This window comes from Eubalaena glacialis, unplaced genomic scaffold (assembly GCF_028564815.1).
Source record: "Eubalaena glacialis isolate mEubGla1 unplaced genomic scaffold, mEubGla1.1.hap2.+ XY scaffold_623, whole genome shotgun sequence".
Classification (NCBI taxonomy): domain Eukaryota; kingdom Metazoa; phylum Chordata; class Mammalia; order Artiodactyla; family Balaenidae; genus Eubalaena; species Eubalaena glacialis.
In genome coordinates, this window is record NW_026871518.1 from 32,453 (window position 1) to 104,541 (window position 72,089).

Genomic DNA, 72,089 nt, shown 5'->3' on the forward strand with positions numbered 1-72,089 from the left:
AAATTCCATCTTGTGTTTTAGGATTTTCTCACTTCACAGTTTAATGATTCAGCGTGTCAGTGAATGTAGATGCTTCTCACAGTGCCTGGGGCATAGCTGTAGCCACTATTACCACCACCATCATATTTTCAGGCAGAGGTGGATGAAGAGAGGTTGGAAAGATTATTCCTTCATTTTGGTTTGGGTTGGTGGCCTGTAAGGTCACTTCCACGTTTCAGATTCTGAAGTGCTCTTCCTATTTAGGCTTGCTAAGAATACCATTCTTGGTGCCTAAAGACTAAATGGGACAAGGTTGATTAAGGTGCCTGAGGCCTCCTTGTTCTCATATCCTATGGTGCATTTGTGTCCCAAATGGAGGTTAATTGAAATGATTAGAAAGTTCACAGTAGAGTTTTAGCTGTGTAAGGACCAGGTACCTAACTCCAGAATTGAATACTGTCCATTCCCTTTGCTACTGTTTTAGACTACTACGGATACATGGCTTATAAGTGGAAAACAGGACAAAATAAAACTAAACAAAACAACTTCTTGATATGTAATACTCCAAGGTAACTTAGTTGAGTACATTGCATCTGCTAGTCTCTTGCTCTTAAATCATTTCCTCTATAGATGGTATGAACCCCAAGCCTATGGAGTTTGGGTAAGCATGTCATAAGGCTAATTATCTTCATTGAATACCCACTAGGTGTAATATTGTACTTAATGCAATCATTAACTCAAAAAAACCCCAATACTAGGATTTGCTTAGTATTATATTAATATTTTTGATGAACTGTTAACAGAGAGGAAGTCAAGGCCTATTGGCAGTCCTTGGAAATTTTTTTCTTCCCTGTAATATTAATAGTAACTTACATTTGTTGAGCACTTAGTATGAGATGAGAAAACTGAGGCACAGTTAGATTACTCACAGTTAGGAGAGGTTAGGTGATTTACCCAACATCACTCAACCACCAAATTAAGGAGTCTGAGTTCAACCCAGGCATTTCGGCTCCACAGCTGAATCTTTTAACTACCACCCCAAACTGCATCTGGAGTGATTTTGAGATTTGAAGAGCGGATATATGGAGGACTTGAGTGATCCTTTTCACATACCTGTTTTCCTGATGTTTTGATATGATTATAAGGTTTTAAGGTAATACAGATACCATATTCAATTATTGTGGGTGTCAGATCTTTGCTTTCTTGCTCCATGTTAATGTGTCAGCTGCTCTTATTCATTTTTTAATCACTTATGTCCATTAAAAGATAAGGTAGTTGTTTATGGCTGCATTAAGGAGAGTAGCCTTGGAGGCTTTTTTTTTTTTTGATGAAACTTTTGCTTTGCAAACAATAATATAAAGCCTTTGCCTGAGTAGTCATTAATACGAGATGCCTTTGACATTTTCATTGCTACTATTTTACTTAGTAAAAGGGAAATCTCTGATGTTCAAGCTTAGTGTGAACCAGGAAGAAGAAACGATGGCAAATCAAAGTTGCTCACAGTCAAAGGTACCTGCTCTTTCGTTGTCGCTGAAAGGAGTCACCTGCATCATGTCAGCCAACTAGAGATTGAGAGCCTATTAAAGCTGAAACTCAAATGACAGCCTCTAAACTGCATTGCTCCTATTTTCAGAAAGCCTGAAACAAATTTGGTTAGAAACTGAACGTGCTTAAGTGTCCCGAAAGAAAATTGCTTTGAGATTAGCTTTTGGTCATCCACAGAATTGGCCCTCTCTCCTGCAGCTGCAAACTGCCGCTCCAACCCTGTAACTACTTTGGCATCCTTATCCTTGCTAATGTGTACTGTTTGAGGTCTGCTTTCTCACTGACCATTGTTTCACTTACTTATTTTCACTATCAACACAGGCGACTGATCCTCGAAACTTCCTGCTTATAGTCTGCCTAAAAATTTTTTGATAAATTATACATGAAGTCGTACTTCAACGTTTATAATGAACATTTAAATCAGTGGTTCCGATTGCTTCATAATATAAAATTTCCAGCATATTGTCTGTATTGATATATATATATTTAAAATTTATTTTTATTTTTGGCTGCATTGGGTCTTCGTTGCTGCTCGCGGGCTTTCTCTAGTTGCGGCGAGCGGGGGCTGCTCTTTGTTGCGGTGCGCGGGCTTCTCATTGCGGTGCTTCTCTTGTTGCGGAGCACGGGCTCTAGGCGCACAGGCTTCAGTAGTTGTGGCTTGCGGACTTCAGTAGTTGTGGCGCACGGGCTTAGTTGCTCCGCGGCATGTGGGATCTTCCCAGTCCAGGGCTTGCACCTGTGTTCCCTGCATTGGCAGGCGGACTTTTAACCACTGCGCCACCAGGGAAGTCTCTGTATTGGCTTTTTAAATAGAAGTGTCACATCATTCTTATGCATGGAGTCTAAATACTATAGTCATTTAATATTCGCCATCATTATCTATTCTTCCACCTTTTTCTTTTTTCGATGTTATTATTTAAAATTTTTCAAGGTTTTTTAAAAAAAATTTTTTTATTTTTGGCTGTGTTGGGTCTTCATTGCTGCACGCGGGCTTTCTCTAGTTGCGGCGAGTGGGGGCTACTCTTCGTTGCGGTGCATGGGCTTATTGTGGTGGCTTCTCTTGTTGCAGAGCATGGGCTCTAGGCGCACAGGCTTCAGTAGTTGTGGCACAAGGGCTCAGTAGTTGTGGTGCACGGGCTTAGTTGCTCCACAGCATGTGGGATCTTCCCGGACCAGGGCTCTAACCCATGTCCCCTGTATTGGCAGGCGGATTCTCAGCCACTGCCACCAGGGAAGTCTCTCGATGTTATTTTTTTCTTCCAGTTTGAGTTATAAATGATGTATAGCACTATATGAGTTTAAGGTGTACAGCATAATGATTTGGTGTACATACATCATGAAATGATTATCACAATAAGTTTAGTGAGCAACTGTCATCTCATAGATGCAAAATTAAAAAAAATAGAAAAAATTTCCTTTTGATGGGAACTCTTAGGATTTACTCTAACTTTCATATATAACATACAGCTGTGTTAATTATATTGCTCATGTTTACATTACATCCCTAGTACTTATTTATCTTATAACTGGAAGTTTGTACACCACCATCCATTTAAGAATCACATTAATATTAGCAGTGAGAAGACTTACATTATTCCTTATTCTTTTTAACTTGTTTTTTAATTCCACATCTCCCTTAGCGCTTGACCCAGTGTAATATATTTTTGAACTTGAAAATCTTTTAGTGATTACCCTTTCTGCTTCCTTGTAACAACTTGTGATTTAAAAAAATGTTCTGTAACCTTAAGGCTAGGGTATAAATTTTTATTTTAGATTAAATTAAAATCACATTGATTTTTATACAATCTATTTTAATTAGCAGTTGTTAAACATACATGTAAAATTTTATTGTAAATGATCTTTTTCCCTAATGAGTTTAGTTGGGTATCCATGAATGAATATTACTTATTGCCTGAATGAGACAGGATTCACTGTCAATTCTCTTCCTAATTTTTCTTTTTATAGATGTAAGTACTGAGAAACATCATTCTCATAAATTGGTAGATGGGACTGGTTGGAGTTTTGTCATATAAGTGTCACTCAATTCTTTGAATACCTTTCTGATTATATGCTGAAATCATTATTGTAAAACATTTGAATGATCTGTCAGCTGACGACTAGATTAGGTCCTCCTTCAATTTTGTTGAAAACAAGGAATTGGAAACTACTGATTTGTGAAAGGTCTCAATACTTTCTCAATATCTACACCTATATTTCAAATTACCCTTTGCTTGGCCCTCAGGGAATGCCCCACAGTCAGACTGAGAACGGCCGAGAAGGGGTTGCCTCGTCCTCAAGCGCTAAGTGTCCTGTATTTCTAAGATAGACTGCTCTTAGGAAAGAGTATGGACATTGAATATCTGGAACTGGAGCTTGATTCTTTTAAAAACGTGCTTGTTCAAAAACCCTTAGGAAATTCTATATGACGCCCCCCAGGCCTATGCATACTCCATCAGAGGCCTGCTGAGATCACATTACTTACGAGCTCTCCTTCCTATCAGGAGCCTGTGTAGAGCCCTGTGGAAAAAAAAAGGTCATGAAGAACCTAGTGGCAAGATGGGAATGAAGACACAGACCTACTAGAGAATGGACTTGAGGATATGGGGAGGGGGAAGGGTAAGCTGTGACAAAGTAAGAGAGTGGCATGGACATATATACACTACCAAGCGTAAAATAGATAGCTAGTGGGAAGCAACTGCATAGCACAGGGAGATCAGCTCTGTGCTTTGTGGCCACCTAGAGGGGTGGGATAGGGAGGGTGGGAGGGAGGGAGATGCAAGAGGGAAGAGATATGGGAACATATGTATATGTATAGCTGATTCACTTTGTTATAAAGCAGAAACTAACACACCATTGTAAAGCAATTATACTCCAATAAAGATGTTAAAAAAAAAAAAAAAAAAAAAGGGTAGTACCAGGGAAAAGAGGAAATCAATACATGAAGGCTCTGCTAATTGCACGACTGTCAGAAGGCCCTGTTCAGGATCTCCTTCTTAGGGATGATTTCGCCTCATCTCCTTGTGACCTGAACCCTATCTCTCACTGAGTTCAGTGCCCCGTATTTGAGCTGCCTTAGCCCTTGACTTTCTGCTTTGTCCTAGAGGACAGGAGCTTGTCTTGTTCACTGTTAAATTGAAAAAAAGAAAAAAAAAAAAATCACATTACTTACTTTTTTTTTCTTTCCTTAGTAAGATAGTTTATTGCATGTATTCACCCAGAAGGTTGGAGTGTTTTTGTTTTTCTGGGGTTTTTTTTGGGTTTCACACTATGTGCAGAGTATGGTTTCCAATTTTCCAGTTTTTTGTCATTCTTAGTAGTGTTACTGTCTTTGATTTAAACTACTGCTAGGATGGAAAATGGCAAGCTCATAATTCAACACCATCAGGCTACATTTCCTGGGGAATTACGTAGTAAGCCATTTCTGCTTTTTCCTTTTTTCTTCAGAAAAAGTAGTGATTACGTTTCACAGTACTGGGCAAGTGACCTCTAGAGAGGCTGTGTGAGAAGTCATTTGGTCTTAGCCACACCACAGCATGACTGACAAGCCTTTTTTAAGAAATTAAGTGGTTGTAAAGGTGTTTTCTCTTCAGATGTCGCTATTTCCTGATGCACTTTGAAATACCAAAGGGAGAAATAAAGACCATACCGACACAATTATTTCTATTTTATAGAAGCTACCGATTAACTTATTAGGGCACTACATTCATTCTCTTTAAAATTTCTTTTTCTTTTGTTAGAGCCGTTTGTGCGTGTGTGTTGAGGTACCAAGAATAAATTCTTTAATACTTTTTCCTTTTGGATGGAAATAATCAACAACTTTGTTGGTCTGAATATTTTCTACAGAGTTTTCATGGGGCAGTGCATTGATAATTGTTATAGATAATATCACACTTTTGAGTGGATTTTGTCAAAGGGTGTTGAGAAATACAAATTGATATGCTTAGTTTTATCCTGATGTTGCTAGGATGCTGTTTTTAGAATGTGACTAACCTGATGTCTGTCAGCCTTAAATTACTTAAAAGACAATTTCTGTAAAGAACAGTACTCCCAAGGATGCCATTTCTACCATCCATGTCACATCACTGCTATGTGCAAATAGCATGAAAATTAAAAAAATTTGTAAGAGACTGATAGAATGAATTCCCCATTGTACATATTTAATTCGCCTTTTTTCTTCTTGCTATTAAGGACTGATACAAATACGTCTGATCCATATTTCTTTAGTACCAAGTCAAACTTATATTGAGGAATAGCAAACAAATTTTAATACTAACCTAAGCAAAGTATTGGGATGACAGGACTGTTACCCAAAATTCATATATACTCTTGGATTATCAGTGCTGTGATCCCTCCATTTCTGTATTTAGCTGTGGGAAGTTACTAGCGCTGGGAGATTTTGTCAATGGATGTGTATTTTGTGAAATAATTAGTCACCAAATTTAGATGTCTGTAGTCTCTGGCTTGAAAGGTCCATTAACAGCTGCATTTTGGGAAAATGTAAAATCCTTAGCCTTCTCTCTCAAAGTCTATGCAGTGTGAATTTCATTTAAATCATGGATTTGGATCTGTGGTTCTATTATGAATCTAAAGTTCACATCCCAGTAGCTGGAGTCATGATATTGAGGACTAGGATATTTTGCTCTCATTTTTTTTCTTCTACTACAATGCTGATGATAAAATAACATGTCTTTGTTTAATACTTGGACTAACTAAAGCCTAGTTTATTTTATACTACGGAAGAAGGCTTAATCCCTGTTACAGATATACAAACTTCAGGTCCTTCTGAAGAACCTGTGAGTTCTCTGGGAGCAAAGCTTGATTAAGAAATGAGTATTTTTCTAAAGGCAAAGCTTGGCTTCCTATTTTCCCTTACTGTCCTTCACCCCACTCCCAGGTTGTATTTTGGTTTGCTGCTGCTTTTTTTATGTCAGTAGTATTATGATTTTATAGAACAATTCCTATTAAGTTTTTCTTAATTTTTATTTTATATTGGAGTATATTTGATTTACAATGTTGTCTTAGTTTCAGGTGTACAGCAAAGTGATCAGTTATACATACACATATATCCTTTTTCAGATTCTTTCCCCATATAGGTTGTTACAGAATATTGAGTGGAGTTCCCTGTGCTATACAGTAGGTCCTTGTTTACCTATTAAGTTTTAAAAAGTATTTTTCTTTTTTTTCACAGCCAAGAGAATCATTGAATTAAGAGGTTAATAGAAAATGTTATTTGAAGAGCAATTATTTTATGTATATTGGAGGGGAAAATTAAGCAGATAAGTTGGTTTTTCATTTTTACAATATGGAAGTAGACTTAAAACGGAGGGGTTTTAGACAGAATTGGCAGGGAGGGGAGCTTCAGGTTTGCACCTCATCTGTTTCCTGAGTGACTTCCTGGGGGGCAGGGAGGAGAGGGGAAACTGCTGTTGAAGCCTGAGGATGGGTGTCCATGCTGGTGGGGGCATCACGGTGATCCCATGCGGGATGGGGTCTCTGAAAACTCAAGTATTAGAGTTGAAGAATTATGGACAAATAGGAATTATTGTTTCAAGGTGGTAGGTAACAGGACTTTATAGACAAATGAATAGTTAGGGTATAACTTCTCAAAACCTACCTAAGTTCTGCTTTTTGCCTGTCTCCCTTCCTTTCTCTCCTCCCCCCAGCCCCCGCCCAGGTTTTTTGTTTTCTGTTTTTTCATTTTTCTTTCAGGGGCTATATCACATGGTAGTCAGTGATGTGTGTTTTGCATTGTTGCCGACTGGTTAGAAACCTACCTTCCAAACCCCTACTTACTAGTTGCAAAACCTCAGGAAAGTTGCATAAGCTTTCTGAAACTCAGTTCCCTTACCTGTAAAGGGTGACTAAGAGTGTCTACCTTACAAAGTTGTAAAGATTGAAATCAGATGAACACAGTCAAAGGTGGTTCTTTTATCTACAGTCATGCTGCTGTCCTCCCTCATGCAGAGTCTTAATCTTCTTAGAGTATGCAAGTCAAATGCAAAACTACACTTAAGTTACACACAGGAACTTACAGATGTATAGAATATTTAGAATTTGTATTACTTATGGAATAAGGTATTATCTTTTTTCATTTAGAATTTCCTTAAAAGCTTTGAAGCAGTAAGTCTCCCAGCCTTTACTGAGAGGCTCTGTGCATGTGTTTTTGGGTATGTTTTCAACGCTCTATCAGGAAATTTACAGCTCTGCCTTAACGTCCACTTCCTGCTTGTGTAGAGCCTCAAGGTCGGCCTGAGGTAAAAGATTAGGGCCTTCTCAGATCTTTCCTGGGCATGCCCACAGCTTTGCACATGTGCATGGCCTCCTAGATTCTCAGGAATATGTCAAAGCTTTACAATGCCCTCTTGGGCATCTCATTCTCCAGTTTTACCTTATAAGTTTTAGCCTCTTTTGAGCCCACCTGGTATCGCTGCCTCAAGTGGCTACGATTTTAAACTTTTGCTGCTGATTTTTTTTCTTTTTTACAAACTTCCTGGTCATATGACTGTTCACCCAGGGTGAGTTCTAAGTCTGCTCAAATAAAAACAAGATCTGAGGGCGTCCCTGGTGGCACAGTGGTTAAGAATCCGCCTGCCAATGCAGCGGACATGGGTTTGAACCCTGGTCTGGGAAGATCCTGCATGCTGCGGAGCAACTAAGCACGTGTGTCACAACTATTGAGCCTCCGAGCCACAACTACTGAGCCCACATGCCTAGAGCGCTTGCTCTGCAACAAGAGAAGCCCCTGCTCACCGCAACTAGAGAAAGTCGGCGTGCAGCAATGAAGACCCAATGCAGCCAAAAATAAATAAATAAAATAAATAAATTTATTTTTAAAAAAGAGCAAGATGTGAGAATGGAGCTTTTTACAGAGCTTCCAGAAAAGTCAAATAGTGACAACTCTCTGGGGATAGGACTTTTGGCAAGCTTTTCTACCCTCTCCAGTGGCTTCAAGGCTGCTGGTTTTCACAGTCACCATTGTAGTGAGGCTTTTGGTTTTCAGGGCTATTGTAGAGCTGGGTAGAGTGGGATTGGAATAAGCAAGTTGCTGTTCTTACAGAAATTTAGCTGTTTTTCTTGAATAAACACTCCTTGGGTTGTTGCAAAGTTTTGGTTAATTTCCATAGTTCTGAAAGTGTCGGTTTTAACAATTTTTTGTCAGTGTTCTTGTTGCTTTTGTGGCAGAGTGGATATTCGGAAGTCCTTACTCTGCCATTCTGGAAGTGCTTCTATCCTACTGTTTTTTGAAGCAGCCGTTGCTACTCTTTCTAATTGTTGGAAACTTCTTTTTCTTTTTGTGACAAAACATGTCTCCCCTTAATGCTGTTATGTGTAGGACAGAGTTCTGTTCTCTGGAACAACAGAGTTTTTGACTGAGCCAAAACATAGGAAGAATTCTCTTAAGACTAAAAAATGCCCTGGGGGACTTCTTAATGTTTAATTTCAGAGACTTTTTTTTTTTTTTTCCTGACACTGTCAACTTGGGATTGATCACATATAGTCAGAGTATGGTAAGAAGGCAAAAATGAATGATTTTTAATTATTTAGTCAAATATGATATTTTATCATTTTATGAGACTATTTTCATGATTGATTCCTCTGAAGATTTTGGCACCTAATTTACAGTTTATATTTTTTAGTACATCCTGGGTGACACTCACTTATATGTGATTGATACACACCACATCATGGTCTCTATCATGTGATTTCTTCAATTCTAAACTTCTCAAATTTGACTTCTTCCAATATTCCTCCCTATGTTGTCAAAATTAATCTGTTTCTTTTCCTTCCCTTTTGTATCAGAGATACAGGTATCTCCTAAGATGAGAAGTTCTACCTATTCTGTTAAATAACAGAAAAATACCCAGAAGAAAATAAAAATTACTTGTAATATCATTACCCAGAAATAACCACTGTCAACATTTTGCTGTATGGTCTTTCGATATAAAACTGGAAAGATGTCATGATAAGAGTTAAAGGAAAAAAGATAATATGTATTTATGGGAAAATTATAAGATGTGTACATTCATTTAAAATCCTGAAAGGGTGTGAATACGTATCAAGCTATTATTAATCTGTGTTTGGAGTGGGGAAAATATAGAGACTATGTGGAACTTTGTCTTTCCCTTTATTCAAATTTTTTATAGTTGTATATTATTAGCAACATAAATATATTGCATTTGAAAAGAGGATTCTACAGATAAACTTTGGTTAGGAAATAAGACAAGATGGGCAGGCAAGATGATGCATATACAAATAATAGGGATTATCTCTGGGTGAAGGGACTGTGTGGTGTCGTGCACGGTACAAAGGACGTTGTGCGGAAAGACAGTCACTTTAGTTTGGAGAGGTTATGTTCCTGTCCCTCTCCTATTTCTCTCTCTCCACATACACACACACTATTGTTTTTTTAACATCTTTATTGTTGTATAATTGCTTTACAATGGTGTGTTAGTTTCTGCTCTATAACGAAGTGAAGCAGCTATACATATACATACATCCCCATATCTCCTCCCTCTTGCGTCTCCCTCCCACCCTCCCTATCCCACCTCTCTAGGTGGACACAAAGCCCCGACTATTTTGTTTTTTCTTAAAGATTTTTTTTTTTGAATCTTTAAGAGTAAATGGTAGACATGATGTCCCTTTACCCCTAAACACTGCAGTATGTATTTTCTTTTTTTAAAAAAATTAATTTATTTATTTTTGGCTGCGTGGGGTTTTTGTTGCTGCGCGCGGGCTTTCTCTAGTTGCGGTGAGCGGGGGCTACTCTTTGTTGTGGTGCGCAGGCTTCACATTGCGGTGGCTTCTCTTGTTGCAGAGCTCAGGCTCTAGACATGCGGGCTTCAGTGCTTGTGGCTCGTGGGCTCTAGAGCGCAGGCTCAGTCATTGTGGCGCACGGGCTTAGTTGCTCTGCGGCATGTGGGATCTTCCCGGACCAGGGATCGAACCCTTGTCCCCTGCATTGGCAGGCGGATTCTCAACCACTGCGCCACCAGGGAAGCCCTGTATTTTCTAAAAGCAAGGAAATCTCGTGCATAACTATAGCACAATTATTAAAATCAGGAAACTAAATTGATACAATACTATCATCTAACTTTATTGAGATTTTTCCAGTTGACCCAATAATGTCCTTTATTAGGCTTTGAATCTTGAGGCAATGACGTATAGATGTAGGATAATTAGAGATTATTTGCTATAGCAATTATCATGGCATCCTCACTATTTCTGTTAGGTGACTAAGTTCTCATTTGCTCATTTCCTGCTTGGGTTTTTTGTGTTTTTTTTTTCCGCCAGCCTCTAGACTTCTCATCTATTTTACAAACTACTCGAAATTCTTTTAGTAAATTCCTTTGCTGACCAAGTTTGCCAGAATTGATTTCTGTAGTTTGCAACCCAAACTTTGACTGATATATTACATTTCTCCCACTCTCTGGTTTTCAAAATCTTATTCATCTTCACATGCTAGTTCGAATGCCACCTTTAGTGAAGCTTCCAGTTTTCCTCAGTTAGCAATGTGGTACTTTGTAAATAGAGCACTTATTTTTAGTCTTCATTTTATTATAGTCAGTTATTTACTTGTATGTCTCCTTCATTAATTGTAAGCTCCTTGAAGGCCTGTACATGATATAGCACTGTGGTGTTCAGATGAGTGATAGGATTTATCAATAGAAGGTAAATGGGGCAAGCTAGAGAGTGTGTTTTTAGACAGTGCCGTTTTGGGAATTCAGGTCAGGGGAACCCTTTATGTTTCATTTGCCTTTGTTACGCTATTTGAAGTACCCTTCCTTTGGTGGTTGAGAGCTCAGTAACTAAAAAGTTATTGCTCTCCCAAGGGCCAGATCTACACAAGAGGTTTAAATCACATTGGATTTTATATTTTCCTTGTTCTAAATATTTTAAACTTTCCAGTGTAATGCAAACCACAGATTTTTTAGACTGTGAGAATAAAACAGGAATTATAGTATCCAGAGGTCTTATATGTATAGCGCCCCTTTTCACTATTTTTTTTTCTATTTATGTTTTAAACTCATTTGTTGTATGTATTGTTCAAACGAGTCTTATTTCGTCTATACTTTGGAGTCCTTGCCACTTTTATCTTTGCCATTTTTTTGGTCAATTATTAAATAGAAAAGTTTTTTTTTAAAGCTGTCTGATTTATATGGTTCTGTATATTTGAAATTATATTTGAAATGTTAGAGTCCTTAAGAAATTTTAGTGTTTATTTTTCTGTTTTTTCTTAACTATTTCCTAATCTGTTACTAATGAATTGACAAGAGTACATGTTTGTTAAATTTAAACTAGAGTTTATTTATAAAAATGTGCTGTGTTAGCTCTATGTATAGAATAACGGGATTGGAGAAAAAAAAATTTTTTTTTCCCTAGCAGGGAATAATTAAAGTAACTAGCTTTTTAGTAGTGTTTCGTTATGCTGTAAAATTAGGTCAGGACTAACCTAGGACAGAGCATTTCTTGTGCCTTAATTTTATTCTTATTGTTACTTTTGTTTCTTTTGCCAAGTAGAAATTGTAGGTTCTTTATTTGCTTCATAGAGATGGTGGAAACATAAATTAGGTTGCTTACAAATATTTAAAAATCTGTGTTAGGGACTTCCCTGGTGATGCAGTGGTTAAGAATTCGCCTGCCATTGCAGGGGACATGGGTTCAATCCCTGGTCCAGGAAGATCCCACATGCTGTGGAGCAACTAAGCCCGTGCGCCACAACTACTGAGCCCACATGCCACAACTACTGAAGCCCGCACACCTAGATCCCATGCTCTGCAACAAGAGAAGCCACTGCAATGAGAAGCTCGTGCACCGCAACAAAGGGTAGCCCCCGCTCGCCGCAACTAGAGACAGCCCGCACGCAGCAACGAAGACCCAACGCATCCAAAAAGAAAAAACAAAAAAAACTATGTTAATTTCCTTGCAGATAAACTTCCTAATGAAAGCATATACAGAAAGAACCTTTAAAACTATGTTTTTAGAAAAAGTGTTGATCATATTCAACACTTAGATACTCTTCTCTTGGTGGGAGTTGATACAACTCATTAATGAAATCATTTGACATCAGGGTTTAGCCCATGACCCAGCAATTCCATGTTAGCAATTTATCTTACAAATATGTCTGAATAGTTAGCAAGTGTAAGTAGATGATTGTTCTTTGCAACACTTTAAAATAAGGAAAATCTAGAAACAACTTCCTAAATGTCTGTTAAGGAGGACTGGTTAAGTAAATCATGGTATGTCTATGCAGAGGGATACCATGTAGCTATTAAAGAATGGGGTAGATATGGAAAATGTCTAATATCAAGGGAAAAAGTTACTTCAGAAAACTAAGTATAGTATTACATTAGTGTAAAAAAGATATTCATACATAGGCATACAATGGAAGGCTGTATAAGAAACATATGTAGTGGTTACCTTTGGGGAATGAGAATAGGAGAAAAGGAGGATTTTCCTTTCTATCTTTCTGTACTATTGAATTTTTATTTTGTTGCCACGAACATGCATTACTCATATGAGTAAAGAAACAAATTAAACATTAAGTTAAATTACCTAGAACTGCTTCTTCGTAGGCCCTGAAAGCCATCCTTACATTTAAATGATCAGAACCTCCCTGTGAAGGAGGCTGGCAGTGTTAAGTGTAGTTTAAAAAAAAAAAAAAAATTAATTAATTTAATTTTTGGCACTGAGTCTTCGTTTTTGCATGCGGGCTTTCTCTAGTGGCGAGCGGGTGCTACTCTTCGTTGCAGTGTGTGGGCTTCTCATTGCGGTGGCTTCTCTTGTTGCAGAGCATGGGCTCTAGGCGTGTGGGCTTCAGTAGTTGCAGCATGCAGGCTCAGTAGTTGCGGCACATGGGGGTCTAGAGCTCAGGCTCAGTAGCTGTGGTTCACGGGCTTAGTTGCTCCGCAGCATGTGGGATCTTCCCTGACCTGGGATCGAACCCGTGTCCCCTGCATTGGCAGGCGGATTCTCAACCACTGTGCCACCAGGGAAGCCCTAAGTGTAGTTTTATAGATGAAGAAATTAGTAGTTGGGTGGATTTAGGCCTTTTAAAGGATATAGCGAGGTAGTTGGTGGTGGAATGAATACCTGAGGTTTCTAACTTCTAGGATGAGACAAGTTTTTTTGTTTGAGTGAACAAAACAATGAATTGTGAATTGTTTTTTTTTCCCCCTCCTAGAAGGGTTATGTACTTTTCATGCTTTCCTATCAAGCATATATATCTTTTCTAATATAGCAAATGGTTAGGCGATATTGAATTGTAGTTTATCCCTTAGATCTGTTGACTTAAGTTTTTTTTAGTTTATTCAATATGTATCTCATTGCTCTTAGAGATAGCAAATGTGGGGTAGTAAACTGTGGAGATGGGAATTTAAGATTTTCACCAAATGACACAGAAATGGCGGTTTCCGCCCAGTATCCTAGGTCTACGTGTGTGGCTTCACCACACTGTTCTCCCTAGGCTGTAAAAAGCCATGCTTCTATCCCTCAGTTTCTAGTTCCTTAAACATTAGGGATTCTAAGTGGGCTGCTGTGATATGTGGTATTAAAAAGACTGGGAAACTTTTAGCATCCCGCTTACCTTCCCTTCTCAGTTTCTTTTTCTAAAATTGCGACCTCTATAGCAAACAAGTATTTATTCATTCTCATTCTCTCTCTCACTTATAAAACATTTAAGTGTGAAAAACCTTTAAGAGCCCACTCAGTTTTATAATGTCATCATTATAGTTTATAATCAAATCATCCTGTAGCTTAAAAAAAAATCGTGTTAGATTCTGATTTGCTCTGTAAGTCCACATTCTGGAAGTGCAGACTGCTTAAAAGTGACTGAAATGGTGATGCTTCATTTCTCTTTACAAAAGTTAAAGGATTTTTTTTTTTTTAAATAAGAAGTGAATAGTAGAGATAAAAGCAAATGTATAAGTGCTCTTTGGCCTAATCAAATAAAGGACAATTGAGCCATCTGTCAAATGCAGGTTGAACTAGATGTATGAACTCCAGTGCCCTTGTCCGGCTCCAAAACAGGAGTGAAAAGAAAATTCCAGGCCACTCCCAGGCATCATCTGCTGCACAGAATGTGTGTCTGCTCGCAGCTGACGTGAAACCAGCAGCCAAAGTACAGTTTTAGCCTTGAACAGCAGGTGGGGTAAGCAGTCAAACATTTTTCCAAATGGGAGTAACATTCATTTCATACTTAGTCATTGATTGAACAACCACGGAATGCGTGCAAACCCGAGTGGGTTCAAACCTTAGCTGAGTAGACTAAAACAACAGCAACAGCAACCAATTCTTCACTGTGATTATAAATCTTTACTCCTCAATTTTGACTATTTCCTAGATTGTTGATATTATTTCAAACCAGACTGGAAATCTGAGAAATGATGTACACTCATGATTCTCTTTTGTGTTCCTCCTCCCCTTGTTTTGTTAGAATCATACAGTCTTACCCATAGAGGAAAAAAGAGTGGGAATCAGAGAGACAAGTTGTAGCAGAAAATCTTCTTTAATGAAGGGGTTTCTTATCTCTTGGGTGTGTGGGCTTTATCTCTGATTGTTGGTGTGTATGTCATGGCCAAGGGTAATTGAGGCAAGGATAATTAGCAAATGTGTGAGCTTAATAGGCTGCTTAATATTTTATCCTTAACGTAGGTATTTCTAGATGAAAATGTTGCCTGAAACAGACTTTTGCAGTATAAACTCCAGATCTGGTATGTATTATTGTATTTGTGAAATTTCAATATAGTTTCATTGATTTTTGAGCATTAATGGCTTACAGTTAAGGTAGAACTTACAGAACAAATTTTGTGGCATAAACAGCAAACTTAGGGAGTTGTTCTTTATTTTGCATTGAGTCTCTTCTGATATATGGACTTTTGTTTATGCTACTTCCTTCATTTTCTGGATTGTAGAAACTGAGTTGATATTTGCAGTTTATATATATAGTGACTTTGGGTGCCACAGCCATTGTACTTCTCCACTACCAAAGCTGGTATATCCTTAAATACACATTTATTTTAAAAGAACAAATTAAAGGGGCACCTTTCTTTTTTAGTGCGGGAGCTGACCATATATGTTCTATCAACACCTACAACTGGCATGTGCCCCTCTCTGTATCTACACATATATATTCATTAACATACTCATATAAGTTGTATATTAATATGCTATTTGGAAGTGCTTTATACTCCCAGTTTTTTCCTTTTTGTTTATGGTAATTTATATGACTTAATAGTTTTCCCTAATGAATATTCTCTGGGCAAAATATCTTCCTTTTTTGTTTTCTGACCTAAATAATGATTACTGATGATCTTATGAAGTGAATGTTTGTTTCCCCCCAGATTCATATGTTGAGGCCTTACTTCCCAGGTGACTGTATTTGGAGATAGGGCTTGTAAGGAGGTGATAAATGTTAAATGAGGTCATAAGGGCGGGGCCCTAATCTGATAGAGCTGGTGCTCTTGTCAGGAAAGGCAGAGAGACCAGAGCCCTCTCTCCTTGACATGTGAGGATACAGTGAGAAGGCAGCCATCTCCAAGTTAGATAGCCGGTCCTCACTAGACATCGTCCGCTGGCACCTTGATCTTGGACTTTCCAGCCTTCAGAACTGTGAGAAATAAATCTCTGTTGTTTCAGCCACCCAGTCTGTGGTAATTTGTTTGGGCAGTCTGTATGGCTAATACAGATGGCTAACTTTCTAACCATAAATAAATAGGTATTTTTTATAGTGGGTAATGTGAAGACTTCAGATGAAATAGATTAAGAAACTGATGGGAAATTGAATGCAAACTAAGACCACTTGACTGTTACTGAAATGAATAGCCCAGTCTGCTTTTTGTTGTAGCTTACGTATATCAATTCTTTTAGTTACTGATCTTTGGATTCTCTTATTTGTGATTGTTTACTTCACATGCGAATGACACATTTTTTTCCCCCTTTCACTCATCTGTGGTAAAGACTCGTCTGTGGTAAAGACTTGTCTGTGGTAAAGACGCCCCCTGATCCTGGGTTAAAAAGGGCTCTCTCCTCGAAGCAGGAGAGTTCTTTTTAGAGGAAGCGTATTTGTGTTTTTATTGTTGCTGTAACAACTTGCCAAAAACTTAGTGGTTTAAGACAATACAAATTGATTATCTTATGGTTCTGGAATCCCAACCTGGGTTTCACTGGGCTAAAATCAAGGTGTCTGCAGGGCTGCATTCCTTTCTGGAGGCTCCAGGGAGAATGTTTCCAGTTTCTAGAGGCTGCCAACGTTCGTTGGCTCTTGGCTTCTTCCTCTGTTTTCGAAGGTAGCAACATGGGGTCTGTCTCACTTTACTTCCGTGGTCACATCTCTTTTCCTTTCTCTCCTTTTTCTGCCTCCCTCTTCCACTTTTAAGGATTCTTGTGATTACATTGGGCCCATCTGTATAATCCAGGGCAGTCTCCCTGCTTTAAAGTCAGCTAATTAGCAACCTTAATTCCCTTTTGCAGTGTACCCTAACATAGTCACAGATTCAGGGGATTAGGACGTGGGCATCTTTGGGGAACCATTATTCTGCCTATCACAGGCAGAAAGTGATATATTTAATAAAGTAAAAGAAAACTTTGCTTGGAAAATTATTGGAGTTCTTGTCTTTCAGCCTGTCTTTTCTTGGAAGAGTCATGGTCTGTATTTCTCAACTGTTTAAACCTATGTCCTCTTTTGAGAAACAAACCTCGTCTGTTCTGCGGTCGATAATAAACATATTTGTTTTTTCCCCTCTAAAATATTCACATAACCCCCGCATCCCCCAAGTGTTTGAGCTAAATAAGGTTTGTCACACCTGTACTTAGCCTACATCTGGGCCATTGTTTCAGACTTCTGGAGTATTTTAGGCTCTGGGATATAACATTTGCCCTTCTGTTTGACTTAAAAATCTGCCTAGTGTTTGCTTTATTCTTATTACCGGCTCCATTTCCCCCATAATAGTAATTATTTGCTATTGCTATCGTGAACTTATTTAAAGAGGTAAGCATGCCTAAAATATTTTCTAAACATGTCCATATACTTAAGAGGTAGGTGGAGTATGGATAGTGCTTGTTCAAAAAAAGTGAAAGATCTGCAATCTTAATTGCTTAGTTGATTTGAAGCTCATTTTCAGTTTCATTGTTGTATCAACTGAAATAACTCATAGCAGTAGGATAAGGTGATTGCTTTTGTTGGTATGTGGTTTCAGAGCACATACCCTGGTCTGAGATTTTATATATATATCAATATATGGAGATTTTATGTATCTCTATATAACTATGTATTACCTCTAGATAACTATCTATATATAACTATATCTATATATATAGTTTTAAAATAGACTTTATAGACTTTTTAGAAGAGTTTAGATTTACAGAGACATTGAGAGACTAGTATAGAGAGTCCCCATAGATCCCATACCCAGTTTTTCCCCTGTTATTAACATCTCACATTAGCATGGAACATTTGTTACAGTTAACGAGCCAATATTGATATATTGTTATTAACTAAAAGCCATGATGTCAATTTTGTTTTTTAGTAGAAAAGGAATAATTTGGCATTTGAGAATATTACTTATGAAATAGAAATAATGTGTTTTTGGGGGGTGAGTTAATTATGCTTTATTCATCTTTAACTTTGTGATTTGACTTTGTATTGGCTTCTTGATCTGTGAAGACTGACCATGAAGTGGATTTGAATGTTAGATTTAGCTCTGAGTTTGAAAGTAATTTTTCTGGTTAGGACTGAGAGCTGGTCAGATTAAACCTTGCGCTTTTCATGTCTTTATGGATCTGCCTTCCCATCACATTTAGAATAAAATCTGAATTCCTTACCCTGCCCTATAATGCTCTTCATCATCTGACTCCTGTGAGCCTCTTAGACCTCATTCCTTCACTCTTTCCTCCAAGTTCAATGCAGTATAGCCAGGATACTGGCTTTACTTCTGATTTTTGAATGTGGCAGGACTGTCCTCTCCTGAGGGCCTGGAATGTTCTGCCTTTCTCCCCCAGATCCCAGCATGGCCTACTCCCTCATTTATCTGGTTCTCTGCTTAAATGTTCTCTCTGAAGATGTTTCACTGATGATTCTATATAAAATAGTGCCCTCATCATTCTCCAAACCATTACCCTGCTTTATATTTGTAGGGTTTTATTTGTCACTACCTGAAAGCACAGTGTTTTATGCATATATTTATTCAAACTTTGTCTATCTATCTATTTATTTGTTGGTTGTTTGACTCCTACAGTAGAATGTCAGCTCCAGGAGGGCAGGGAATGTTCCATGCACATCAAACAGTGCCTGGCATAGTATAGGCTCTCAATAGATATTTGTTATGTGACCAAATAGTGGATTTTGTGTTTAAGCATGGCATTAGAATATTTTGGAAATAGTCACATTTATTTTTTGTTAGCAGCTTTATGCTTTTCCTATTACAACTAAAAGTAGTGAAGGGAGGCTGGGTGTAGCTGTAGTAACTCTGAAACCAAATCCACTCTCTGGGCTCCTCTCTGCATACAGTCCTCTATTTTGCCATCTGTGAAAAGAGCCAGAAGGAGTTTAAATGCCTCTGCCAAAGAAATAAGCATCTGTCAGTTTCCAACACGTGCTTTCTGTCTTTCAATGCCCTTAACAAGGGGAATGTGTGTAGATTACTTTTCCTTAGTCTCTAGCAACATACCTGGTGAGCAGCTGTTTACAATGAATAGTTCCCCACCCTCCTGGCCTCTTAAACCCAGCCTGAAGGTAAGAGGTGAGGCTTACAGAGCGGGGGACTAGAATAGGAGAGTGTTCCAGAGGTCAGGAAGTTTTGGTTTTCTTTCTTGTTTTTTTTTTGAGGGTATTAGATAAATTGTGACACCTAAGAGGAGAATAAGAAATGTGCACGAATATCACGGTTTTATAAGAGTCAGTGATGGGGTTTTCTCTCCCCTGGCGATACCATCAAATGGAAGGTGAGAAATGGGCTGGCCCTCAGCTCAGGTGTGTGGAAGCTCTCATAATCCAAGAGGCTGAGAGAGATGCTGCCTCAGCAAACCACGGTAGAGTTACTGGGCAGACACGACCAAGGTGGAGTTGGCCCACTACGGCCTGTTTCTTCTGCCGCGTGCAGCTCACCACCATGGACAGATTGCCCAAGGACTCAGAAAGGCAAAGAAAAGCTGGCAGATGGTGAAGGGAGTGAAAACCCGGGTAAGCGACCTGTATGGGGACCAGGGGGGCGAGTTTCTCATCGTTTTCCTTTTCTCTCTGGCCTTGAACCAAAGGCAGGCTCTCAGCAGAGCTGCAGCCATGGCGCGGAGGTAGCTAAAAACCAAGAGAAAGTCCATCTTTCTGACCAGAAGACTAGGAAAATGCAAGTTGGAGAGTATGGGGTGGGGAGGGGTCCCCTCCTTCTTTTGAATCATGGGATGAGTGCTGGGGTCGGGGAGCACCCAGACCCTTTGGAGAGTCAGGCTGGCTGGTGGTGCCAGCAGCTAAAACGTGTAGAAGTCTGTTTTCCTGGCCAGAGGACCAGGAAAATGGGTTCCTCCAGTCCAAAAAGTATGGGAAAATGCCCGTTATTGTTTTTTGTTTTTCCTCTTTCTTTTTTTTCCCCTTTCTGCTTTGCCCTCTGAGGGGCAATGTGGGCAGCTAGAACTCTAAGAGAAACCTGACCTTTGGGCCAGAGGATTGGGAGAATCCTAGAGAGGAAAGAGCTGGAAGGGGATCCTCTCTGTGTGTGAAATGTCCTAAGGCAGGGGCTCACCCTGAGCTGCACATCGGGGAGACAGACTGGAAGTAGCAGTGTAGCAAAAGCCTTGAGAACTGATGTGACATTGGAACTGTCGCCCACAGGAGATGAGACAGAACTTACTGTCTGGATCTAACCAGATTGGTTGCCTGATAAAATGGAACAAACAAAACCATAACATTCTCCAGACGATGTTTAATGGGATCCAGAGTCTCAACAACTTCATATTCACAATGTTATTCTACATCTAAAATTTCACAGTATACCAGCAAAATGTGACCAATTCTTGAGGCAAAAGACAATCAATAAATGCCAAGCCCAAGATGGCCCAGATAATGGAATTCTGAGCCAGAGACTTTAAAGCAGTTATTATAAGTCTGCTCCCTCCATGAGTTAAAGTATCTTGACATGAATGGAAGGATAGCTATTCTTCTTTTAGAAGAAACCATAGGAGGAAATGTTTGTGACCTTGGGTTAGGCAAACATTTCTTAGGTATAGCACCAAAAGGATGATCTGCAAAGAAAACAATTGCTAAGTTGGACTTCCTGAAAATTAAAAATTTATGCTTTGGGAAGGACACTGTTGAGGAAAAAAAAAAAATAAGCGACACAGGAATATATGGGAAATTGCTGTACTTCCCATGCAAGTTTGCTGTGAACCTAAAATTGCTATAAAGAATAAATACTATTAAAAAAAGACAAGCCACAGACTTGGGAGAAAATATTTTCAAATCACATATCCAACAAAGGACCGGTATCCAGAAAATACATAGAGCTCTCAAAACTCAGTATTAAAGTAAACAATTTGTTTAAATCTTTTCCCCATTTTTTAACAGATGGTTTACCCAAGAAGATATATTGATGGCAAATAGCACAAGGTGGTCAACGTCATGTGTTATTAGGGAAATCCGAAGTAAAACCACAATGAGAAACCACTTTATGTCCATTAGAATGGCTTAAAAAAAACCCTGACAGAACCAAATCCTAGCACTTTATTATCAAATTAAACATACGCTTTTCATATGACCCTGCAGTCCCACTCTTAGGTATGTATTTACCCCAAGGAAATGAAGACTTTCTGTACATGAATGTTTATAGCAGCATTTTTTTTCATAATTGCCAAAAGCCAGAAACAACCCAAAGATTCTTTAACTGGTGAATGGAGACACAAACTATCCATGCAATGGTCTACAACTTGGCAGTAAAAAGGAATGAACCCCTGTTACTCAAAACAACATGGATGGATCTGCTACTAATGTACTAGGTTAAGTGAAAGAAGCTTGGAGGGTGTTGTGAAGGGAAACTTTGGGATGATGGGATTGTCCTGTATCTTGATCGTGGTGGTGGTTATATTGATTCCATTTGTCTAAGCTCATAGTACTTTGTATTTTACTATATGGAAATTGATAAAAGAAAATAATTATTGGGGACCATCTAGTAATAATTTTTAGCAGATCCTAAAAAGCTAAGTATTCCAGACCGAGAGGGCAATTATTTTTCACATGATACACTTTGGCTTTGAGGTGAGTCACCAGCCCTCTTCAGTGGTGAGAGAAGAGCGTGTCTGTTTAATAGACTTGTAAACCTGTGATGTCTTTTTAAGTGAATTGTGTGCCTCAGCTAACGAAATCTACCACTCTGGATCTTACTGCTTTTTGAGTGGCTTCAGGACCATTAGAAATAATGAGAGGAATTTCCCTTTTTCTTTTTAACGTTTAGTGCACTGAATTGCTGTGAATAATGCCTGAAGGCTGGTCTTGGGATTGTGTGCAGAAGGAAGCAAGGTTTATCTTGCTGGTGATTGTGACATTTTCTTTGGGACAGACCCAGGGCCTTCTTCCCGTCCTTCTGTCCTCTAGGGTTGTCTCTGAGGTAGCCCGTTCAGAACTATCTTTTTTTTTTTTTTTTTTTAACATCTTTATTGGAGTACCATTGCTTTACAATGGTGCGTTAGTTTCTGCTGTATCACAGAGTGAATCAGCTGTACGTATACATATATCCCCATATCCCCTGTCTCTCGCATCTCCCTCCCACCCTCCCTATCCCCCCTCAGGTGGTCACAAAGCACCAAGCTGATCTCCCTGTGCTATTTTAATGATAAGTCACACTCCAGACATTTTCTTTTCTTTTCCTCTTGTCAAAATTGTGATAATGACAGTGTGTTAGTCTCAGAGAAGGGCTTTGAATTTCAAGTTTCTTTAATCTAGTCAGTGTGTTGCCTTTTTAGACATCCCAGTGGGGACACTATTTTGGGGGCAGACGAGCCTTTTTGTGCTGAGCATATTATGGAAAGATACAGCATTTTCCTTCTGCCAAGCCTAGAGCTCATGTTCTAATAGGTAGTAGCTTTTTCATATTTATTCCTCTTGAGAGTTTCGATTACGATTTTAAACTCACAGGCTGCCTTGTTAGAGGAAAGCAATACTACGAGTTTAATTTGTGCTTCCTCCACAAAAGAGTATTTGGACACTGTTGGTGGGGATCTAGAGAAGGTGGAATTAAGTGTTGCTTTACAGTTCTATGAAGCGGAGATAGTCTCACGCTTACACAAAAGATGAGGTACACATCATGTCAGTATTGCTAACTCCAAGGGAATTTTACCGACATGCGATTATTCAGGCTCCCTGTGCCATGGCCCAGCTTCAAGGCCCTTGGCTTGTGTGCACTCCATAATCCTGGTCCTGAGATTTGCGTTTTGTCCTTGTGGATTGAGGGCTTTGAGAAAATCCACCTTTCTCTAATGCAAGGTAAAAAGCTCTCTCCCTTCCTTATGTGTCTCTGCTGCCCTTTCTTTTCATTGACGTTTTTTCCTCCCTAATGTTGGAAGAGCTTCCTAAAGGTCACATTTGAAAAGAGCTGCAGAAGGGAAATGCTGATTCTAGTATTCTGTCCTTTCACAGGGGAAATTGTCTTGCGAACCTCTCTGCCTCCGGAAAGTGCATTTTCTTTTTCTCATTTCTCAATTTTGGTTAAAGTGGTGCGGATGGGAAGGAAAGAGCTTTTGCTGACGTGTAGCCATGACGTCATTCTGTTGATGGCAGAGGAGCAGAGAAGGCAGTTGAGCCCGAAAAAAAGAGCATGCCGGCTTGAGCTCCTTGCAAATGTCACGCATTATGAGGCAAACGTAGGCCTCGCGTTTAACGCAGGCGTTTTGTCTTCATTGCAAACAATGCCACCTTATGCCATCTACAAAATATTTGCCCTTGAAATCTCTAAATACGATGTTTGTAGAAGTTGGCATCCGATTTCTATGGACGCTAAGGGGGCCAACTGACAAGAGTGCTCCGAGGGTCCGAGTCCTTTTCTCTTCAGGCTAATGTTGTCATGTGTAAGTGCTCTTGAAGATAAAGAAAAGATTTTAATGTAAAAAAAAAAAAAAAATCAGCCAGCCCACAAAAGAGAAATGTTATGCATTTTGTACAGATTCTATTCATCAGGGAAGAACTGAATAGGGGGATAAATTCAAAAGAGGCACTTCAAATGGTAGAAAGCGAGAGACCGTGGAAGCATCCATTAAATTATGTGTCAGATAAAATACATGCACAAAGAAACACTTTTCCAATGATTGGTAGAGTGATTCACTCCTCCTCATTCGGTCAGTGTGTGCATGGGCTGCCCCACATCACGTAAGGTAGGGACTCAACAGGAAGAGAATTCTCTTAGGTCCGTTTGTTCTTTCATGTGAAATGGCAAATTCAACAGCTTTCACTGGGTAGGGCCTGGGTTTAGCCCTTGTCTTTGAAGAGAGAACAGCTAAAAAGGGTAGAGATTGTATCCTTTGTCTTCAGAAATTTGACCTATAGGTTAAATTTATAGGTTAAGCTTATAGGTTTTTGCCACAAGGAGAGTAAGACTGTAATTCAGTCAGGGGATGTAAATGAGGTGATGTGCCGAACTTGTATGAAGGCCCACAAGTTTCTAGCTGCACAGCTGTAACTTAGATCAGTCACTAAGGAAAGTGCAGTGAAAATTGCAGCCCACTTGACTGAGTTGTGAGGCGGTGTGAGGAAGTGTGTTCTCCCAGATGGTAGCATTCGTCCTTTAATTAATAAGAATAGATTGTATAAGATGTAAATCACACCTATTTGCTTATGGTTTTCTTTTTTTCACATTTTATCAGTTTGTCACCCATTGACACCATCTTCTATTTTAGTTTCGACAATTGTTGCAAAAGCTCATCAACTCCCCTGTTTAATTGCATATTTTTCTTCATGTCATTGATTATGTGTGTCCTTCTCTCCCCTCCCTTCTCTCTGGTCACATTTATTGCTTTTAGCTATAAGTGACTTATTACTATCAAGCCGTTTCCCCATCCTGTGAACCTTGCTGTTTCCAATAATTAATATGAACGGGTTGCAGTGGATAAGTTTTTGGGGTCAGACATTTGTTCTCTTGTGTGGTTGGTAAGTTTTTGGAGTGGGTACGTGACCTATTTCATCTGTATACATATAATTGATTATATATCAGTAAGGTCTTGTCTGTCTTCCAGGGCTTTCTTGAAATTAAGATAATTGAATGAGAATGAGTTTTGAGAGATGTGAGATGGTGTCATTGATGCAGGGAAGGTAGTTTCACGCATCAGAAGATGATTCTTGAAGAATCAGTCTCTGGCTGGTTACATCTCTTCTGCTCGTTAAACAGTCTCATTAGTTTTCTCTGTTGGTAGTTAGGAGTTTTGAGCAGGACCTTCACAAAAGCTTTAGAAACTAAAAGACTAAAAACATTAGAATGATTTGTTTTACTAAGATTTTGCTCAGTAAAGAGACATATTTGCAAAAGCACTAAATTACATGTCAGGCAGATTGTCGTTCTGCCTCTGCCAGTAAGCCCTTGGGCAAGTTCTTTTCTGACGCTCATCTCATCTCATCTCCAAAGCCTCGGGGCTTAAACCAGATGATCTACAAAGATGCTTTAAGAGAAATACTGTTATTTCAACCAAATTTTCAATTTGTCTCCTTGGGTTGATTATTGTGGAACAAGTTTGTAAAGGTATTTATTGGTAAGAAATTCTGTTCTAAAGGTAGAAAATGACATTATCTAGTAGTAAAACGTGTTTTGAGGCATGGAAAAGAGTAGATGACTTCATTAAAAAAATAAATTTATTGACTCTGTTGTGTGCATAGGGTAAAGTACAGCAGCATACAAAAGAACTGTATATGACTTTGTGATTCTTCTAAGTGCTGCTGGAATAAATGGTTGCCAGGTAACAGTTTTCAATCCTTTCAGAATCTCTGAATAAGGCTTACTGAAATCACTTACCTTGGTAATTGGCATCTTATTAGAATTAATAGCTATGTGGTAACAGGGACATTGTATGAAAAATTAAGTGGTAAGTGTTTCAAAATAGCTAACTTCTCTGAGGAAGCTGCTTACTATTACTGAAACAAGGATGGGATCTCCATGCTGTTTAAAAGGCAGGTGGAGGCGGTTACTTTGTGTCATTTCGTAGGGAGAGGCTAGCACTCCATTCTAGGCTCTGTGATGAATTGTTACCAGGTGGACTGGGGGTGAATTTGGGATGGGTGGGTGTGTTCGTAGTTGGTGAAGGGACACTTGGCAAATCATACACAGTATTTTGATAAGCCCAAGAGATTATTTACAAGACAGTGGTTCAGAACTCTGAACGTAAAGAAGAAAACAACCTTGCTTTTGTCTAAATACCTGTTGCTCACCAGAGGAGGGTATTCGCTAAGTATTTAAACTGTTTCTTCATTCTCCCGGACTCTGTAGCACACAAGCACCCAGAGACACTTGGGTTTAGCTCACAGTGGGTTCACAAGTTTGATGGAGAAAAGTTTGTTAGCTGCACCAAAAACTGGTAGAAATATTTTAGAGGAGATTCAGGTGCATTTTGCAGCTCTGGAGATAAATAGTGCTTGAGAGAACTTTTGACTGAAGTACAATATGAAAGTCTTTGCTTGTGAGCAAAAGAGACTGCCTCATGCAAAGAATGAAGTAACAAGGAAATAAGTGACCGTGTGAGACAGATACCCACCAGAGTCCATCTCAGAAGCTAACTTTAATATAATGTTTATTAGGTAATTTTGAAACAATCTGTTGTGCTGATCTGATAGTGCTGTGAACTTCATTCTGATAAGGAACCTAGGAAGTCGAAAATTTCGCCCCGTTTTGTGTCCACAAAAGTGGTTACTGTTCGGATCGGGGGTGTATCGTTGGAAGGAAAGGTGCAGAGCCTGTGAGGAGCTAGGAGTGGAGATGAGCTGTATGGCCCCAGGCTCTTGATTCTGCTAACAAATGGTAATCAGTTCTTCATGCCTCATTTTTATCAGACTCTGAACCAAAATAACACCAATGAGAAAGAGATAAAAGAACCTGGAGAAGGAAAGGGATGGCATGAAGGGCCCCATGAGCCGAGTCATTGAACAACCGCTTCATGGGTTGTTTTACCTTTTTTTCCTCTGTTCTCAGATTCTTTCCGCCTCACTTTTTTTTTTTTTTTTTTTTTTTTTTTTTTTTTAATGTATTGACATCTCTGAGCAACATCGAGACTGGACAGCTGTTCTTTTTTATCCTTTGCCCCAAAAGACTGAGGGTAGAATTTCTAGTTACATACTTAAAACAGTGAAATTGTATTCTGATAAAACACTTCTGGATGCTGTGTGGGATTTATTGTAAAAATGTGCTTATCCTTAGTATCTTTGTCCTTACAATAACAGCTTTGTATGGGATTTGATCATGATCCTCGGTTGTTCCTGATTTTCATGTGAAAGCAGTTTCCGGAACTTTTAAAAGGGAGACACACCTAAGGTTGGCTTTTCAGATTTCATGGTTCTGGAGCCCCCTCTTCTGTTATTTTGAAGTGTAAAAATACGGACATCTCACATCTGGTATATCCCTGCCTCCTCACCACCCCTACCCCCAAACCTGGACCTTCTTTTCCCTCCCTCCCATTCTCCCTCCCTCCCATTCTCCCTCCCTCCCATTCTCCCTCCCTCCCATTCTCCCTCCCTCCCCCCCCTGTTCTGCTCAACTGTGACTCTACCCCCAGCAGTTTCTCCAGAGTGGAGTCTTGTCCTGCAAAGGAGCTTTGCCCTGTTACTTTTGAGGGTTCGTAAGACCCTGGCTTACTCAGCCCCTTCAGGCTTTCCTGTGAAGGCCTTGTACACACCCACTACTGGAATACAAACGACCCAACGTTCTTAGCTGCTGTGCTCGCCGGCCCTCTTCTGGTGAGCCCCTGTTGTTTATTCTGGGATGCTCAGGTCTCCTCGGTGCTCCATTGCTCCCTCTGCTTCCTCTCACAGGCGCTGGTCCATGTGGGGCTTGTGGCTGCTGGTGATTGGTTTCTACCTGTTCACCTCTGTCACTTTGTGGCTGTACCTTGCCACCTAGGTTTTTGTGGATGTTTTCCGTGTATTTTTGGTTTTTCTGTCCTCGTGGTTCTGTGTGGACTTTATGGGGGGGGTTGGGAAGACTAAAAAACTGCTACTACTGCTACCATCTTCCTAGAATCCTCAAACATGTTTTTCTTTTTCACCCTTTCCCATGGTTGACCTCCCTGGGCTGTGCTTTGAACAGCTCTCATCCCTTAGTTAGAAGCATGTTCTTTGCTAATTCTCCTTCAACCTGGGGACCGCCTTCCAGCAGGAGATAGCAGCTGTTTCCTTTACTAGACTAATCTAAGGCCACGTGTTCACAGCTAGAGCTGAGGTATACTATTCCCTCAACCTTCTTGCCTTCCCTGAAGTGCAAGACCGGTCCTGCAAACGTCCCCCATCCCTCTCCTTCCTCCATTTCTGATGCTCTCTTTCTCCCATAGCGTCTTACGTTTTTTTCAAAGCACGTATCACACTGCTTTAAGTGTGTGTTTGCTTCTCTGATTTCCCCACAGGACAGCGGTTCTTAAGGCTTGGGACCTTGTCTTGTGTTTTATATTCCCAGTGCCTGAGCTGGTGCTTGGCACTCAGCAACTAGTCAAGAAATGCTTGTTGAAGGAACACTCGCAAACGAGCAGTGCAAGGAACAAAAGCAGTCCTCTTCGGATATATTGTAAGATAGACAGAGGGAAAGAAAAGTGCCACTTAGGCCTGTATTTAAAGAAAAAATGTGTCCTGGTATGCAACTGTGAAGATGACTCTTTTTATTTTTATTTTCAAAATTTCTGGTGGGGAGAGGGCGGCACTGGTCAAGCCACATCTACCAAGTCCATTTTGATTCTAACCACTAAAAATGGTCATGGGGAATTTAAGAGATATAGAACAATCAGTGATAATGATTAAGGAATCAGAACTTTGTCATTATGAAGGAAGAAATATGATTAATTTAGGTAGAGAACATAATCATAGACCCAGGTAGACTGGCCCAATGTGATTTCTACATGATCTTGCTTGAGGGCAGAGGGTGGACCAGGGCTACCCAGGTTGCCTTTAGATTGATAATTCTTTACTAATTTAATTGAGTTCTCTCTGGTGATTTGAGGGTTTGGGGAGTGTCTTAAAGTTGGCCAGATAAACAACAGCTATTTAGTGGTCTGTGATTTTTCTTGAAGATGGAAGGTGATGACATTAAAACCTCAGTAACTAAGGAAACCAACCCTGTGCTGGTGGAGAAGTGAGGTGAAAATTTACCTGAGACAGAGTTGAAAGAACATCTGGCCTATAGAGAACAAACTAGTGGGGAGGGGGAAGAGGAGAGGGGCAAGATAGAGGTAGGGGTTTAAGAGGTACAAACCACTGTGTATAAAACAAATAAGCTACAAACAAGGATATGTTATACAGCGCAGGGAATATAGCCAATATTTTATACTAACTATAAATGGATATAACCTTTAAAAATTGTGAATCACTATGTTGTACACCTTAAATTTTATAATATTGTACATCACTCTACTTCGATTTAAGAAAAAGAAAATCTGATTCCCAGTGTTAAGCCCATGCAGTGTAATCCCTGGGAAGATGGGACAGAGGCAGGTGCACCTGAAGTACCATTTGCCTTCTTAGGAGAGTAGACTGTCAATGGCTGTGGTGGAGGGGAATATGTTTTGTGCACTGAGCTTTACCCAGGAATGCTTGGTCTACATGCACTCTTCATATGAAGGTTGATGATTTTTGTGTATGTAAAACCTTTTAGTGAAATGTTTTGATAAAGCAAGGTTCTTACTTGAAGGCCTCTTAGTTGCTTTTCTAGTTAACTTGTGTGACTTAGAGCATAACCACAGCAAGAAGCAAATTGTCTCCCTTATAGTTGCATTTAGTGCCTTCTCTACTGGAAAAATTGTTGATGTTAATTCGTAGAATTTTACCGGGGAGTTGGGACTTACATGGTGGATTAATTTGGTAGTTTTTAAACCTTTTTTAAGCCTGAATTCTTACATGGAGCTCAAGTTGTAAAGCAGATAAAGCGAAACTGATTCATTCTATTGCCACTCCCACCCTCCTTTCCATAAGGACTCCATCAAAGGACATACACAAAGTATAGTTTCAAATCACCAGTTGGGACGAATGGATAAATAAAATGTGGTATATACATACAATGGAATATTATTCAACAGTAAAAGGAATGAAGTACTGATACACACTACAGCATGGATGAGCCTTGAGCACATTATGCTAAGTGAAAGAATTCAGTCATAAAAGTGATTTCATTTATAGGAAATGTCCAGAATAAGCACATCTATAGCGACAGAAAGTATATTAGTGGTTTTCTAGGGCTTTCTAGAAAATGGAGAGTGACTACTAATGGGTACAGGCTTTTTGGGTTAATGAAAATGTCGTAAAATTGATTGTGGTGATTGTTACACAATGTTGTGAATATACTAAAAACTATTGAATTACATACTCTAAATGGGTGAATTGCATGGTATGTGAATCATACATCAATAAATCTATTATTTGAAAATTTGAAAAAAAAATAAAATCACCAGTTGGCCCAATGAAAGTTACTGCAGTCTAATTTCCCAGAGTGCCCTTAAATCATGGAAGCAATAAACTCTGAAGGTCTTAGGTGGGCTGCCAGCAAATGGTAATTGGCTTTCTTTGCCTCCTATTTTTAGGCAACACTCTGAAACAATAACACAGGTGAGAAAGAAAGACTTGAGAAAGAAAGATGTAAGGACTGGGGTGAGTGAGGAGGCCTGTGGAGAAGTGTCACTGAACAGCTGCTCTGAGGGTTGGGTTACCATTTTCTCTGTTCTCAGATGCCTCCACCCTCTCTTCTCTCCCGTATACTGTTCACAAGGAGGGACAAGAAAAGAGGCTGTATATAATTCTCTTGCTAGAGAAACAGTTGAATTTGAATACAGTCTGGATCACTTTTTTTCCCCTTCTTAATGGCCACAGTATTTTGGAGCTCAAATACTATGTACGTTGTTCTGGGCTCAATAGATAATTTATATATATATGCCATGTATTGCATTTACTAATTTTTTCAAGTATGATCATGTTGTAATGTGTATTTTATTTAATACACAATGCCAAATGCAAATGTCCTTAGTATACCTGTATACTAGGTATATACTATATCTTCTATTCAATCATTTATTAAAATTTAGCTTCTTGAAATGATATATAAAAATTATTTTTGCTAGCACACTTTTCTAATACTGAAAGCTGTCATTGAAGTCTTTAACCATGATGGCGTGTGAATTTTTTTTTATTAAAAGCATAATTTAAAAAAATAGCGATGCCCAACAAGGACCTACTGTATAGCACAGGGAACTATACTCAGTATTTTGTAATAACCTATCAGGGAAAAGCATCTGAAAAAAATAGATAAATATGTAGGTATATATAACTGAATCACTTTGCTGTACATCTGAAACTAACACAACATTGTAAATCAACTATACTTCAATAAAAAATAGTGACGTATCAGTTGCTGCTTATGGTCCAAATGATTATGTGAGATAAAAATAACCTTAATAGGGTTAAAAATATAAAAGTTGGCAACTAGATTATTAACTAATGATATATTTTAAAGCTTGATAACATTTAAAAATTTTACAGTAGGATGAATTAATATAATTTTCAAATTATACACAGTGTAACATTTTTGGTTGGATATATTTGACATTATTACTTAATTACTGAAATCAGTTTCCAGTTACTTTCTGTAGGAGGGTCTCATATCTTTCTATCCCACCTGTTCCCTTCTGTGGTATATTTACATTTTGTGAGAAACATACGAGTTTGTTGAAAAATGTGTGATTGACTATTTTCAACCTCCTTATTAGGTTCAAAGCAGGAAAGCCTTTTCTACACCCATTTACTCCAGAAGAAAGTAGAACAGGGACCTTCAAAAGCTAGGTTCCTGAGTATAAAAGGCTTTAAATAGGATCTGTTGTCTAACTGTTATATGTATTAGTAACTTCCCAGATTTTACTGGTTTATCTGCAAGCTCTTAATGATAAAGATAATCTTTAAAGACGGTTGCTTTTTTTCTTTTATTTATTTATTTATTTATGGCTGTGCTGGGTCTTCGTTTCTGTGGGAGGGCTTTCTCCAGTTGCGGCAAGCGGGAGCCACTCTTCATCGCGGTGCGCGGGCCTCTCACTATCGCGGCCTCTCTTGTTGCGGAGCACAGGCTCCAGACGCGCAGGCTCAGTAATTGTGTCTCACAGGCCTAGTTGCTCCTTGGCATGTGGGATCTTCCCAGACCAGGGCTCGAACCCGTGTCCCCTGCATTGGCAGGCAGATTCTCAACCACTGCGCCACCAGGGAAGCCCCACTGTTGCTTTTTTGAAAGAAAAGGTAAGAGGATATTTAAAAAATAATGTTGCCCAAACATAATGTTCATAGGCTGGCCAGTTAAATTAAGCTCATTGCAAGTTAATGTAAATTATTGTTGTAAGTTAAATAGGACTACAGCTTCAGTGAGTAAATATTTTTATTTGTTCTGCTGTGTGTATTGGTACCTCTTGTCTAGTTGTTCTAACCATTATTGAAAATGAGGTGTTGAAGTTTCCAAATATTGTTGAACTATTTTTCCCTTCAATTCTGTCAGTTTTTGCTTCATATATTACGGGGTTCTATCTTTAGGAGCATATGTTTAAATGTTTACAGTTGTTATCTTTCTGATAGATTGACCCTTTTATCCTTGTATAGTGTCCGTTTTTGTCTCTTAATGACAGTTTTGCCTTGAAGTCTATTTTGTCTGATATTTGTATAGCCACTCTAGCTCTCTTTGGTGAACTGTTTTGAATAGAATATCTTTTTCCATCCTCTTACTTCATTTTAATGATATTTTTATCTTTGAATCTAACATGTCTAGTGTAGACAGCATGTAGTTGGATTTTTAAAAATCTATTCTGCTAGTCTCTGCCTTTTTGATTGAATTGTTTTGTTTAATCTATTCATATTTAATGTTATTATTGATACAGTTGGATATTTGTATCTGCATTTTACTTTCTGTTTTCCACATGTCTCATGTATATCATTCCTCTATTCCTCCTTTACTGCTTTCTTTTGCACCAAGTGAATACTTCTAATGTCACATTTTAATTCCTTTAATGATTTTTTCACTTTTTTGTAGTTATGTCCTTAATGGTTGCTCTAGGGCTTACCATATACCTTTTAATTTATTGGAATCTGCATCAGATAAGTTAATTCCAATGAGATATAGAAACATTACTCCAGTACGCTCTAGTCCCCATTTCCCCTTCTTGTGGCATTGTTGTTATACATATTACATCCATATGTTACAAAACCAGTAACACATTGTTATAATTATTACCTTATATAATTTTATATCCTTTAAAGAATATGAGAGAAGAAAGAAGAGTAAGCATATGTTTATGGCTTTTGTTACAAGAGCCTTCTTATGTCCTATTTCTAGTTTTTTTCATTTGTTTTTGGGTATTCCCCATATAGAGTTATTTCCTTAGACTAATACAGTTTTGCTCCCACTCACCTCCTTTTTGCTGTTATTGGCAAATGTATTGTTGGGTCTATAACGTATAGAAATATAATTATGCACATATTGTTTTGTACAGTTGCTTTTAAAATCAGTTATTGGAAGAGAGGCTGTATCAGATATGATTTGCAAATATTTCTCCCATTCTGTAGGTTGCCTTTTCATTTTGTTGGTAGTTTCCCTTGCTGTGCAGAAACTTTTTAGTTTGATGTAGTCCCACTTGTTTATTTTTGCTTTTGTTGTCGAATCCAAAGCCTCATTCCCAAGACCTATGTCAAGGAATTTACCACCTATGTTTCTTCCAGGAGTTTTATGGTTTCAGATCTTACATTCAAGTCTTTAATCCATTTTGAGTTAATTTTTGTGTATGGGGTAAGATAGGGGCCCAGTTTCATTCTTTTGAATGTGGCTCTCCAGTTTTCCCATCACCATTTAAAGAAGAGATTGTTTTTTCCCCCATTGTATATTCTTAGCTCCTTTGTCATAAATTAATTGACCATATATGCATGGGATTATTTCTGGGCTCTCTATTCTGTTCCATTGAGCTATGTGTCTGTTTTTATGCCAATACCATACTGTTTTTTTTTGTTTGTTTGTTTTTTTGTTTTTTTATTTTTGGCTGCGTTGGGTCTTTGTTGCTGTGCCCGGGCTTTCTCTAGTTGTGGCGAGCGGGGGCTACTCTTTGTTGCGGTGCGCAGGCTTCTCATTGTGGTGGCTTCTCTTGCTACAGAGCACAGGCTCTAGGTGCGTGGGCTTCAGTAGTTGTGGCACACGGTCTCTAGAGTGCAGGCTCAGTAGTTGTGGCGCATGGTCTTAGTTGCTCCACGGCATGTGGGATCTTCCTGGACCAGGGCTTGAACCCGTGTCCCCTGCACTGGCAGGCGGATTCTCAACCACTGTGCCACCAGGGAAGTCCCCCATACTGTTTTAATTGGTATAGCTTTGTAATATGGTTTGAAATCAGCAAGTGTTATGCCTCTAGCTTTGTTCTTCTTTTTCAAGATTGCTTTGGCTATTTGGGGTCTTTTGTGTTCCCTTACGAATTTTAGGATTGTTTTTCCTATTTCTGTGAAAAATGCCATTGGAATTTTGATAGGGATTGCACTGAATCTGTAGATTGCTTTGGGTAGTATGGACATTTTAACTATTAATTCTTCTAATCTGTTAACATGAACTAGCTTTCCATTTATTTGTACTGTTGATTTCTTTCATCAGTGTCTTATAGTTCACAGTATACACCAGACTACTTTCATAATGATGATGTTAACATAATAATGATGCCTTCCTATTTAGTTTTCACATTGCTTTCATCAGTATTTTCTTATTTGTTCTGTTCTTTCTCTCCATCATGGGACTATGCATATTTTATTTTTTGTCCCAGATTTTTGCAAGATGAACCAAACATAAAATCTCTAGGAGTTTTTAAGATACACCTTTCTCTAAGTTACATCAAATGTATTCTAAACTTTATTACTTCTACTACCCTCTTGTGATGGAGGCTAATGACGACTTTTCTTGTCCCCACTGTTGGGTGGAGGTAATGAGATCCTTGTTCAGTGATTCTTCTAAGTTGGGGATTAGTGAGTCATTCAGCTGTGTGAGGCCCAGCCTATTATAAACACTCTGTAAATATTAAATGAGGTGATGGCAGGGTCATTAATTCTATCTAGGTCTCCAGTCTTCCATTTCAGTGCTTATTTCTGTGTTAATACTTCCTCGGGTGTTTCAGATCATAATCCTTTCACATCGAGCTAATTATTTTGCTCAGGGTTACATTTTTGCCATGGCTATATCTGTGTTCAAAGTTTTTTACTAACTGGAGAAGACTCTCTGAACTCTGTTTACCCAGTGGGTCAGCAAAAGAATATTGGATTTTCTGAAATTAAACCCTGCAAGTATTTTTCAGCTGTAGTTCTATTCCCCAAATTCTCATCAGTTGCAAAGCTCTTTTCTTTAGAATGTTCCTGGTATTTGTTATTTATATAGCAGATCTCATTCAGTCACATACCTTTAATCTGCCAGCATCTTATGGTTCTGAGAAACTTATAGGAATGGTAGTAAACCTCTAGGTTTCAGGCAGTCTCTGCAATTTCTAGAATATAATGTGGATTGCCATTTTTTGGGTGCTGTCAAGGAGGTTTATGGTATTTGAGTGCTGAAAGTGATCTTGAAAGGTCAGTTACTCCATTGTTTCATGAAAACTTATAAAAATTCAATTCAGGTGAGGACTGTTGACTACTGTTAAATTTGTTAGGTGAATGGTTGATGGGGAACTAGAAATTTGTAGTGGACCAAAATAACACTACACAGACAATTTCCTAGATGTAACAGGGAAAACATATCCATACAGTGGGTGGATCAGGCTTCATCATCCAAATTCATTGGTTAATCTTAGCTTTACTTATGTTGGCTTAAGCCATTTATCATCTGTCATTTGATGTGATGTAACATAAGGTTCAGAGCACCATCTGTGATGTATTTTAGACAAAAAATACCTCACTCTGTTGGGTGTTTAGATTAAAAAAATTTTTTTATCCACTCTTTCCTGTAAACTGATATACTAACACCACAAGGAAGCAGCCAGACAGAAGATGGGTCCTTTTGCATTCTACCTGTACTGGTCTCTTCAGTAAATCAATGTCATAAAAATAGAGGTTGTACTAGATTCAAAGAGACTTAAGGGACAAGCACTGAGATACAACGCATGATCTTGAATTGGATACTGGCTTAGACAAACCAAGTGTAAAGCAAATTTTTTTTGTCAGGGAAATTTGGAAATAGTCTGGATGTTATATGAAATGAAATTTACTGAAATGCGGAAGTGGAGAATATTGATGGAAAACTCTGGTTACCAAAAAAAAAAAAGTATATATAAATATTTACATAGTAAAAGATCTGGAAGTATATACACTAAGGTGTTAGTAGTGGTACTCCCAGGTGATGGGAATGTGGGGTTTTAATATTTTTACTTGTCTTTCCCTCCTAATTTTCTGCAATGTACATGCCTATTTCTGTGTTAATAAAAACTTACTTTAAAAAAGTCTAACTCATCCTGTACGGATGGATTATTTTAATATATTTCACAAATTCTTTTCTTGGTAAGGATTTTATAATCTTTGGGATACTCCTTTGAATTGTATCTTTAGATTCTATATATATCTTTTTAAAAATTTAATCTTTTATTATGGAAAATTTCAAACACATATTAAAATAGATAGAATAATATAATGAATTTCCATGTACTCATCATCCAGCTTCAGAAATGATCAATTATGCCCAGTTTATTTCATCTCTACCCACCATTCCTCTCCACCTATTATTTTGAAGCAAACCCACATGTCATATCTTTGCATCCATAAATAGTTCAATATTTATTTCTAAAAGATAAAAACATTAAAAAAATAATGGTATCACACCAAACAATAAGTAAATAAAATAACAGTATTTCCTTAATATAAGAAAATATCTTGTTCACATTTCTTCAATAGTCTTATAAGTGATTTTGTCTAGTTATAGTGTTTGAATCAGAGTACAAATAAGTTCCCAACATTACAATGGTTACGTGTCCATTAAGCTTTTTTTTTTTTAACATCTTTATTGGAGTATAATTGCTTTACAATGGTGTGTTAGTTTCTTATTAAGCTCTTTTAATCTATAGGTTTCTCCCTCCTCCCCCATCATTTTTATTTCCTTGCAATTTATTTGTTGAAGAAACTAGACCCTTTATCTTTTGTAATTTCTCACATTCTGCATTTTTCTGCATGCCCTCTTAACATTTTAATGCCCAAGTCTGGAAACTGTTCTCTAGAATGCATCTGAGTAGGTTCCCATTTAAAGCTTATAAAATATACTTACGGAATGTGTTTGTAAAATCTGTAAGTTGGAAGAACTAATTTCCATCCTAAAGTCTTTTGAATTTAAGATTCTTATAGCCTTGATTATTTCAGTAAGAAGAAACCACTCTTGAAATAGGATTACATTGGGGGTAGACTTTAGTGATTCAGTTACACAGATTTTAGGTAGGATCTCATCAGATTTCGTTTTCACAGCTAAATGAAGAGTTTACGCTGAAAGTACATTCTGATATAATGGGGTTCTCTTGAAATATTATTTAATACTTGCATAGAGCTTGGTTTATAAGATGTGCTCTTTATCGTGATACCTATGTACTATTTTTTTGTTTTGATTTGTTTTTAAAATTTTTTACTGCTGAGGCTACGAAGGTTAAGATTTCCACTGCCTGCTTATCGGTTTGTCTCTAATGATTGCAGGTCGAAGATGACAGTGATGCAGAGACCTATGGAGAAGAGAATGAAGAACAGGGAAATTATTCTAAAAGGAAGATAGTTTCTAACTGGGATCGATATCAAGATACTGAAAAAGAGGCCGATAATGAAAGTGGAGAATCACAGAGGGGGACAGATTTCAGTGTTCTCCTCAGCTCTGCAGGTATGAATTCCAGTTGCACGCGTACTGCTTAGTGCTACGAAAATTGCATAGGCATTTGTGTTCCTTTTTAAATAGCACTTTAATAACTAGAAATTCATTGTTCTTTGGATTTTAAATCCAGGTAAAGGACAGTGTGTCTAATGGTTGGCAAGGAAAAAGTGATATTTCTTTCAATGGAAATCTGGGTTTCCATGTACTGATGTAGAAAGACTTAAGTCCTGGTTGAAATGGATCAAAGGCTTTATAGGAATGAAAAATGCTAAACTATGCCCCTCTGAATTTGGTAGGCTGAGAAACAGAAGTGTTTTCTTTGATTTCAGAGGAGTTAGTACTGAAGTTTATACAAAGCTTTACAAAGTTTCTAGAATATACGTTCTTTTTTCCTTTTACATATTAGTGGGTAGGGACATATTGGAGCCGTATGTGTCTGAACACCGATACTTTTCTTTGTTGGTTTTGGATAGTCTTCTCTGTCAGCAAGGTGAGAAACTCATCCCTTCTTTGACCAGCTGTTTAAGATTGACTCTGTTGAGCAACGCACAGCAGCGTGAAGCCTGAGAGTAGTAACAGGAAATGGACCAGAGCTGGTTGTGTAGAAGGTTATTCCCTACCAGCGTGTGGCATAAGAATTCAAAGGATAAATGGTGGATAGACTTTTGGTTTTCAGGAGTTACGGATGGGGAGTGGGTGGGAGGTGGATGTGCTTCTAAAAGGGCAACACGAAGATCCTTGAGGTGCTGGTACCGATCAATATCTTGATTGTGGTGGTAGACACACAAACTCTTATATACACACACATAAAAGTGAGTGCAAATAAAACAGGGGAAATCTAAATAAGATTGGTGGATTCTATCTATGTCAAATGTCAATTCCTGGTTGGGATATTATACTATAGTTGTGCAAAATGTTATCATTGGGGCCAACCGTGTAGGAGATCTTGCTGTATTATTTCTTATGACTATCTGAATTTACAATTACCTCAAAAAAATTGCCAGGTTAAAAAAAATTTCAAGGATGAAGTGATGAGAAACAGAGAAATAAAGTGAAAGTAATATTTTCAGATAGTTGGTTTTGAATTTCTTCTCCCCGACTTTTATGTTGCTGTGGAGTTGTACCTATCTCTTTTCTCATCTGCCTGTATTTTTGAATGCGTGCACCAAACTAAGTATCATAAAGTGATGAATTGTCTTCCAAGTTAATAGAGTAAACCCTTTGAGTAGGAAACAAAGAGGTAAGTGGAGAGAGTATTAGATTTGGGTAGGAGAGCAGATTCAGCCTGGGGTCATTATGTTTATGCCACGTAGCGTAACCCCCTTGTGTGGATGATGGCATCCAACTCATTGTTCAGGGACTGGTAGCTCATCTTTTCGCCACTCAGATGAGTGTTTCCCTCTTATTACCTGCATTTTGGCCAGTTATGGATTTATAAGCACTTTTATTCAAGATAGGAGAAGGGTAAAATGTGGGCTGGTCAGTTTCAATTTTTATCAGCTGTTCCACTAAAAGATTTAGGGGGCAAATTGAAGTAGTGCATAAAATTAACATGTGGACTACGTAGCAGTGGATTTAACTGAATCAATTGTGTAGTCAAGTTACTAGGACGGTATCTGGCAATAAAAGAGACTGCATAAATGTTTGAAAGCAATTCAGAATGCTAGTCTAATCCAACAGTTATGCACATTGGCTTATGATTTTGGTTATTTATTGTAGCGTTTTATTTATAACTTAAAGCCTGGCATGGTTTGGGTCTTATATGTATACTTTTTTTGTAGTCTGTCTTTGCTTACCGATTTCTTAAGCGGTTTGTTTATCGGTGATTAGTTTCCTGGGAGATCACAACGGTCACATCTTGATATGTGCTTACATTTCTTTCCCACTCTGCTGCTGATCTATCATTTTCTTTTCACTACAGCATAAGCCTGAGAAGAGCTGCCTTGCTTTCTTCCTCTATGGTGGGGTAGGCTATATTGGATTACTTTTGAGAAGTGGAGTTCATTCTGTGATCATAAAATATTAAGAATGTCCTCTAGATAGGCTGACCATATTCCTTGGAATGATTGTGATTTTTAGTATACTGTCCTTATTTGTATAAATAAATATACAACCCAGAAAAAATATCACTGACCATACTCCTTGGAATGATTCTGATTTTTTAGTATACTATCCTTGTTTGTATAAATAAATATACAACCCAGAAAAAACATCATAGATGTGCACATCGTAAACTTTCCTAGATATTGCCAAAATGCTCTCCAAAGAGGAGATGAGCTGAACTTCCTAGTGTCCGCCGTCTTTGCCAATACGTAGCACTGTTAGACTTCTTAAAAAATTTTTTATTGTGGCCAATTGATTGAGTGGTATCTAGTTGAGGTTCCTTCAATTATTGGAGCACCCACCATTTCCAGGTACCGTTTCAGAGGCTGAGCACACAGAAGTGAAACAGAGCAGACACAAACACCTGCCTCGTGGAGTTGACTTTCTAGAGGGTGGAGACACAGAATAAAGAAAAGGAAACTATATAAGATGTCAAATGGATATAATTGCTTAGGGTAGAAATGAAGTGAGGAGGGGCCGTTACAATTTTAGAAAGGTGGCCAGAGAAAGTCTTACCGATAAGATGCCATTTGAATAAAAGACCTGAGGAAGGTGAGGGAGCAGGCATTGAGGATATCTGTGGGAAGAGTGTTCCGGGCAGAGGCAGGAGCAAGTTCAAAGGCTTTGCGATAGGAGTAAAGGAAACAGCAGAGAGGCCAGCGTGGCTGGAGCAAAGTGAGCAGGTAGGCGGTGAGGTCAGAGATGCGTCACGTGGCCAGATCACCTGGAGGCTTGTAGACCATTATAAAGATGTTGGCTTTTACTCAGAGTGAAATGTGCAGCCACTGGAGGGTTTTGAGAAGAGAAGAGTGATATAGCTAACTCTTGTTTTAACGGGATCACTCTGGCTGCTGAGTTGGAATAACCTGAAGACTGGTGAGGGAGGGAGCAGGTAGACCAGTGAGGCTCTTGAAATTCAGTTGTTCCTCGGTATTCATGGGGGTTTGGTTCCAGGACCCCCAGTGGATAACAACATCTGTGGATGCTTAAGTCCCTTACGTAAAATGGTGTAGTACAGCTAGTCCTCTGTTTCCGTGGGTTCTGTATCTGCAGATTTCTATCTGTGGTTGAATCCGCGGATGTGGAACCTGCAGGTATGAAGGGCCGACTGCAATGCAGACAAGCACTGATGGTGGCTGGGGCTAGGGGTGGTAGCGGTGGAGGTGGTGAAACATGGTTGAGTTTCGGATCTATTTTGGAAGAACTGCAAATGTAGGGTATAAGATCGGACTTGCAAATGTGGTGTATGAGATTAAAAGATGCACAAGGATGACGCCAAGATTGCGGCCTGCAGAGCTAGAAGAAGGGGTTTGACATTAAATGAGGTGGATAAAACTATAGGAGGTGCTCAGTTGGCACGTGTTAAAATTGAGATGCCAGTTAGACATCTGTGTTAGTCAAAATCCTGTAGGAAATAGATGGTACACTCAGTATAATTATAAAGAAGTTTTAACGAAGGAATCATTTACAAAGTTACAGGTAGCATGTAGGGAAAGCACAAAGATAGTACAGCATTGGGAGGGCAGGTAAAGGCAGAGATGTTACCACCCCTGTTACTAGAACTCTGAAGGAGAGCTTCATGTGAGAAGTTTGCCTTGAGAGGATGAATCGCCTTTGGTCTGAAGATGTAGCCAGCAAAGGTGACTCTCCAGGGAGAGGGACAGGGGAATAAGTGCTCTGGTCTTAGACTCCTTTTTTCCTCCATTCTCCTGCCAAGGCTCCCCATAAGCCTAACCTACTGGAAGTCAGAAGGCAAGGGAAGCCTGAAGCTGTGATCCATATAGATCAACCTCCTAGGGCAGAACAGAGGGGACGGGTGGAGAGTGAATCTGGAGTGGTAACTGCAAGAGACCCAGCACAACATCCAACAGGAAATATTGGAAATATCGGAAATATCAAGCATGTTGTTGGATAAAGGTATCTGGGGTTCGGGACCCGGGTTTGGACAGGAGATATCCATTTGGGTGATGCCAGATGGTGTTTAAAGTTATGAGAATGCATGAGATGACCAAGGGAGTTATTGACTAGAAAAGTACTGAGCCCTGGGTACCACAGTGTCTAGCGGTTAGGGAAATGAGAAAAGAACCAGCAAAGGAGAATGAAGAAGGAATGAAGGAGTGTTTCCAGGAAGAAAGAGGGATTTGTGTCAAACACAGCTGATGACAGCCAAGAATTGACAGTTGAATTTAACAACATAAGGTTACTGGTGATCTTAGCGACAGCAGTTTTGTTGGAGTGGTGGGATAAATTCTTTCTTGGATTCAAAAAGCATATGGAAGGAGAGACATTTGAGACAGAAAGTATAGACAACTATTAATATTGAGGAATTTTGTTTATAAAGGGAAGGAGAATAATGGGCTGGTGGAGGAAGTGGGTCAAAACATATTTTTTAAACATGGGAGAAGTAATTGCATGTTTATTTGTTGATAGAAAGATGCAGAAAAGAGGTCAAAAATAATGTGAGAAGAGGTGAGAATTACTGGATCTGTGTTCTTTGGTCCACATGAGGTGATGGAATTGTTTGTACAGATGGAGCAATTGCCCACTGCCAGGGGCTGGGGCAGTTTTTCAACTGTAATTGGAGGAAACCCAGAATATTTGGGCATAGGTATAGGTAGGTGGGTAGATGTGATGGGGGCTTGAGGAAGTTCTCTTCTGGTTGCTTCTGTTTTCTTAGTGAAATGAGAAAGCTGTCAGTGAGAGTCAGGGAGGAGGTGTTGGAAATGTGAGGAGAGAGTAGAAGTTAAGAAATAGTTATCTATAGAAAACCAACTCATGGTTGCCAAAGGGGAAGGGAGGGGGATAAATTAGGAGTATGGGATTAACAAGTACAAACTACTATACATAAGATAGATAAGCAACAAGGATTTACTGTATAGCACAGGGAACTAGATTCAGTATCTCATAATAACCTATAATGAAAAATAGTCTGAAAAAATATATAACTGAATCACTTTGCTGCATACCTGAAACTAACATAATATTGTAAATCAACTACATTTCAATAATTAAAAAATACTAAAAAAAAAAAAAAGAAACAGCTGTCTAGAGAGTGGGAAATTGAATGAAATAGGAAAATGTGGTTTGGTTGCTGGGTGCTAATGGACGCCCACAGGAGGTTGATGGTCATGAATTTAAGGTGAGAAAAGGTGTGTTTTTCCCCCATTCACATTCTGCTGTATGGGTGCAGGTATGGAGGGATGGAGAGTAGGATTTAATCATGATTATATTGTTGTTCAGCCAAGCAAATGCAATGAAGTGAGAAACAGAAAAGGGGTGATTAGAATGATTGCCATTGCATTCAGGCTGGGTAAAGAGAGACGTGCAGGCATGAGAGAGGTGAGGGGCAGAGGAAAGATAGTGGGATCAGTGGACTGTAGATTTCTCTGTGCAGAAGGATTGTTGACCTCCTTGAAGGGGTATGAGTCGGAAAGGGGGGAAGTGGTGGCCATAGAGTGGAGCATTTCAAGTTTGGGTTTAGTGGGGCAGAGGTTGTAAATGATGATAATGATATACTGTAGTATAAAAGCGTGAGTGAGTGGCTCTGAGCTGGTGTGGAGGGCTGGGCTGCTGCATTTCCTTGGCTAACTGTTGAGGCTGAGCATCTTTTTCTGCTGTGCTAGCTTGCTTCTATGAACCGCCTGCACACATTCTTTGACCATTTGGCTTGTTTGTTTCTTATTGACATATATTTTTAATATATTCTTGACATATATTTTTAATATATTCTTGATACTTATCTTTTGATGTTTATTTTTACAGATATCTTCTATTATGGGATTTTCTCTTTTGTAATGGTATCTTTTGGGGCATGGTTTTATGTTTTAATGTAATTGAATTTATCAACTTTCTGTCTTACAGTATGTGTTGTTTTGTGCCTTGTTTGGGAAATTCATCTTTCCCTCAAGATCACAAAGATATGTTCTCTTGTATTTTCTCTTAAAAGTTCAAATTTTGCTTTGTTTTCTGAAGCGTGTTAAATTTTATCAGTTGCTACATTCTTTCACAAACTTTAAAAAAAAACCTTATTGAGGTATTATTGACATATAAAAAGCTGTTCATATTTAACATATACAACTTGATGAGTTTGGGGATTAAGTTTGTACCTGTGAAGTAGTTGCGGCCATAGAATGTCCATCAGCCCCCCAAATTTCCTCCCATCTGCTTTATCTTATTATTAATTTTGGTGGTAAGAACACTTAAGATCTACCCTCTTAGCAAATTTTAGGTATACAATACAGTATTGTTAGCTACAGGTACTGCTGTGTAGTAGATCTCTACTGCTTACCTATCTTGTATAACTGAAACTTTTACGACCATTTTTAGATTAGTGGAATGAGGTGGCATAGTTACTCCACCTTGCATTTCAGTCTTCTAAAGAGTATATAACTTTTGATTCTCTCTTCTACTTTTCTTTTAGTGTATAATTTCTTTCCTAACCAAAATTAGAAATAACTTATCAAGACTGAAAATTTAGATTTTTAGTGTTGGACATTGAAGTTCAGCATATGATGTTGTAGTCTTTCTTTTGTCAGTGTGGCTTCATAGAAGGTCGCAGGCCTCTAAGTAGAACAGATCTGGATTTGAATCCTATTCTATCATGTTTCTGTCTAATCTTAGGCAACGCTATTTCTCTCAGTAGGAAATGCAGGAATAGTAGGAAGTAACAGTGTTTGATTTGATGATGTCAGCATCTTATCCCAAATTTACCACTGATTTTAGTTCTGCTTAATGTGTAACCAAGGTACCTAGATTTAGTATTTATCTGAAATTTTTTGTTGCTAGAAGCTTAGTTAACTGTGTTCAGTAAAATAAAGTCCAATTTCTTTTTTTCCTTGAATGTTAGACATAATAGCCCTGGTTGCCAACAGAATTTATATATCTTTGTTTTCCTGAGAAATTAAAAGTTATCCTTGGGTATAATATAACTGACTTATTGAGTCTATTTCTTGAATAATCAGTGGTGGTGGTCTGAGTTACTAAACATTTAAAAGTTGGTGGCCTTAAGTTAAGTGGTAAAACAGTCTTTTCCCCTTTCCAGCGCTTTGTTCCCTATAGTTATTAATCTGCTTTTCTCCCCCATCTCTGTGTCTGCCACGTGTCATGAAGAATCACCATTGCCATTGCAATGTGTCATCCAGGCTTGGTTTCTCAGTCAGGGGCTCTATGCTTTGGACTGTTCTTTAGACATTATTTCCTATTCCAGAATTAGCTGTGCTTTGCGTACACCTCTGGTCCAGTTCTCAACTGCCATTTTGAAGGCAGACCTTTTGCTAAGAGTATACCTAGCTTAATGGGGTGTTCTTCTCCTAGTAGGATTTCCATTACAGTGGTGAATTTTTGAAGACCATGAATGAATTCAAAGAGTGAATTTCTATTTTGTACACAGTTGGTGTATATGTATGTTGGTATATTAACTTTGGAAGGCAGTTTGTCATTTTCCAGTAAAGTTGACGCTCCAGTACTTCCAACCTTGGAAGATACTCTAGAGAAATCCTAGCACGTGTGTATCAGGAGACATGTGCATGAATGTGCATAGCTGTATTGTTCAGAAGAGTCACAAATGGAAGCAACTCAAATGCCCATTAACAGTGGGATGAGTACCTAAATATTGTAAGTGGATGAATCTCTGAAACCTTATGTGAATACCTCCAAAATACCTCAGTATGATTCTATTCGTAGAAAGTTCAAACACAACAAAAAGTAAACTGTGTTATTTAGGGATGCATGTTTAAATGGTAAAATGAAAATCAAGGGCATGATTATTACAAAAATCAGGGCTGCAGTCACCTCCAGTGGAGAGATGAGGGGAAATGACTGGGGAGGGCGCATAGTAGGTGTGTGTTGGGGGTGGTAAGGAGGCTTCTGTGGCATCGGCGGTATTCTATTTCTTGATCTGGATAATGGTTCCTTGTGTTTGTTTAATAATCCCTTAAGTTGTCTATATCTATTGCCTATTCTTTATGTATCTCTCTATACAAGGGGAAAAAAAAGTCTGAAAGTGGACTTCTCATGGTAGAATTTGTTACTACCATAGACCATGGGAAACATTTTGGGAGAAGCAGCCCTTTTCAGCACCTTCAACCTGTGTCTTCAACATGCGGGTGCTTTCTGCTTTATTTGAGTTTCTGGCCAGGGGCAGTGGCATCTCATTTTTATAAATGGAGGATATGGGAAGGGGACTAGTTTGCTTGAAGTCCTTTTTCTGGTAGGATTGGGAGTCTTCAGACATCTGTTTAGTACTCTTTCTGGAAGCCTTCAGCTTATAGCTAATCATGCCTTCAGCTTTTCTTTTTGAACAGTATTCTTGCAGTTCTAGGTTATGTTTCAAAACCTTTGAAAATGGTACCATACTCTCACATTCAGGCATAAAAACTTCGATCTTGAAGCATTTTTTCTGCCTCCTCCTTTTGTTTTCAAATGGTGAGTTATTGAAACCATGCCATATGCTTTATTTTTTTCTTTCAGATGTCACAGATAACCAGAGTTAGACAAATGTTTACAGTGTGAGCAGGATGCACTGGGGCAACATTGAAGATAAACAGGAGGCAAACAGTCTTTTATGTGCAAGTCTATAAGCTGTTTATTTTAAGTGGAACAAATAAAAATGATTAGACTACAGTTTGGTCAGCATAGTTTTCTAGGCATATTTTCATTTAAAGCTGTTATAGGAAAAGCCCATCTATCCTATAGATGGGACGCTGACTGATTCGTGAATCATCGAATAAAGCCAATTAGACCTTCAAAAAAAAGCTAGTATATATCTTCCTCAGTGTAATTTTATGAAAAGTTGATTTTGGGGGGAGATTTTCATTATAATATTAGATTTTCTTGCCTCTGCATCCTTTTGCCAGCAATTAGACCGAAAGGGAAAAGAAGGCTGTCACCCTAGCAGCCTATATTTTTCCATTAAACTTTGAACCTTTTTTCCCATGAAGCAGCGGGACAGTTGAGTTGTATTTGCCCTCCTTGATTCAGTTCTTTTGTTTTTTTCTTTTTATTTGATATGTATTTTATTAGTTTTTGCTAATATATTCTTGTATTACAAAGGCAATTCAGTGGAAAAACATTCCCTTTGATATTGGAATCATTTGAAATAACACAAGCAGAACTATCCATTAAAAAAATCTTTATTTGAACAACAACAACAAAAAGACAGGTTAAACCACACACACAGGTTAAAACACACACACACACACGCAAATCTTTCCTTTCTTACAGCTGGACATTGAAGTGGGTCTAATTTGATTTTCTTTTTTTCAAACCTCCAAAGATAGAAGCAGCTGAATACCTAGAAATTTGTTTGCTACCCTACTGGTCTCCTGCACCATTGTGTTTTCTACTGTTTTGATGAAGACTCTTTGGCTACTTTTACTGGTCCAGCTGCTTCATTTTTATCATGTTTATCATCACTGTCAATTTTCATTTTCTTGCTCTGAAACTGTAGTTTTCCTTAAACAGACCCAGCCTAGGCAGCTTTAATTCCTTTTCCTTTTCCTTAAATCTGTGACCTTTTGATTTCCATTTGTTGAGGGATTCTGGTTGATCCAGAACGATTTTTTTCAGGGCTGTGTTTTATCTCTCCTGGTACTCCCCACCACTCTTCTTTGTTCTCTAATTGGAGGTTACCATTATTGGTTTCTTCAGCTATATCTAGTGCTGCTTTAGCTTTCTCATGAAATAGAATTATTTCTCTCTTTTGCACCTTTGATGAAATCTATCCACTTTATTTCCCCACAATTTGAGGAAAGGAAGTGTAGATCTTCTCTACAGGTCGGATCATCTAAGTCATCCAAAAAACTCAGCAAAAATCTAATCTTTTCTTCTAGAGATTTCATTTCAGCATTTATTGTTTTTCTTCTTGTTTAGCTCTCAGTTTAGCTTATACTTTATTTTGCCTTCTCTCTCTCTCTCTTTTATTTGTTTGCAAATTAATCTTTCTCGAAAAGTATTAGAGAGTCTGTCTTTACGCTTTTGGTCAGGGGTCTCTGTTTCTCATTTGAATATTTTGTGCTTGACCTTTATCTTCTAACCTTTCTTTTGTCACCAAGGGTTGTACCAGTTGAGAAACCTTTTACATCAATGGATCTGTTTTTACATCATTTTTTACGGTCATCAGTCATCAGACATTTTATACTCATCAGAGAGAGTTTTGCATGGAGAGCTTCTGATTTTAGCTTTATCTTTATTTATTTTCACGGGTTTTGACTTTGATTTTCTTACTACTTCTATTAAAGTCTGAGGGATTTTAACCTGTTGAATTATATTATCTCCAGAGGTACCCAGCTTTCATCCAGTTTGATCTGTTCCCTAAAAAATTTGTCTTATGGCAAATTATAGTCAAATAACACTTGGTTCGATGACTGATTTGGGTCCCAGAGCAGCCATTTTTTCACCACCACCATTTTTGGCTGTTGTTGCCGTCTTCCTGAGCCCGTCCTTCAGAGCTGAGCCGCAGTGACTGAAATGTCTCAAGTTCATTTTATGAACTGAATGTTTATGTAGACTATTAGATAATTTAGATTATTCTTACTAGAACTTTTACTGAGAGAACATTATTGAATCTTTTTGGATTTGACTTGTATTCCAGATACTGTTCTGGTTGATAAATGTCTAACTGGCTACATCATCAAATCTGCATGTTACATTCTAACAGCATCTAGCATAGTCCTCTCAACTCTGCTGTCTACCCTCTCAGTCTCTCTATTCTTGTGGACTCATACTTCCCTTTAAAAAATTACCCTCATTTAAAAGAGGGTTTTGGGAAGCAGAGCAAATAAATGCTCATGATCAATGTCATATTTAAGTGGAAGTTGATAAGTTCTCTTTACTTGCTCTAGAAAGAGACAATAAAAGAGTTATTTTGGTAAAGCCTTTAATGAAGGTCAGGGTAGAACCGCTTCTAATATAAATAGCATGGAACATGAATTTTTTTTTTTTTTAAGTTTAATTTTTATTTATTTATTTATTTATTTATTTATTTATTTATTTATGGCTCTGTTTGGTCTTCGTTTCTGTGTGAGGGCTTTCTCTAGTTGTGGCAAGTGGGGGCCACTCTTCATCGTGGTGCGCGGGCCTCTCATTATCGCGGCCTCTCTTGGTGCGGAGCACAGGCTCCAGACGCGCAGGCTCAGTAATTGTGGCTCACGGGCCTAGTTGCTCCGCGGCATGTGGGATCTTCCCAGACCAGGGCTCGAACCCGTGTCCCCTGCATTGGCAGGCAGATTCTCAACCACTGCGCCACCAGGGAAGCCCTGGAACATGAATTTAAAGGCTATGAAAAGGGCAGACATAACCATAGGATTGTGATAACAAAGTCGTCTATTTCAGTAAGTGTACCCAAAGTGTTGTATGTGTGTTTTGGTTGTAGAATGGAAGATGCATTGGATTGATGGATGTCAGCTGAACTGTCTTGGTTCTGGTTGTCACTTACTAACTACGTGCCCTTGAGGGAGTAAAACTCTCGGAACTTCCTTTTTTATTTTTTTAAACTGTAAAAAATAATACCTGCCTTGCTTTAATCCAGGATGGTTGTAGGGATCATGTAGAAGTATTAAATAAACTATAAAGTGCTGTAAAAAGTTAAGAATTATTTTATAGGCAAAGACAAGCAAACTGTTGGGGTAGATACACAGTGTAAGTGTGACAATTGAGAAAATCTAGTGGTATTTAAAATCATGCCATTAACATGGGGCCATCATTAAAGTAACAGCATAATACTGACATATATAATTAGAATATAAAACACCATGGCCATTAGCTCGTTTTCTCTCTTATGGGATTTGTTGACCTCTTTCAATCTCTACAACTACAGAGGTGACACAGGGAACTTGAAAGACGATTGAAAATGGGAAAAATTGGATCTGTGATGAAAGGTTTATGATGCTAAGGAAAAGAAGTCTGAGAAGTGATTTAATAATTATGTCATATGTGTTCCAGGCCCTAAAGACAATGGAAAAAACCAAATGGGCTCAAGTAAAATGTAAGGGAAATAGATTAGATATTCATGTACATTTTGTACATGAGATGTTAACTGGGCATCTAAGGGAGAGTTGGGGAATCATCCTAATTGGAAATCTTTCAGAATAGATATGGTCTCATTTGACTGGAATGGATCCAACAATTGTCCTTCCTGTGGCACAGGGACAGGCAAGGTGATTTATCAAGGAATTTAATTTTATTATTTATTTGTTTGGCTGTGCCTCTCGGCTTGCAGGATCTCAGTTCCCCTACCAGGGGTTGAACCGGGCCACGGCAGTGAAAGCGCCGAATCCTAACCACTAGGCCACAAGGGAACTTCCAGGGAACTTTTTTTAAAATCCTATAATTCTGTTCTCCTGGCTTCTTTAAATTTTGCAATGATTCTATAGCATTTTACTCAAGCGCATTAAGTTAACACTTCCAGTGTTCTCAGAAGGGTTAGGCTTAAAATAACTAAGTAAAGGGTGTGTGTGTAAATGGATCCCTGTGGCCATTAGTGACCCTGTGACAGCAAATGACCTTAAGCTAACAAGCTGATGGCAATAAGTACTGCCATTTCCTGAATACCTACCAGGTGCAGGATGTAGGCTTTTTTCTATATCATTGATTTGGAACGGTAACTACAGGGTAGATTTCATTATCTCTACATGTGTTGAAATTAAGCCTTAAAAACAATGTTAACTAATATATGCAACATTCACACGTCTAATATGCAGCAGAATAAGGATTCAAACTTAAGTATGCCTGGCTTCAGAGTTGGTATCTTTCCCATTTGACACTATCCATTAAAGTCTACACGTACAACATTATCTAAGATATACGTTCTCTTGTATATCTGTCTCTGCAAAAGGAAGCTTTATTGTTGACACTTGGTCCGCCTCTTGGGAGAGGGTTTGTGATTGGCTAAGAAGCTGCCATGGGGCTGGAGGCAGAAGTCCAGAGGCCAGGGAGCTACATCAGGGCCTTAGAAGGTGCCGCCCCTGGAGGCTTCTAGCCATGCTTACGGCTGAGCATTTCAAAGAGGCCTCACCCAGCCCTGCCTCAGGCTGGCCCGAGGAGGTTGCTCAGGTGGTTGTCCTTCTTGATGAATTTCACCTCGTTGTCCAGGAAGTGTTTCTCCAGGAAGTCAAAGAGATGGGCGTCTCTGTGGGCAGAACCCAGGGCATGCAGCTTCAGCAGGACCCGGTTCAGGGTTTCCTCTAGGGCCAGGGCCCCTTCCTTGCCACGCAGACTGTGTCCTCACTCATCCTGAGGCCACTTCTTCATGTCCTGGAAGAGGACTCAGCTGCAGCCCTGGTTCTGGATCTTCTAGAGATGTTTGGTGCCCTTGCATTTTTCCGGCAGCTCATCGCCAGCCACACTTTTGCAGCTGGAATGGAAGCCCAGAGAGAGGGAGGTATAGGAAGCCCACAGATGCAGGTTGATCAGGTGGGTGATAGCAGCTTTGACCTTGGTGGAAAAATTCTGATGGATCTGGGAGCTCATGATTGATTGGCAACAAGGAGCTAAGCACAAAATCTGGGGTTAACTGTTGTGGGAAGCAAAGGATGGCAAGATGTCCTGGAGGCTGCAGCTGGAGAGGGGGTTTGAGGGGTGATCAAGAGGCTGGAGTAAGGGGGCAAATCTTGGGTCCGTTCCACCTAACACTGCTGAGGCAAGAGACAGGTCCAAGGACTGCCTGGTGCTGTTGATTCTTTTGGTTAAAAAAAAAGCCAATTATCAAATGAATTTGATGGAAAAAAACTCAAATATATATTTTTCATCTGAAAGGTGACATTAACTCAAAAGATTAAAACCCATACAGGATACTGCGTTGTATATTCTTAGTGTACTGTCATACTTGAAGGGAGTGGAAGGAATACCTTCGCATGATTTGTTATGAGAATACTACATCTGTCTCAGCATTTTCAGTTAACCTAAGAATGGAACTGATGCTAATGAAATATCGATATATACTGCTTAATTTAGTGACTGAGTGTGGTGTACATTCCCCACATAGCTTTTCATAATCTGTGGTGGGAATTCCTCTTGGAAATTAAATCTGTATCTTACGTGTTTCACTGGCACTTGTGGAAGGGACTTAATAGTCACGTGGTCATTATCTATTATCCCTTAAATATTGCATCCTGTGTATTGTACATAGAGGGAGATGTTTCAGTGTTAATGACACTGCTAGTCTCTTAAAATCATGAAGTTTGAGAAAGTTTGTTTTCTTCATCTATTCATCTATCATTTACTAGCTAAGTAGATAATTTATGTGGTTTTAATATTTACCTTGAGAATTCTGTGACACTAGAGTTTTCTGCCTTGTTTTTATACAGTTTAGTCTTTATGAAATTTTATATTGAAATTTGAGGTTATCATGAATAACTTTGGATAACCAAAATTAGTAGAATTCTGAGTTTGTTGTCATGAATTTCTACCTCCATGGTGGCAATGCAGCGGGAATCACATCTGTCAGAGAGAAAATCAGGCACCTGGGCTTTCTGGCATCTCCTGTTTAGAAAATTATAGAAACTTTCAGTTTTAGAGATAGAATAATCCTTGGAGGTAATTTTTTCATTATCTTTTCATTTCCTTTCTTGAGTTTCTATTTTTGAACATTTTCTAGAAATTAAGAGAATGAAGCTTAAGGAGGTTAAGTGACTGTGTCCATGGTCTTGATATTGAGCAGCTGTCTTTGGCTTCAAACTCAGGATTTCTAACTGGTAGTCATTCAGTTAGCAAACACTTAACAAGTGTCTACACTGTGTCCCATGTCATGCCAGGTGTTAAGGGTACAGAAATGCCTAAAACATTCCCTGTGATTGAGATTGTTGTTGGAACCTCCTACACTGTTGGTGGGAATGTAAATTGATACAGCCACTATGGAGAACAGTATGAAGGTTCCTCAAAAAACTAAAAATAGAACTACCATATGATCTAGCAATCACACTCCTCGGCATATACTGGGAGAAAACCATAATTCAAAAAGATACATGCACCCCAGTGTTCATTGTAGCACTATTTACAATAGCCAGAACATGGAAGCAACCTAAATGTCCATCAGCAGAAGAATGTATAAAGAAAATGTGGTACATAAATGCAATGGAATATTACTCAGCCATAAAAAGGAACGAAATAGTGCCATTTGCAGAAATGTGGATAGACCTAGAGACTTTCATACAGAGTGAAGTAAGTCAGATAGAGAAAAACAAATATTGGATAATATCGCTTATATGTGGAATCTAGAAAAATGGTACAGGTGAACTTATTTGCAAAGCAGAAACAGACACAGATATAGAGAACAAACTTACGGACACCAGGGGGGAAGGTGGGTGGCATGAATTGGGAGATTGGGATTGACATATATACACTACTATGTATAAAATAGACAACTAATGAGAACTGACTGTGTAGCACAGGGAACTCTACTCAGTGCTCTGTGGTGACCTAAAGGGGAAGGAAATCTAAAAAAGAGGGGCTATATGTATATGTATAACTGATTCACTTTGCTGTACATCAGAAACTAACACAACATTGTAAAGCAACTATATTCCAATAAAACTTAATTAAAAAAAAAAAGATGATTGTTGGGAGAGGCAACAGGGGTCCTGAGCATTCCTGCATGTTCCTGCCGGACAAGCCAAGAATGTGGGACCCTGACCGCTCTCTCTACCTGAGGCAACAAGCAACCGTTAGGGATGAGGTAACATCTCCCCCAGGCGAAGGTCAGGCTTGCTTCCACTTACTGTAAGAGCAGTGAGTCTCCTAAGCTTGGTGTTCCTTTCCTGTAACATGACCCATAGCATGTAGAGGATTCCATGATGGGCTCTTTGAATTACTGCTCTGAGGCAGAGGGGGCCTGAGAAACCAATGCAAACGAACATGAAGCTTTGGCCTTGAGTAATCATGTCCTTGGTCTCTGATCCAGGAGTCTCATGTCTTCTGCCAGCATCCGTGGAAACAGTAATAGGCTGACTTATTATCTTACAAATAGGATAAAATCTCAGACCCTGAATAGTACTTGGCAAGTATCAATTGTGGGAAAATACAGGTGAGAAAACCAACAATTACAGTTCAGTGTGGGCAGCACAGAGCTGTGGAACAACCAAGGGAGGACACCCAGTTCATCTTGGGAAGGTCAGGGAGGCTTTTCTGAGTGCATTGCTCTTGACCTGATCATACTGGATTGTGTGTCTATTGAGGGTAGATCTTTTTATCCTCAGTATTTGGCACGGTACACAGCACGTGGTTCATGACTATAAGCTTGCTGAATGGATGAATAAACTGTTGTTTGTAGCTGCTGGTTGTGATTTACTGCATCAGTGGTTCATATATTTGCTACTACGGTTTGTCTCCTTTTTAAGAACTATAGCCCTGGGAAGATAGTCTTCAATGAAAAGCAACTCACTTTGACGCCTAGCATAAATCTTTTCCAACAAGTGAGGAAGGTGGTCAAGTTGCAGGATGTCTTACATGTGGATTCATTTAATACTAAGTAATATTAAGGCCCAATTATTTGTTTTTTGACTTTTTAATTTTCTAATACTACTTAGATTTTTCAGAAGAGTTGCAACAATAGTTCCCTTATACCCTTCACCTAGCTTCCCCTAATGTTAAATAACATCTTAAATAAACATGGTACCTTTATCAAAACTAAGAGATTAATGTTGGTATACTACAGACTTTATTTGAATTTCCCCATTTTCTCCCCACTGATGTGCTTTCTTTGTTCTAACTCAGGATACCACATTGCATTTATTTATCTCCTTAGTCTCCTCTAATTTGTGACAGTTTTTCAGTCTTTTCTGGACACTTTTGAAGAATAGTGGTTAGGTATTTCATAGGATCCCTCAGTTTGGGTTTTTCTGATATTTTCTGGTGATTGGACTGAGGTTATGGAGTTTTTTGGGGGAATACCACAGAGATGGTGTGCCTTTCTTGTTGGCACACATGCTATCAATGTGACATTACTGATTGTGTTGACTCTGATCCCTTGATGAAGATGGTATCTGCAGGTTTCTCCACGGTCAAGTTACTTCCTATTCTCTGTTCACTAAGTCCTCCTCACACTCAAGGGGATGGGAATTAAGCTTCACCTACGCAGGGGAGGAGTGTCAAGGAATTGGTGGGCATATGTGAAAATAGTGACAGTAAATAATAACTATCTTGGGGGAAATATTTTTAGGTTATGCAAATGTCCTGTTTCTCCTGAAAGGCTCAGGAGAACCAGTTCTCTCAGAATGAGGCCAAGAGTTGCCTGGGACAGAGCATTTATATTAATTGAATGGGGTGAATGAGGGTACATTTGTTAAACAAGGTAAAACATCAAACATTGATTTTAATTTCTTCATTAATCAGTTACAAAATGCTTATTTATCTCTGAGGATGTGTTGGTTACCAATTAAGAAGGTACGTATGTATGTGTGTATATATATGTATGTGTATGTATGTGTGTATGTATGTGTACTTATGCATGTGTGTATATGTGTGTTTGTGTGTGTGTGTATATATATATATATATATATATGAATAGCTTCATTCCACATGACTTGTATACATGTCTAAAGTCCATTGATCAGAAAAACTTCATTTAAAGAATAGATAGATATATATGTATAACTGAATCACTGCTGTACACCTGAAGCTAACACAACATTGTAAATCAACTACACATCAATTAAAAAAGAAACTTTGTTTAATGTTGTGCTTCTTGTGCAAGAGACTGTCTTGATGTCCCATGCAGTCAGGAGGTGCAGTCTTCCAAAAGTTACTCTAGCAGTTGATAGATGAGAGGGAGGCATGCTTCAGTGAGCCAGCAGTCATCCCAGCACATACCACCTATGTGGCTGATCTTCCATGGAAGTTGGGGTAATTCTAGGGTAGCCTTTGTTGCCCCGGGTGCTGTCCAAACAGGGGCTGGTCCAGAGAGAGAATCTGTTTAATGTGTCTTTAGATTGATAAGGGGAAAAACATCCTGACATTTTGATGTATGACATAACCATTTATCCTTACTGCTATTCTCAGCAGCCCCATAATCTGAATGTATTCTTGCTTAGATATTTGAGTTGAGGAAGAGAAAATCTGGAATAGTATTTGGTACAGTGCTACAGTGCTAGATATGGGTAAGGACTTACAGCATTTAAAAAAAATTTGTAAGATCTTAAAAAAATATATGATCACGATTTGGCAGTGATCAAATCAAATTGAATTTGACCATTGGACTGAAATTTGGTCTCATAACCATATGTTATTGCTTTGCTCCAGAACAGATTTTAGTGATGAGCTATTGTCAGGAATACGTTCATTTCTTTTTTCTTTCTTTTTTTTTTTTTTTTTTGCAAAGCACAGCATTTCTAATTCTTGGTGTCATCAGAGTAGGGTTTAGATGAGAGGAGGGGGTATTCTTGCAGGAATTTGCAATGGAGAAGGCAACATTGTTGTGATATGTATTGGGGCCATTTCATATTAATTTAGGTTGAATAACAATATTTGCCTTAATTTGGGGTGGAGGGGGTAGATGAGGTATAGACATAAATTCTAATTTCAAACAAAATGTGTTAAAATAGTTCTTATTTGTAGAGCACTTGGCCAGGTAGTTGGTACTTTATGTACAACATTCTATTTAACTTCAAGATAACCCTGCAAGGTCGATATTGGACCATTTTACAAATGAGGCAAATTAAGCTCAAGGAAGTTAGATAATCTGCCTAATGTCACATCACTAGTACATGGTGAAACTGCAGTGTAATTTTCTATCAGCCTGATTCCAAAACCCATCACTATTCTTTACTGAGCTCTTACCTTCTGACTATGCATGCAGTTGGCTGTGTGGCAGTATGCCCTTTTGGTATGTTGTATAGAAAATGAGTCATTTCATGGTCTGGGAATAGTTATGTCCCACCCCCTGCCCCCCTGGTAGTAAAAACAAACAAAACTTTTAGCTACTTTAAAAAAGTTATCTTTGTTGTATAGTTTGTTGCCTTTTGATCTGCTCATGAGAATGGAAACATTACTCTTATCACCTGCTACTTGTTTCATTTATACGAAAAGTATGGAAAAATAGGGATTTACTTCAACTATCTGACTTATTATGACAGAGGTACTCAGGAGCTCTAACATGGAAATGAGTTTTTCTTGACTGCTTGTAATTAGCAGCTCGAGCGAGAGGATAATTATGTGTTAACCTATTTATGCAGTGTATGTGTAAATGAAATTCATCTGCTTCATATTAGGAAAATTGACAAGGCATCACTATTGTTAATATTTTTCACATTACCCTCTTGGATTTTTAATTTGGATGTCTTCTTATAATTTTGAGAGAAAATCCAAAGGGATTGTTGCCAGGGCTTAGAGGAGTCTTGGAAAAAGTTGATTGTAATATTTGCACATAAACTCACTGTAACCTCAGTAGGCCGTTGAGCATTTTTACAACTTGATGAGCCCCATTTTAAAGTGAGAGAGTCCTTATTTGCAAAGCGTTTCTGAATCCCAGGTTAGTCTTTTTTGAATTTTGATTGGAGGCTGTCGTGATGTCATTTTTAGGGTAGGCTAGAGTTACCTATATGAGAACTGTATCATTTCCCTTATATTATTTATTTATTTATTTATTTAGCTGCGTTGGGTCTTCGTTGCGGCGTGCGGGCTCTTCATTGTGGCGCACAGGCTTCTCTCTAGTTGGGGCGCGCGGGCTCCAGAGTGTGCGGGCTTAGTAGTTGCGGCATGTGGGCTTAGTAGTTGTGGTGTGCAGGCTCTAGAGCATGTGGGCTCAGTAGTTGCAGCACATGGGCTTAGTTGCCCTGCAGCATGTGGGATCTTAGTTCCCCAACCAGGGATGGAACCCTCATCCCCTGTATTGGAAGCGCAGTGTCTTCACCGCCAGGGAAGTCCCTAAATGCCTCTTTAAATGCTCCAGAAGGAGTATAATTTAAAAGCCTCAGGGATCTTAACCACTGGACCACCAGGGAAGTCCCTCCCTTATATTTTGAAGTCAGAATGGTATTGCACATTAGTAGTTTTCATACTGTTCTTGATGCTTTAATTTGCTTATGGTGTAAATGGAATTTGGGAACAGCTAAGGGACTTGCCTATACCTCTATTCCGAGCAGGAAGTAATTTTGAGCTCTGTGCATAGCTAATGATAAATGGGCCAAGTTGTGGGACCAGTTCTATCGTTAGACCTCCGCCCCTTTTTTTTCTCTGTGGTGTTCCCTTTTCTTTCCCATTTAGGTACTTGACCACCTATTGTAATGCTCAAGGCTTTTAGGTACTCATTTATGCTTTGCCTGCTCTCAGGGTACCTCTCCTAGGAAGCCCATTTGTGTATGTTTGATATTCATACGTCGTGCTCATATCATATATGACCATCAGGCCACAGTTGGAGAAATCAGAGGGAGTGTTGCTTGAGGGGCAGTCCATTGGAGTGTTCATGTGAGGGACTATACCAGGACACCCTTATATAAGTAAAGCAACAGGTAGCGTGAAATCATTTTAGAGCAGGCTGCTGGGTGAGGTCTTGTCAAGTTAAGACATTCCCGGTGCACTGGTACTTAAAAGGTAAGCTGCTAACAAAAAGATATTATTAAATCTGGTCTGTGTAGGAGTGTGCATGTGTCAGCTATACAGTATAATTCCTAAAGAAGAATTTGCTGTTCCTGATGTAACTTTAAAACAATGTGTCTTCAGCTCTGCGTGTTTGATTTTCTTGTGCCTCATCTCTACTGTGCCCGGTTGCTATGAGCCGTACTAGTTTACTGTGGGATCATTAAAAAAAAAACAGTACTTATTCAACCAGAATATCTTAAGTCTTTGCCCCTGTTATTCTTATGCTCTTTTTTTTTTTCCTTTAACACTCAAAATCATAGTGAAAAAGTGAGTTGTTTCTTATTTTGAAACCCGGAGAATAGAGAATTAAGAACTATCATTACATAATGAATTCATAGCTAAAAACAAGTAAGGACTCACCTGAATGGTTTCTTCTAATAACCAGTCTTAAATCTCTTGGGTTGCTCCTGCTATTCCAGTAATCAGCAGCTGACATAAACATATACAGCCACACATAAGTCGCTTTTTTCCTGACCACTTCAAGTCCCTATTGCTTTTTTACATGTACCCTTTAAGATCCCCAAGGGCGACAAACTAACAACTCTTTTTTAAAATGAATTTTTATTTTTTAAATTTATTTTAATTTTTTATTAAAAATTTTTTTTTTGGCCATGCTGCATGGCTTGCAGGATCTTAGTTCCCTGACCAGAGATTGAACCCAGGCTCCAGCAGTGAAAGCACCGAGTCCTAACCACTGGACTGCCAGGGAATTCCCCAAACTAACTACTCTTAGTTGAGTGAAGTTAGTTTGTTTTGAACTTTTGATGTCTTTTTCCTCATTCTTCAAGGGGCATCGTAGAATGTACACCCTGAAACAATCTTAGATATCGTTTGGTCCAAATCTTTCACTTTTCAAATTGGGAAACTGAGACCCATATAAGTTGGGGTTTAACCTAAGGCCATATAGGTATTTGTTGGAGATGAATTGCTCAGATAAGTATCTTTTCTGAAGGCTCATAAGATAGAGTGATTTCCAAATCATAGCAGTAGACATCCCATTGAATTCCAGTTTTTATTTGGAAAGGAATTTGAGTTGATTCCTTGGGGGTCGTGTCCTTGGGGTAAACAATAATCAGATTGGTGTGTAGAGAGAAAATAGAGATAATTTTTTTCAGAGTTAAAAATTGTGAATATTCTCAAGTATATAAACTTTCCCAAACATATTCATATAGAATGAAGAAGAAACCTGGAGTACCATGCAAGCCAAAAGTTCCATCTATTGTCTGATTTTTGGCTGTCTCGTTTTGCTACCCCTACTCTCTACTCTTGCCTGACATGGATATATATCTTTTTCCTCTGTCCATTTTCCACGTTTGCTTTCGTTAGACCTGGGACTTCAGTATAGAAGTGAATATTACTGATTAGTTTCCATGTTTGTGATTTATATCCTTCTAATGTTTCTTGGGTGTAGGAACCATGGGAAAGGAAAAAACAGGCTGATTTCTGTTTTTCTCAGACCCTTTAAGGACCAATTTGTACAACTTACTTTTCATTTGGTACTTTTCCCAGTTTTTAAAATGTACTTCTTTTCCTTTTTTTTTTTTTTTTTTTTTTTAAATCTCGTAGAGACTTCTGTCTACAATGGATTTACCACAGTCTAGTTCCCCAACATGTTCAGAGGCTGTTTGGGAAATACTAATAATACGTAAGTGCCACTTTGATCAGAATGGCCAGTCTATACTGGATCTCTGCCTACAGAGAGATTTTCTTCTCTCATCATCTACTCTGATCCCCCAGTCTTTCTGGACCAGTTCATTTGTACTTTTAAATAGAAGCAGTGAATTTTGAACCAGTCTTTCTGATTGAAGCCTGGCTGCTTTAACAGATAGGACTCACTTACCTGAAGATCTTACTATTGGAAACAGAGAGTAATAGAGCACCTGTGATTCTCCATTCGTAGAAATAGAGTTTCAAGGTTCAAAATTGCACAGAGATATAGGGATGTAATGAAAAGGAAAATATGCATGGGCCATCCTTTCTTTCCAAGTGTCCTTGAGGAGAGAGAACATATGAATTGTGCTCAGTGAAGCCACTGGGCTGGGATACAACAGCCTGACTCTTAAGTATGCTGTCAGAGCCTCCTAACGAGAGAGAAAGTGAATGTGTACAATTGGAACTTATTGTGATGTGCAGTATTTGATGTTTGGTGGATAAAGGCAAGGGGAGAGTAGGAGGAGGTGGTGAGGAGGGGAGGGTTTGTCTGAATCTGTCTCATTTTCAGCATTTGTTGATATGTTAAATCAGATGATCTTTCTATGGTAACAGTATACCAGAAACAGTATCTTTTTTTTTTAATTGAATCTTTACTTTATATTGGAGTATAGTTGATTTACAATGTTGTGTTAGTTTCAGGTGTACAGCAAAGTGAATCAGTTACACATATACATATATCCATTCTTTTTCAGATTCTTTTCCCATATAGGTTATTATAGAATACTGAGTAGAGTTCCCTGTGTTATACAGTAGGTCCTTGTTGATTATCTATTTTATATATAGTACTGTGTGTATACGTTAATCCCAAACTCCTAATTTATCCCACCCTCCACCTTTCCCCTTGAGAAACAGTATCTTTCAAGGGGTGAGAGTATTGTAGCTCACTCCCAATTGTTATCCTGAAGGAAGGCTTCCTTGTCTCCCTGTAAGAAGTCCAGCCTTACATTCCCTTTAAACGCGGTTATTCTGGTTTTTGTTTCATTTTGTTTCTAAAAAGGGGAGTGGCTGGATCTTCTGACTGTCCTTCGAGTGAGGAGATGCACATTTTCAGTCTTCCTAGCTCTTTGGTACTGACTTGAGCCAAAAATGCATTTTTTAAAAACACGAGTATTAACCTTACCATACCTAGTTCATGCCTTTGTGACCGCAAGTTGAGGTATTTCTTTTCTACATAAGAAATCACTGTTGAGGGTTGGTTTCCTTCCCAAAGGACCCTGTAATATTGATTATTTTACTTCTACCCAGGATGTTACTACATCACAGGAAGCTGACACAGTGGGGAGGTGAAAGAAACTAGCCTATGATTCTGTTATCAGGGACATTTATTTCAAAAGTTCAGCTGGGCATCTGAGACAGGAAGGGTACAATAAATTTTTAAAAAGTCTTTATCTCTGCCTTGGTATTTACATTTATTTAAAATATTTGTAATGAAGATAGTTCTATAAAGAATAATTAAGTATCCTTCTGATACTTAAAAACCTTAATATAGATGTAGAATTATAACTAGCTCCTAATATGCTTATCTTAGAGAAAACAGTTGTATTGCCTATTGGGAGGTTTTCTTCACAGACCTATTTATGGAGGGGACATAAAATCTGATGCAAAGATGGCAAAAATTGATACTTGCTAAAGCTGGGTGGTAATTACATGGGTACTGGCTGTCTGTTTGAAGTAATTCAAAGTAAGATATTAAAAATAAATAGGGGCTTCCCTGGTGGCGCAGTGGTTGAGAACCTGCCTGCCAATGCAGGGGACACGGGTTCGAGCCCTGGTCTGGGAGGATCCCACATGCCGCGGAGCAACTGGGCCCGTGAGCCACGACTGCTGAGCCTGCGCGTCTGGAGCCTGTGCTCCGCAGCAAGAGAGGCCGCGACAGTGAGAGGCCCGCGCACCGCGATGAAGAGTGGCCCCCGCTCGCCACAACCAAAGAAAGCCCTCGCACAGAAACGAAGACCCAACACAGCCAAAAATAAATAAATAAATAAATAAATTTAAGAACAGTTTAAAAAAAAAAAAAAAAAATAAATAAATAAATAGAATATCAAGATATATTTCAGAGTATTTTAAAACGTTTTAGGGGGAAAAAGACTTTGCTCACTTGGGAGATTGGCTTCAAGATAGGAATCATTTGAGATTTTGGAATAATAGTTGTGGGAATTCCTTAGTAAATAGGAAATAGTGCTGGAGATGATCAGTGAATGGAAATGAATAAATTATTACATAACCAGTGTGTCACTGTGATTGAAATATGTTTTTTGGGGGATGGAAAATGATATTTCCTCTTGGAAAAAATCAAAGGTTGCTTTTATCCACTATATCCTGCTAGATATAAAATTTAGTTGTGTATGGTTTGTAGTTTAAATACTTGAGCCCTATCTCATTCTCAAAGTAAATTACAGAGCCCACAAACCTGGAATAAACTGACGGTAACTAAAATGCTTGGCACAATGTTATCAGTGACAGAATATTATAGAGGAAGCTTCTTGGATTTCCAACAATTAAATTCTGTTGATGTCTCACACTGCATTTTGCCTCCTTTTATGACATATTCTCACTCTTTGATTTCCATGCCTTACTTCTTGATTGCAAATGATATAATTTTCTGAGATTTTGTTAATTTTAGTTACTTCTGCGATATCCTAACCCAAATTACAGATGTTTAGTCCATGTTTATCAACTTGTAATTTATTTGACTCCTTGGTCTTGGTTGCTTGACCACTGTTGAGACAACAGAATAAATGAGTAGCAGTCTGCATGTCTAGCCAGCACTGTTTTGCTTGCAATGTGTGCCCACTTGGGCTAGCAAAAGCCAGGACTTGACATGACTCATTTCAGGAATTTTAGATAAGAGTATTTGGCAGTGTCTATACGGTTTTAAATGTGTGTATTAAAATAGAGAGGAATGCTTTTGTGGATCCTCTAGATGGCAGAACAGTTACAACAAATATACCTCAGGAGCCTTTCCAAGAAGTATGGGGAGGGGAGAGCAAGGAGAGATGGGGTGCGAAGGGAACCTTCTAGCTTGCATGGCTCCAGGCTTTCTATCTCAACCCAACCAGAGGAGGTCTGCTTTTATATGCTTTATCTTGAAGGTCTATCTGAGATCTTGTTTGGAAGAATGCAACACTGCTAAAAAATGATGGGATAAAGGTAAAAAAAAAAAACAAACCCTTGAGCTGTGCCCACCAACATCAAACCACAGATTTTTATGAGGACTAATGAATGCATTCGTCCACATACCCTGAGCATCTCTAGAGATTGTAGCTGACTCCACCCCAACACGTATGCTGATGAATTCCAGAGTGATACCGGCCTGCTTCCACACTCTTCTCACCTTAATTTCTATCAGAGAGGATCAGGTGCGGCATAGACTCTAGCCTTTGTCCCTACTTTGAAAGAGATCACCATTGTTGGCATAGATTTAACAGATAAATCTGATAATGCGGCTCTCAAACTCAGAAAGGAGACTAAACTTAGGTACCCACATAGATTCATTCCTCACGTAGAGGGAGCATAGAATAAATGTAAGATTGTAAGTATGCCACTTCCCCATTCTCATCTTTGAGTAGAAAGCTGATTGTAGTATTGCTTCAATTTCTTTTGCAAAATGCTCTCCCAATTCTCCTGTAATCACCTTTTAATAGCAAGATCAATTTCGGTCCCTTTGGACTATTGATGAAGTTCTAGACCACAATATGGTATGGCAAGTGTGATTTCCATATGTCAAATACAGCAAAAGTGTAAGGGATAAATTTGCTATCCTGTGTTTGCATACCTCATAATATCACATAACATGCTTAACAGATCTGATCTCTTTGTAGCCATTATTTCTGTATGACTGCTCCAAAAGATTCCTCACATTGAGACACTTCTGTATTTGTCTTAGTTGCTCATTACTAGTGAGTTGAAGCTAAGGTATATTTCAGGATCACTCTTCTTCGGCCTGTTTGAGATTGTACTTGAGAATGTATTAGGATACATTTGTACGTTGACTTAACTATTGATTAACTAGTCCTGTGCTTATCTTGGGAATAGACACATTAATGAGATGAGGCCCTCACCCACGAGGGTGCAGAGTTTAATAGGCAAGATAAGTATATAAATAGGTATTCAGTGCAATCTAACAAGATGTTACAAAAGAGGTGTTCCCAAAATGCTATGGAAGTTTCTAGGCATGAAAACTCTTCTGTAGGTATTACCACAAACTACCCAGAAATCACTGCATGCAGAGGACTGTGTCCTTGCAACACATACGAAGGAAAACATGCAATCGATGAAGGATTAAATATTAGAGTGGTAGCATGTTAGGTACTAAGCCTGATAGATTTAGATTGTGCATCAACCAGCATATTTAGATGATTGCACCAGGAAAATTCTATAAACAGCTAAAGATTTTTATTGGGATAACTGAACTGGAAGCTGTCTTTGACTTGCTACTTGAAGAACATTATTGAATGCTACATTCCTATAATGACAATCAGTAAATGGGAAACCCATGTGTTCTGATGATGACAACATGTGACATCGCACTATGAGTCTATAAAAGTGGTCTATAAAATTTGGTCTGGGTTATTGAGCTATTTCACTAATACCTTCAATACCATATGAAAAGTGGAGAATGACAGGCCCTTCCAACAGCTGTTGAATAATAAAGTGCTAGTAATTAACCAGCGTGTGGGACTGGAAGAATGCTTTAGGAATTCTCTAACACAGCATTGTTTCAAGCAAACTGAGTTACTATAGATGACAAGTCCTCAGGTTGGCTTCTAGTAATTCATGGAGTTGTTATTTTTTGTGAGTAATGTAATCATTACACAGACTCTGAGTTCAGCAGGCTAAGACACAAATGATAGATGTTGAGTTGGGGCTACTGCAACTAATCAAAGGATAAACTGCACATGTGTTCACTGTGGAAGGATTGGTGGTTCTGCTCTGTCCTTTGCAGCGAGAGCTGCATAAAAGATGATAAAAAGAGGAGAGATGGTCTACGTATGTTTACGTGTTTGTAAGAGGGGTCTCATTTTGTCTCCTTTGCTGAACTCTAACTTCCAAATTATTTTTTGCAAATTTTTGTTGAAGACTTTTATAGAACACACTAGGTTTGCTTATTAAAGAGATTCCTCTTTTATGAATTCATGTTTTCTTACAAGGATGTTCACCAGCTTCCTCCTCACCCACCCCCCCATGTTACAGTACTGTGTATGTGCCTCACACTAATTAACTATGTCATGGGTCACTTTATAACCCATATTTAGGGGTCTCTTTCTCATTCAGAGATTCCTTCCCGTTTTGAGTGTATTGATCATTTTCTCAGTTTCCTGAGCAGCGTCAGTGTTTGTTTGAACCAGGGTGGAGTTGTGCACCCATCCCTCACTCTCCGTGTCCCTCTTCCTTTATTGTCTGGTTACTCGCTGGTACTTTCCTCCCTCCCATTTTATCACTATCTGTGAGTTTTATTAACATGACGTTTACTCCCTCTTTTAAATTAATAATGAAGTAAACTGTGAAATGGTACTTTTATCTTCAATGGCTGATGCTGTAGAAGTGACAAATGCAATGCAAGCATCTTTGCCTAACTTGACTCCTGTCATGCATCTCAGTAGTGTCTCTGTGACAGGACTTGAAATGATAGCACCCACACGTCTTGCAGCTCATTCACACTGAAAGGATATCATCATCGGTTTGCTATCACAGCCACTTGCCCAGCTCAGACTGTGATGTCACGAACCAAAGATGATTCTCTCTCAGCAGGAAGAAGCTGGAGAGATGAATCTCCATGATGAACCATCAGCCTTATTCAACTTTGGTCACTTCATGAAGAAAAATTAACCATAATAAAGATCAAAGATACCGGCTAGTTGAAATACCCTGTTGAATTAAGCTTGAAAAACTTTTCCATGATACTGGAATGAAGGAAATTCTTTCAAAATTCTAAGGGAAAATTTGAGAGTTATAATAATGCAGATATCAGTAAATATTTATGGAATTAAAAATATTATGTAGTGCTGGTCCCTTTAAATGTTAACACTTAAAAATAACTTATAGGTATGTTTCTTATTTTCTATGCAAAATTATGTGGCTTGCTATTTCAGACAAAGATGACATATCAATCTGAAAAGAGTCAGCAAAGGCACAAAATGGATGTACTTTATTTTGACCTATACACCTACTTTTATGTTCTCATGGTTTAAATAAAAAGTACAGCTTTTGGATTATTTAAAAAGAGCAGAAGCTAAAAATACAGTACTAAATATCATTGCAAGGATTTGGTAGCCAAAATATTTGCTCCATTTCTATGAAAGAATCCATTAATACAAAATTATATGACTTTTATAATATGATACTTTTTATATCATGTGCGCATGAAAAACATTCTAAATTACAGAAACAATTAGACAGTCATTGAATACTTCCCAAGATGTTCAAAATCTCTTTAATTGTTAAATCTATCAACACACAACACAAAAACTCTCATAAATAAACCACATCTTCAGGTATCAAACCAAATGTTCTAGCATAAAATTCCTTATCCGTTTGTACCCATGAGATGCTAACGTTGAAGCAGTTTTCAACTTGAATCATTGATAAATGATGTGTTAAAAATTAGCTAATGTTTTTATTCTTTACTTTTTCACTTAAAATGAAGAAGAAACTGTAGATTGGGCTAATTTGGAATAAATTGCTATAGAGTCTTTTTTGGAAAGCTGTTATTTAAATCTCAATAATCATTATTCAGAATGGGTTATTATAGAGAAATAGCTTGATTTAGATAGGAAAGAAAAATGAAGATTCACTGGGACTGATGCTAACCAGGGCTAAAGGGGAGGTGGGTTTGCTCATCCATTGTCTTTAGAAGATAAATCATAGAAGCAAAGTCCCTAACCTGGTGGGACATGGGTCTCTTTGTACATTACAATGAGTAAATAAAATCCAGAAGACTTGAGGAATGTAATTTTATACCCCCTTCAGTTCTATTTATTGGAAGCAAATTGTTTGAGTATAATATTGTTAATCTCTTATTTTTGCCTAAGTTAAACAGTTCTTTGAGTTGAAATAGTTTTTTAACTTAAAAAATATATGCCTATTTTCAAAGCATGTCAGGTTACACAATATAATGAGGAAAAAGATGAATTCTTAAGGGTTCAGGTACATGTCAGTATAGTTAAAAAATACTTTTAGTTAGGGCTGGTATACAAAGTATTTTGAAATTTTTAAATAAACATTTTTCTCTGCAACAAATTGATACACTACAGTATTACTGCTTGTATCTGAATTGCTGCTTTCCTTTACTGGAAAATGACGGGTGAATTTCTGGAATGAATTCCGACGCAAAAGATTTATGACATTTAAGGTTATTGATAGACTGTCTTGAAAAGAGTGATGGGATCATGTAATTTACTCTATTAATTAAAATTTGAAAAAAGGAAAGAATTCAGTGAAATGGAAGAATTTCAAATTTGACTTATCAGGCAAGTACTGAATAATTACTTTAGATAAATTTCCTTATATTATCGGAAGATCTCTACAGTTAGGTGTGATTTGCTTTTACTGTTTCACTTATCTCCTGTCTTTTAAGATAATAGAAGCATATTATTTGTAGGGCTTCTTTATGAAAAGATTAAGCTTTGAACTTTTCCTATTGAAGTTAACTAATATGGTTGAATCTTTGCTAAAAATCTATGTAGGGAATTCAGATTCTGACAAATCCTTTTCTTTTTTTTAAACATAAGATAGTCTCTCTAAAAGTCTCATTATGGAGTGATTTCCAGGGAATTTCTAAAAGGCACTGTACCCTTTAAAATTCTGTGATGGTTTCAGTAGTTCTTTGCATTTTACGGTTTGGGCCATTTGATCTGAGTTAAAGCTTGTGAGGTATTAAGATACCATTTGTTTCTGTTCTGTTGTTAAATCAGAAAAATGTCCTCATTTATAAATGTTATGAAAATATGCCCAGAACCTTAGGGTATTTTAGCTCCATTCTACTGAAGTGCTTGCTATACCTTAGTTTACTAGAGATTGTTTTTCCTGAGTGTGAATGAGAATGACATCACAGGGTTTTTTTATTTTTTTTGGCTAATGATAAAAACCAGTCATTGAGCTTTGTTCTTTTGCATCAATAGAAATAATATTAAAAACGATAATTTTTCTTTGTTTTACCAAGTGCCCTGAGAAGCAAATTACATTTGAATGTGTTTGGTAAATAGCATCTCTGAATGACTCTTCTGCCCCATTCAGGGCTCTCTTCGTGCATTTTTCCCCCAAGCTATTAAATAAAACAAAACTGGGAGTTTTAAGACGAAGACAAAGATGGGACAAATCTATTGAAAAATGAATGGAATTTTTGGAGTGTTTTCTTACCTAGTTATATGGATGATTAGTTTATGCAGCATAAGTAAAAACAAGTGTTTACCTTACAAGGCTTAAATCTGCACAGAGCTCCAGGGAGGATCACATGAAATTCAAATCTACTAGCTCATTCACAGCATCAGCAGGTTTAGTTTCAGTGGTCGAGACATAAATTAATGTTATAAAATTAAATCTTACCTGGCAGTGGTTTGTTTGAAGCTCAGTCATTTGAACTCCGGCTGGCAATAGTAAGCTTCGATACCTGAAATGCTGTCTCTACTTCCTTTCGTGTTCTCTTTTACCACTGTGTTTTTCTTTCCTGCAGTCTCTGTCTGTATTCCTGGTCATCTTGGAGCATTAGTTAGGACAGCATGCAGTAGATGAAGCTTCCTTTTGGATAGGGTTATAGAACTAGAAGGGTGAATTTTGCCTTTCTGTGTCTGATGACAGCTGTCGATCTGACCGCAGACAACTTGAGTGTTCAGAACTTATTAAAAATTCATTGACTGTTTCAGCAATTGAGAAATCCTGGGTCTTTCTATAGACGTTTTACCTTCTGCAAAAGTTCTGTCCATATTTCAGAACTACACATGCTCCTGAATCAAGTTGCCTTAAAAAATTGTCTGGACTAGAAGCGTGGATGTTCTCTTGCGTTCTCTCGCTTTCCTTGTTTTTCCCTTTACCAACTTTTCAGTCCATGAGCTTCCTTTCTGTAGAGGTTGAAGGGATTTCTTCTGTCCTTGTGTTCCTGTAACACATAGTTCTGTGAATAGTGAGCGAAAAATCCAAAAGGAGGTACGGCTTTATCGTAATCTCCGGACAGTGAGCACACTTGGCATGCATGAAGAGCTGATATGAGCTATTCAAACCAGGCAGCAAACTGATGGGATGACGCTTTCGTACATAGTAAACCCATTAATTACTTCTCCTGATGGACAGCAGTATGCCCTGAAAGGAAAAAAGGAAGGAGCAGACGATCACATTCGGTTTAATAGGTGCTCTCTGAGCAGCTTGTCATTGAGAAGTGAATCCAGGAAAAGCTGCAGCTTTGGAATGTGATCAGGTAGAGTGGGCAAGAGTTGTTTTGACAGACAGTTAAGTGACGTATTTTGGGAGGAAAAAAAGAGCTGAGCACAGAGGTAGCTGGAATAAGGTTCCAAAATGCTTTTGAAAATGTTCATTTTCCCCTGTTAGTCCTTTTGGCTGGAAGAAAGTAATGTGTATTTTACCTCTGCATTATTTGCAGGGATTTTGCTGAGCTGTTTTCTCATGATATAGCTTTCCCTAAAGAAGGAAAATAATTTTTAAAAAGTCTGAGATAGAAAAGTATACTGTGAGTTTAAAAAATTCGTAGCAGGGAAAAGGCTACTTTTTTGTGAAAGATGTGTAAAAAAAAAAAAAACAATTGTAAGCTGTGTTCCGACATAAATCTGAGGGTAAGCAGAGAAAAGGCTGCTTTTTAAAAAATATATTTTTATGTTTTTATATATGTTTTAGGCACATGCATTTTGTTGCTTTGGAATAAAGCATCACTTGACATAAAAATTTAGCAGGGTCTTCCTTTTAAGAAGTTCCTAAATTAGAGGGAATTTTGAGTAGTTGTATAAATGAATAGATCTAAAAATGTCAATTTCATAATTTTTTACTTCATTTTTGAAATATCACAAGATGATTTTTTCCCCTACATAGAGTCCTTTAAGGAGGGTTTCTGGGCAATAGAATGCTTTTAAATGTTTTAAAAAAAAGTATTATGAGAAATTTCAAATTTATACAAAACTGCAAAAAATAATATATGAACTTCCATAAACCTACTACCCAGGTTCAATAATTACCAAGGTTTTTGCCATATTAGCTTCATTTAGCTCTGTTTTTTCTGCAGCTGAAATATTTTAAAGCAAATCTCATTTCACCCCTGCATACTTTAGTATGTATATGTTTAAAGCATTAACACTTTCTCACGTGACTACTGTGCCATTATCACACTTAACAATAATAATAATTATAATTAATAATTAACAAAGGGGTTAATTGTAATAATCATTTGGGGTCATATAATATCCAGACTATTTAAAATTTCTCATGTGTCCTAAACTGTCCCTTTACATAGGTTTTTTTTGAATTAGGATCTAGGCAGAGTCCACACATTATATTTAGCTGTTAGGCATTAGAATTTTAAACTCTGACTAAGATGATCACATATGAGGAAGAGGTAAAATTTCATTTTATTGTGGTATTCTACACACATTCATAATATGAATATCTACAGAGAACATATCTCTAGAATATTTTCTTGAATATTTTTCCACTTAACATTATGCATGATACCAAAAAAGGAATAATTTTATATGGTAATGATTGGCCATTCGTTAGGTTCATTGCTTTCTGTAAGTTTTGGTTTTGACTTGTTCTGGAGTATGTGTTGATAGTTCAGGATTCTGCGCAAGCTGTTGAGCCTACCATTTGGGCCGGGCAAGGTCAATCCGATGCATTCCAGTCAGTTCTGCTTTATTGCTGAAAAAGACCATCTTGCTTGTTTACCTTATCAAACACAGTAGAATATTGCGATAATAAACACTCCAAGTTTAAAGCCATTGATTATTAAGCCACTTTCAACATTTGAATGTGACCGACGAGTTCCGTGAAGATCTAAAAAGAAGTAAGAATCAGATGGGGTCATTGTGTTCATGAGGACCAATGACTGTAATACTATATAATTACATAATATCCATAATAGTGTATAATTTTATGAATTATTGTATAATTATTTCCAATAATAGCAGTTTTTTTCCTATGAATTTTTATTTTCCTGTGAGATTTGAACTCCCAGCCCCTTTCTGAAAAAGCAGAGCATTTGGCTGCCTACTTAACTTTCTCAGGAGTGCAATAACATGAGGTCCTTGAATAACTTGTGTGCTGCATTCTCCCCTGTTGAAATTCATTCTTCATTCTCATCCCGATTCTCTCTCTCCCTCTCCATCTTCCAGGTTGGCTAGATAAATGAGAATGGGGAAGATGAAATATGGGGGGGGGGGGTCACTAAAAGGGCATGGATGGAAATTATACCCAGGTTCAGAGCCAGTGCTGAGGACCATGCTCCCATTTCTCTGGAGGCTGTAGAATTCTGCTCTCCCAAGTTGTCCATGGATGGTACACCCCTGGCTGTATCTCCTGTCCCATGTCATGTTATGGCATGATTGTTTGTGTAACACTTCTTTATGTTGTCAAATCATGCCTAATGAGGTTTATATGTGTTTATTATCTACGTATGTGAAATCCTGGCAAATACTTAATGACTATGACCATTTTATACACGTAAATGGAATAGAAAAAGATGAGCCAAAATGCTTCTGCTTTCTGTAGGATGGACTTTCTGCTTTGAAGCAAGGCGTTATCGCTGTGAATAATATTGTTCAGAGATCTAATGGGTTGAGCGGCTAGTTGGGTAAATGGCTTGTTCTCCTCACCTCCACCTCCATAGGAAGAGGAGGGAAAGTCTCAGGGAGATAGATTTTATGTTCTCTTTGATGCATGTGAAAGGACAATTTTCTTTTGTCCAGATGTTTCAACTCCCATCTTCCATTTGGCAACTCCCTTTATTCTCTAAATTTAAGTTAATCTGAACTCGCCCATTTCCACTATAAAACTGAGCAAAGAACTTCAGAAGTTTCATAGTCTTTATAGATTTTTAAAGAGCTTCATGTATGATAAGATAAACGACTTTTCCCCACAAAGTTCTTTCTTGCAAGAATGTTTTGTCCATACCAAGAAGTATGCTCACAGCTGTTTCTGAGTCTTTGCAAAATCGTAACT

The 72,089-nt window shown here is 38.3% G+C and overlaps 1 pseudogene; it reads right to left on the reverse strand.

Moving 5' to 3' along the window:
• Positions 1 to 46,964: 46,964 nt before the first annotated feature.
• On the reverse strand, positions 46,965 to 51,119 carry LOC133083702 (lupus La protein homolog; annotated as a pseudogene).
• Between the last annotated feature and the right edge of the window lie 20,970 nt (positions 51,120 to 72,089).